The sequence below is a fragment of the Struthio camelus genome, chromosome 7 (assembly GCF_040807025.1).
Source record: "Struthio camelus isolate bStrCam1 chromosome 7, bStrCam1.hap1, whole genome shotgun sequence".
NCBI classification, from domain to species: Eukaryota; Metazoa; Chordata; class Aves; order Struthioniformes; family Struthionidae; genus Struthio; species Struthio camelus.
In genome coordinates this window covers 28,864,574-28,935,890 of record NC_090948.1, presented here as the reverse complement: position 1 = coordinate 28,935,890, position 71,317 = coordinate 28,864,574, and the positions used below count along the sequence as shown (strand labels likewise).

The 71,317-nt window shown below is 47.9% G+C and overlaps 1 long non-coding RNA gene across 1 annotated transcript; it reads left to right on the top strand.

Moving 5' to 3' along the window:
- The first annotated feature begins 13,414 nt into the window (after positions 1–13,414).
- LOC138067824 (uncharacterized) lies at positions 13,415–33,872 on the top strand. The gene is made up of 3 exons (XR_011142215.1): positions 13,415–14,550; positions 15,265–15,432; positions 30,733–33,872. It is a non-coding gene; the product is annotated as an uncharacterized lncRNA (long non-coding RNA).
- The last annotated feature ends 37,445 nt before the right edge of the window (positions 33,873–71,317 follow it).

Sequence of the window (71,317 nt, the reverse complement as noted above, 5' to 3'; positions counted from 1 at the left end):
TCTCTCTGTCTGTCTACCTGACGTTTTCCATCGAAAGAGGTGTATTGATTGCAGAGCAAATGTGTATCCCTTCAATCTCTCCCAGTAAAATAACAGGATTTTGTGACATGGGAGAAAGTAGGAGTTGATTTTTCAAAGGAGTACTCAAAGACTGAGGTCAGGTGTACAGTGGTAAGCTTTCCTGTCAACAGCTGTCAACTGACAATATTGACAAGTCTGAGATCACTGAAACACAAGCATTTTGGCAGTTTTTGCCAACATCATAACTTCTCACAAGAATGGTTTTTACCAGCAGAAGACCTGCACAGGAAAAAGCCCAGGACTTTCACTTGTCAATATAGCTATTGGGCTGGCACTTTGCCTGCAGAAGTACAGCTGTCAAAGAGCTGTGGCGTTTAGAGGAACAAATCCCCAGTGACAGAAAGTGAGCATTGCTGCTTAAATCAAATTGGAATGTGAAAAACCTACAGTTACAGAAGACAAATCCATGTTACAAGAACTCTGTAAGGCAAATTAAGACAATTACACTGCATGCCCTGGGCATCTTGCATGTGATTTTGACAATAAGTAGATATTTCAGGGGATGCCTCCTTGCCGGGAACCCCCCGGCACTGGAGGAAGGAGCAGTGGAGGCCCCTTACTCCTGAGCTCGAGCTCTGGAGTGGGTGTAGGTGCAGGTGCTTCTTTCTTTGGAGGGCTCCTTTTGCTTATTTCCTTGTGTTACTGCCAGGTGTTTTCTCTGCAAGTATGATATTCTGGACTGATACTCTGGCCAAATTCTAACTATAATCCTTACAGCCTACTTGACTTAAAATAGCCCATACATTAAAGTGTTTCTCTTCTAATTGATGGTGTGTATTTTTAAGCAATTTTCATTTTGCACCCCAAATATGGTGCTCTCTTGTCTTTGAGTATAGCGTTCCTTTATTTCTAGCTTATTAAAGTACTTGGAAGGCACTATGCATTGCATGCTTAAGACAAGCTATTATAAATATTTAGCTAGTTAAAGCATTTATGTTTTTTTAGCTTCAAAGCTAGAAGTAAATTGGGTGCTCACAAAGACTCTTGCGTATTTTGCAGAAAGTCATCCAAGTAAATCTTTCACAATAGCTTGGGATTTTTTGTGGTATGCCGAAGAACATCCTACCTTAGTACCACTGGGATTTAAAAATTAGACGAAATGTCAAAGAGCTTAATAGTGTTGTCTGGAATATTTCTAAAAGACATTGACACCATCAGTTCTCTCTCAAAATGCCATTCAAAATGCATATTTTTGGTCTATTCCTTTTTGCAGACCTGTTTCATCTATTACCTATAGCCTTGGGGCTACGATGCTTTCCAGGGAAAGGAGGACGCAGTTTTGAACCCCCTCGCTTTTGGATACTTACTGGATCTAGGTTTCCCATTTTCAGGATGAGAATCCTTAAGTGCTGAGATACAGGAAATGTGACTTCCTCTTCTCCTTTGGCAGCCTTATTTTGATAGGAAAGCAGCATGGTCTTCTCAGTTCTTTTGAAGGACATCTAAAGAGCTTACCTTCTTAACTTACTCCTCTCCCCCCCCCCCCCAAAAAAAAAAAAAAAACAAACCCAAAACAGCAACAACGAAACCCCAAACCTTCAAGCTGGCATAAGCAGGACATTGCAGAAATGAACTGAATGAGGTGACTGAACTCTGACGGAGAGTTTAGTCAAGGAGTCGTCCAGACATTTTTGACTAGCTTGAAACAACTCCTTTGCCTAGCTTTCCACTCTGGGCGTTTGCAGGCCCAGAGGCCTGCCACATCTGTGCCTTTTTGCATCTAGCCATCAGATTTCTAATGTATCAGTACAATGTTCCTGGCTCCTTCTACTGGTTTATTTAAGTATTCATAGGTACTGAGTGAACGATACTGTGGTCAGTAGTCTCATTCAAACTGTAAAATAGAAGCAAAATTTGAAGTGGAGATCTCTTCCCGCTCCCCCCTTTCTGTTATATTTTGGTGATTTGAACCCAAGATTTTGGTCTGGTCAGGTCCCTATTTAGTACTTCAGTTGTTAGGGAGTATGTTTCCTGTTAGTCTATTAATTCTAAAATATCACAACACAAGCCTTATTAATGGTAGTTCACCATTTGTCCTCTGTTTATATAGTTAATTCATTGACAAAAAACAGAAAAGGCTGGAGTAATGCTGGTTGTGGAGGGTTGATGAAAAAAAAAAACAAACAGTATCTACTCCTTAGGAAAGAAGAGATATTCCAGAGGTAAATTAGAGGAGTCTGTGGTGGTATTTTCCCTGCTGTCAAAAGCTCTGGGTGATCTTCAGAAGACTACACAGCCTCTCCAGGCCTTGCTCTTAGTCTATGAAATAAGTGCATCAGTATATCCTTTCCTCATATAAACATTGTCTGAATAAGCTTGCAAGGTACTTAAATGTAGTACTAAATAGTACTGGAGTCTGCACAATAACTGAATAAATGTTTCTTAGTTGTTTGATTTAATATTCTATTAACACAGCTGGACAAATAACTGAAAGTGCATTTTGCCAAAATGTTTTGAAAGCAAATGCAGAATTCTTTTATCTATGTGCAGCACTCTCATCTTAAAGTATTTTAGCAAAGAAGTTTGAAGAAATTTGTGGCCAAGAGTGTTTGTGAAATTACTAATATTTGTCTAAGATTAGTTAAGTGTTGGAAGAAGGCAAACGTTGAACCCTCAAACACAGCTATGTGCAAAAGGAGCCTGGTTTCAGTCAAAGTAATGGAAACAGCTCACATGAGCTATCCGTGAAGTGCTCTGTAAGGCTAGGATTTCAAAAAGTGATGCATTTTAGATTGCTCTCAGACAATCAGTAGGCCAAAACTTTATTGCAGAAACCACTTAGAGAACATTTCTAAATGTAAGAATCATAAAATGTTCAATGGCAATTCATAAGGAAAATACTTTCTCTAGTACTTTTTTCCCTAGGGTTGTTAGTCGCATGTCTCAGTATTACCTTCTTCCACGTAGTCAGGGAAAGGGAGAATAGAGCTTTGAAAAGGAAAGTGTTGAAGATTACCTCTATCTTAAGAACATGAAAGAGTTTCACTATAAAAGTCTTCCACGCTTTTCAAATCGGGTTTAGACTAACCAACATACCGAGGGTGGCATGAGTCCTGTTCTGTCTCAAAACCATCCTTATCTGCCTCCCCTTTTGCCTTAAAGTTACAACAAACAGTTAGCGAGTATCTTACACAACACTTTCATCGTGTACTTTTATTTTAATTGGGTTAGATTTAACCTAGATCCAGACTTGCATTTAAGCAGCTGTTGCTTTCATATTTTCTTCATTGGGAGTGCCCAGAACTGATAATTTATGTCTTACAGAGCTGGTGACTTGGCACTTCCCAAGTGAGGTTGGGAGCCAGGCCCTGCGGTAATTATTAGACAGGCAGTTTCTAATGGGTCCTTGAAAGCTCAGCGTGGGGCGGGTTCAGAGCAAACGTACTGACAAAGCAGCAGAAACGGTCACTACCAGTTTGTGCAAGCTCCAAATCTCACTATTGCCTTTGTTTTTGGAGAGAAGCTTCCTGTCTGCCACAAAAGTGACTAATGCTGCTCTGAATGCTGTAGAGTAAAGCTGTAAGGTATATTTATTAGTTTGCTGGAAGGATGTGCTAAAATCATTGCAGCGTAATCCATCACGTTTTGCTGCCCTTTCCAACAACTGAAGATCCATAATAGCATTATTCAACAACCTGAGGATCTCTAAATACGCTTTTTCTTTCAAGTGTCACTTCTTGACTATTCTTTTAAGTTCAGATGGCAAACTGAGATGAAATTTTGTTTCAGAACGGAACAAAAGTGGAAAGCAGAAGGGAGCTGAGGTACTGCTCAAACCCAGTGGTAAATGGCAGCTGCTTGGTAAGTGTGACGTGTACCTCTGTCTAGATATTCCCCAGATCTCTTGTGTGGCTCTCTTCAAGATGGGAGAAGATGAAAAAGAGGGTGAAGCTGTTTCTAGGCATATTGCGCATAGAATATAGCTTACCTGTCTTTCTACTTCTGCTGTTTGCATTATATTCCACAGTAGCTCAGCCCAGTTTTAATCTGTCCCATGGAGGCTCTTTAGCCCTAGGAATGTTATTTCTTTTATACCTGACAACTTTTAACGCATCAGTTAAAAGACTTTTTTTTTTCCTAATTCGTCATAACGGGCGCCATCCTTCCTCTCTCTTCAGGTCCCTTAAGTCAGCTTTGAATCCCACACTGAGTTATTGCCTCACTGACCTTCGTGCAGCTACCCATGGAGTAGCATGTTGTTGTTTAGTATGAACAACAGGTTCAAAGTGCTGTGTGTGTTACTTGTTGTATCATCATGACTGATGGAGTTTTCAAGTGTTCTTAAAAGCTCTAGTTTCCCAGAGCTGTTCAAACTTTGAGGTTATGTACCATAAGAGCCGAGGCAGGAAGCTGTGTTGTCGTCATGAGACTGCAATTGCAACAGCACCTATGAAAATATCCAAGATCAATGTTATAAATGATATAGAGAAGATTTAGAGGAAGAGCTTCACATAGGCTCTGAAACGGGGAAACGCCATTGTGTTGTTCAGAACATACAAAATGGCAAGACTGAAACACCCTTTTGATGGTGTTGGAGTAAGGATCAAGCCACTGGGTCTGGAGCTAGGTGAAATGCTTTGAGAAGCTGACAGCTCCTCTCATTGCTGAGAATTTTCAAAATGTCAGGTGCAATATCATACATTTTAGGGTAACTGCAGGGCACTGCAAATCAAACTATGACTGAGAAAGTCTTAAACTGCTTCTTCCCATGGAAGCCTGTGTTAAGGTAGTCTACCTATAAAAATAAGGGGGAGAGGAGAGGAAAGAAGAATGGAGGGGGGGGGGGGGAAGAGGGCAAAAAGCCAGGTAGTGTTGTAACACCAAAGCCACCTCATCTCAGATGTACATCCCCTAGCTGATGCACTGCCAGAATCAAAAAGCCAAAGTCACCATCACAGAACCCAACTCTTTTTGCAATATCTAGCAGGATGTTCCCTTCACCTCTGTATTACCAGTCCATCACTCCATCTCCTCTGTTTCTGTCTGCTGAACACTTTCTAGAAAGCCTGGTTTCTAGTGATATTTATAGTTTAAGTGGCTTGCTTGGAAGTGTTTTGGCACAAAACTTTTTCTGAAACGATACAGTTCATTTCTCTCTGGATTTAATGGCTGCTTTTCATTACTGTGTTTTTTCTGTTTAAGCAAGCATTTTTGTTTCTCTTTTGTTCTTAAATTCCTCCCTCTCGCCTGGACCATTTGCTCCTATTTTTCTAATATTCTGGAAAACACACCATCTTGTTCTTCTGCTACAGCTGAGCCATATTTCCAGTACTGATGCTTACCAGGAGTTCTTCTTTCCTTGAGTTTTCTGTTCTGTTCTCCTTGTTTTCATGCTGGGAAGATCTGCAAATTGGTTAATCTACACTCAGCTGCAGCAACCACTGATTGCACGGAGAATATAATTAACTGCAGCCTTTAGCCCATCTCATCCCAGAAGTCTCTCTTAGGTTTTATGTCTCTACCTGTGGCAAAGAGCATTCCCTGAACAGGGATACACTTTTAGAGATGAAGACATGCCTATTTGGCCACTTTGATAGTAAGTGACTGCAAGTTAAGTGAGAACTGGATGCATTCTCCCAAGATTTTCTTCTCATTTAGGCTTTCTAGGCTGAAACTAACCCCCTCCCTGGACTCCACAATGAAGCTTGCTTTATGTCAGCTAGCTCTGACCATTGTCAGATCAAGCTTATTTATGCCTGCCACGATCTAAAAGGTACGCTTCATGTGAGGGCAAACAAAAATTCAAAGTCAGTTCCCCCAAATCAAGAGGGACGTAAGCCCAGTCTCAGGTCTCTTTGTCACTAATTCTTGGATGGTTTATCTCCAAAACTCTGTCTTTCTCGTTCACCGAAAGACTTGGGATAGGAAGAACTCTTTTCTTGATGCAAGGCCCAAAGGATATGTATTTTTTTTCTAATCCTCACATTGTGGACTGCTTCCTAGCTTCTACTCTGAGCTGTCTCTCTTCTCACGTTGCAGCTCCCACAGCTTCTGCCAGTCAGTACCTCTGAAATCTCTGCAGCTCAGACATGGTCTCTGCAGCTGCTGTCCCTGTCTGCCCAAAGCCGAAAGCTGTAAATATGAACGAAGGCCCTTCATCAAGTTGTCCTAGGCCATTTCTTCCTTTGGACGCATATACCACATCTTACCATCCCTTGTGCATTAGCAAGGCTATCCCCAAGCTCTCCACAGGGATCATCTTTTTTTTTTTTTTCAGTACAGGGCAGGACTTTTTCTTCCACAACTGTTCCCTGTCAAACATGGAAATATGTTCAGACCTGCTAGTGACTTGCCCGTTGTAGCCCTTTATGTGCTTTATTATGGCCCTTTAATGACTTCTATCTATCAAAATAAAGCTGAAAATTCCTGCTCCTCCCGTATGTGTTTAGAGTTGATGGGAGGGGAAATGTCACGTGCAGACAGTGAGCCTGCTTTGCTTAGTGAGCTGAATAATTAGTAGTTTACAAACTCAGTAAACAGTAAACTCACTCTTGACCTTCCTCTCGCACCAGCTGCCAGATGAGGCACCCAGCTGACATGTCCAGCTGCCCGGGGCCTCCTCCTTACGCAAAGCCCCTACAGCAGCTCCTGTTTGCTCTGTACTGGTGTTTGAGAAGGCAGCATGGTGCTGCCTACTCTGCACTGCACTTTCTGATTCACGCGAATTCCCTCATCTGCCCGTGCAACATTAAACATAATCATGAAAATGAAGGCATTGCAGATTTAAAAGTGGGATCTGCTTAACTAAAAATAGCATTAGAGCAAACTCTGTCCTTCTGTGCTGAAGGACTGGCTGGTATTTACAGTGCTGTGCAGTCATCAGACTCAAGTGTAGGACTAGGAAAGAATGCCAGCCAAGAGGGACTAGGAATTATAGGCTTGTCCTGTTTTTTTCCATGATCTGCTGCTCGTTTGCTGTGTGACCTTGAGCTTGTCACGTGATATACCCAAACCACCAATTATTCATTTGTAAAGTAGTTATAATGCTGTTTTTGCAGGTCCGGAATGTGATTGAAAGAATTGATATTTGCAGAGTGCTTGGAGATCTTAGTCTGAGCTGTAGTAGTGACAGGCAAGAGACCACAGGTATATGTGGTACTCATCTCTCTGAATTTTAAGAGAAAAAGGAACTCAGATTTTTGTTTTTGTTTTTACAATAGAAAAATTCAAATCGTTCCTTGGGAAGGACACGTTTGTCTTAGTAACTGTGTCTTGATCTTTTATACCAGGCGTTCTCCAGTCTCCAGCCCCGGTTAGCCTATCCACGCCAAGATTTCTAGATTCGCTTAGGATGGCAATGTGTAATTTGAAACTAGACTTTTAAGTACTGTGTACTGAGGCAACTATAACAGAAGCAAACAGATTTACAAGAAGGAAAACACAGTGTTTTCTTATCTCATTCTCTCCCATCCTTTTGCTCTCTAGAATCTTGTTGGTTCACTGTACGCTTCCATGGGACACTAGCACAAAAGTTGTGACTCTCAAAACAAAACCATATTTACAATAAGAAAGTTCCAGTTTTCTGTAGCTAAATTGTAAACATGACATGTACCCTGACCAATCACCCCTTTCCTGAAGAATAGGAATAGAACCTATTTTTATTAAAGATATATGTAAAGCAGCAGAGGTGATTAAAAACTTACTGTTGAAATGACCTGGGTCAACAGCTAGAAAATTTTAATAGTAAATTAAATCAGAGGCTCTCTTTAGTTTCTTGATTCTAAAAGCTGAGGTTCTCAAGAAAACACCAACTGTCACAAGTATTGACAATCTGCTTCTGTATCTCACGGCAACAGTTTTCCTTCCCTTTACTCTCCCTGTTCTCTGCAGTTGACTCAGTTTTTTTCTAGGTCTTAAAGCCTATTTAAAACTCCAAAGCTTGCCTCCCACACTGTCCTGTCACTAGCATCAAGCAGCTACAGTCTGCATTCAGATGTGCTCTGATCTTCTGCTTAGGACCAAGGTCTGCAAACCAGTCTGGACATTGTATGCATATTCAGTATACCAGTGGCTGTTCAATCTGAATGTCTCAACCTTTTTTATTCAAATCCAGTTGGCGCGTATCCAGGAAGTAAGTTAAGAGCTGCATGCTAAGTACATTACTGTGGAGCTCCTACCACTGGACAGTGTATTAAATGATTTTAATCATCATGTGATTAAAATCATGTGATTAAAATCATCATGTGATGTGCAGGGGTGCTCTTTTCCTTCTCTTTCTTTAGATGGTATCTAAAAAAGCTTAAAAAGGAGTTGTCTTTTCCTTTGATCAGAGCTAACCAGTCTTTGATAGATTTCAGTGATTCTAGGACTTTCAGAGCATTTAAGATAAGAACTCATTGGCTCAGTTTAGGAAAGTCTGATGATGAAAATTAGGTGTAATTTTGAGCCAACAGATGACTACTTGCACACTTATCTCTCAGCTTCTAGCCAAGAGTCTAACCAGCAAAAAGTTAGTGTTAGAATATCCCTCCCTTCAGAAATGCTGAGGAAGCAGAACGTGACTTCAGTCAGCTAGAAGGATATAGGTGATGAGAATTGTTTTTAACTGTGTTGTGATGGACAACCTAGTGCTATGGAGGAATAAAAAAAAAAAAAAAACCCTATGGTTAACTTTTACCTTATGTAGAGCCAAGAAAACCTAAGGTCTGGGCTACACTTTCTGTCGTGGTGTACTAGCTATGTTTTTGGGAGGGCTGCCCAATCCTCAAGAGACAGTATTATAAACAAGAGCATGCTTTCCTCTTTTCTTTCTTGCTGTACACGTTTAGACATGGAATGACCTGTGGTGAACATATGGGTTTCGTTTCTTTGCATGTATGAAGTTGTCATTTGCAGTATATTTGCTGTTGTATTTTTATTTTTGTAAAACTAAAATTTTTGACAGGTCACATTTCATTTTGTATTCTCTGCTGAGATTTATTCTGGCTTAGGTATTTTTTTCTTTTTAGTCATCTATCACTGCTGTCATGGCTATGAAAGAGAGAAAGGGAAGGATATGCAGACTACAGAAGATGTTTTTGAGCTCAAGGGAATTAATGTTTTTCCTTCTGTCAGGCTGGATCTGCTTTCTTGGTAACACACCAGTAGTAATAAATCTGGCTCTATATATAGTCTTAGACTACAACTGCCAACTAAACTGCTTATAGACATCGAGGATAGAATCCAGGATACTCTGTTTAAAAAGGTACAGACCTCAGCTACTCATATTTAAAGAAGAGTTTCCATCAGCCCACACTATTTATGGACTAGCAGTCCATGTGAAGACTGGTAAATTAAAGGGGAGACTGTCCTAGTCACATGGAGATACATAGGCTTTAATGGATCAAATGTCATCTAAGAGATGTATACATAAGCAGACATTTACGTAACAGGAGGGCTCGAACCTTTGTAAAGCATGCATTTTTATCTCCACTACAATCAAGCCTAGTCTTAGGTGTTGTTAGCAGAAACTCAAAATTTCTGCCTCTAATTAAAAGAGCATCTGTTTTCAATATCCTAGAAAAATGATTCCAGACTAAAAGACATATTCTGAAAATAGCTGCTCCTTTAATTAGTACACAGAGCACTTATCTGTTTTTCTTCTACCTAGCATCAAACTGTTTCAGTGTATTTGGTGTTCGTTGGTATCACAAATTATCCAGAAAATCAGATAAGAGCTGTCAACCAGTATTAAGTAATGGCTAGCTTTAGTCTTTTTAATAAAATTTTATGTATTAAAAATAAAGTAATGCCCTGTTTCCTGCCAAATTATGGTATTTTACGTAAGTGACATGGACATAGAGTAAGGTAGGACATTTCATATTATGCTGTGTCATGTACTGATTCAGAACCTAGCTTTAGCTAAGATTATCTTTAAAGGCATAAATTCATTTCTGTTAACAAGAAACGGGCAAACAAATCCACTGCGATAGCCTTTTGTTTTATTTTACTTTTTTAGAACAAGTCTCATGAAAATAAGGAAGCTATCTAAAAGAAGCCAAACCAGTAGCAAAAAATCCAGGTGGCGTGGAGATTTTTGAAAGACAACATAATAACAATTTAGAGTGAACATTTAAAAACAAAAATGGAAGAAATCCCGAATTCTAAGTGACCTCCAGTGACCAATATGTTTGCACAGCAATGTTAAGAATGCAATTAGGAAATTAAAAAAAAAAACACCTTCAAACTACAACAAGGAACCATGAATAAATGTAACATTTTGAAGTTAAAGATAAAACTACACTGGAGCATCCTATTGAAGATATAAATGCTAGTATCAAGGTCTATTTTAATAATATAAGAAGCAGGAAGCCTTTTAGAGAGTTGGTTGATGCTGAAGGTACCTGATTGATGATCCAGGTATAAAAGGAGCCATTTTGCAGCAATAAAAGCCATTGCTGCAAACTAAATGCATTGGTTGCCTCCGTATTCAGGGAGAAGGTATCAAAGAAGTTCTTCCAGCAGAACCTGTTTTGCCAGGCATTAATCTGAGAAATTGTCTTAATCTGAAGACTCCATAGGAGAGTTTTAGAGAAATTTGCCAATTGCAGTAGTAAAAAGTACCAGGATCTGAAATTATTTACCTTCATGTTCAAAAATACATTAAATATGAAATTGTTTATATATTAATGAAGTATATTACCCATTCCTCAAAAGGTTACCAGAGGTCTGGAGGCTTGGTGCATCTACAACCATCTTTAGAAAGTGGTCCAGGAATACTTGCAGATCAACCGGAAGTCTGATTTGCATGCTAGGCAAATTAGTAGAAGCTATAATAAAAAAATATCTATGCCTTTAACTCTACTAAAGATATGGATATAAGGCTAAGGATGATAAATTGTTAGGACATACTTGTGTTTTCAGAAAGCATTGAAGAAGGCCCTTCAGCAAGGGGACCTTTAAGGGGAATTTAGTTATTTGTTGGTGAGCTGATTAATCCTCTTGAGTTAGGAGCACGGGGAAAAAAAGGGGGAGGAATAAGTGCTCAGTTTTTCACTTGAAAGAGGTTGTCAGTAGCATGTTCCCATGTTATCTAGAAAAGAGAGCCAAAAGTGGGGTGGCCAAAATTAGCCGGGGTAATCCAGTCAAAAGCTGACTAGAGGGAGTTGTAGAATTGCAAATGCAAAGCAGTGCACAAAAGGAAAAGCAATCATAAATCTGTATATATATGTGCACACACACAATGTTAGACTCAGTTATTAGCTATTATAATCTTTCTGAATACTACTCTGACAAGTTAGCATAATGCTTATTGGTAGTTAAAAAGGTAAATAAAAGGTTAGGAATTGGCAAAGAAATAGGTAATAAAATAGACAACATTAGGTACTGTACAAATCCATGGATTTGAATGCTATGTATCTCTTTAGAGGTATTCAACCACATGAAAGGATATAAACATTTGAAGTATTAAGCTTGTTTTCTAGTTCTAATCAGGATGATCAGAGGTATGTAACTACTGAGATGCAAGAGGGACAAAAGAAAGCAGTAGGGGAATACTGAGCTCCCTAAGTTCTTGCATGGTAAGAAGAAAGTGAATAGAAATAACTTATCCCATGTCTCCAAATAAAAGTAGTAGGAGCACCAAAAGATATTTTCATGTTTCAGACAAAAGAAAATATATTTTTTTCATACAGTGGAAAAAATTACATTTATGGTATTCCTTGCTGTGCGATTTGTGGGGGCAAAGAGCATGCATGGGGTTGCAAAGGGATCATTGCAGCATGAGTCCATCAGTGACTGTTGACTGTGACCTGCATGGACCTTCTAAATGAAGAAGATCTTAAACTCTTGGCTCTTGGGAAGATGCTGCGGGGGAAGGACCCCCCCCCCCCTTTCTGGGCAGTGTTCTTTCCTAAGTACCCACTAGTTGCCCCTGCTGGAGGGAGGATACTGTCTAGATAGATACCTTGCACTGACCCAGTACAGCCATTCTCAGGTTAATACTTCTGTGACAGAAGTGTAATAAAATAATGTAAAACAATAATACACATTAAAAATGAAAATGCACAATCCCCTGTGGAAAAAAAAATAATTATTGTTTCCTGAATTAATTTAATTCTTTAGTTTTTTTTATGTCAGGAGCTGATATGTATTTGTCCCATAAGCTACTTGTCAAACCAACATTTTCGGACAGGAAAGCTGCTGCAGTAATAAACTTTCATCCCATTCTGATTCTGGTCACAGTATTTTCTTCCCGTCTCATAAATGCATGTATCGATATGTGCTAACACTACTGGTGTCCATGCGGAATTGGTAAACTCCTCAACTAGGCTTCTTATCTTATTTATCCCCAAAGCCTTTTCTCTTACTTCAGTGAGACGTCAGGTAACTTCAGCACAACCACAAGGTTTTCTAGGTTCTACAGAAATGTCTGATGAAATGGGAAGAAAATGAGGCAGATAAGGGATATACTGTCCAAATTCATATTTACTAATAACCAAACACTGCGAGTCCAGCCCATTGTAAACTGAATCCAACAAGTTTGCCTGCTGCTCTGCAGTTAATAATAGAGCTCCCGGAAATTATATGTGGGTATCAAAAGGAAAAGAACACCGATGGTGTTTAAATACTGTATTTGAGATATATGGCCAGCAATGTACTAAAATAATTGCCTGCGTATTTAATGTCAGCAGCCTTGTCAATTTGATGATAGCTTCAACTCTTTATCTGGTTACAACATAAAAAGTCTTTGTGTGGTATATATTGTCCTTACAGGTCTCACTGGTGAAGCTGTGAGCGTCTTAGCTGATGATAATAGATTCTTGCCAAGGTAGCTGAAGTTTGTTGAGTGTTACTCGTGTGAGCTTGGCACACTAAATGCATGCCTTATTAAAAAAAAACTGAATAGGAATAATGAATCTTTGCAGTTGTGTTTTACAGCTTTGCCAAGTATTTTTCCCTCTTTGGTTAATAGTACCTTCAGCATCGCGGCAGCTGGTGTCATTATAAATGATGACCTGTGTCTGAAGATGGCATATGCTGGAGCAGGAGTGTGCAGATTTATCCTTTATCACTTCACTGTAATCAGGAACTCATTGTCCTCTTCATCAGCTGAGAAACAGAAAACGTTGACTATTTTGCTCAGTATAACAAATGAAAAGAGTACAGAAACTTTTAGCAGATAAATGGAGAAAACAACTTACCTAGATTGATAGGAGGAGTTTGTCGTAATCAGTGTCTTGGTGTGACAGTAATAACTAAATGAAGAATGCAGATCTTCATGATCAAGAGTTTGAAACTGATTGTCAGGGCCTAGAAATAGCAAGTAGCATTTAAATAGCATTTAAAGTAGTTAATACAAGCCACAGTCTGGAATGGTGTATGTGTACGCACACGCACGCACACATATGTATGTCCATCCAGTGGCAGTTTGGATGAAATCTAAAATAGTGGTTTCTCTGTGAACATACGTAAATCTTTATTGCATGTTTTTATTTAGAAGCTGAGGAGCTTTTCAATGCAGGAATACTTTAAGGGGAGTGAATTTCAGATTTTTTTTTTTACTCCACCAGGATCTGTTACTGTTTTTTAAATATATGTTAATTTGCTTAGTTGTGATTGGTTACATGAACTATAACATTGCGCATGTCTTCCCTGAGTGAGCAGAAAAAGTATATTTAACGTGGAAACTTTTGCATGATTGGAAGTGAACTGTTGTTGACACACAGGAGATTTTGGAGTTTACCATCTGCACATGAGCCAACCCAAAAAACAAAATCTCATTCTTCATACACATAGAAAGCAAAAATAATAAGCAATAATTTAAGCATTTTAACTTCAGAAACAGAAAACGGTAAATAACTTACATTATTTATCCACATGTAGTAAATAGTCATCTGCTGTCCTTTGCACTTTAGCTTATAAAAGTATTTTTAAATCAAGTTAAAAAAGCATAGCTTAAAACAAACAGTCTAATTTAAACTATTGACAATGTTATTATTTTGCATTTAATTAATTTTGAGTTAGCTAAAATAGGCTTTTTACTGATCTTCATTAAATTGACGTACTGCTCCAAAAATAAGTATGTACAATGAGATTTACACTTACTTGTCCAAGTCAATTACATGTTCTATTTGATTTTTTATAAATCTGGGCCGATATAAGTTACTAGATGGGAAGGAAAGGACAATTCAAACAGCGGAACGTTTATATTCCAAGTGTGCCCTCACGGAGTGAGCCGACGGGACATCGGCAGCGAACCATACACTTGAAAAGGCTGAGCACTTGCTAGCAGCTGTTGATGTGGCAATGGAAAATACTAAGGGTTCCAGAGATTACAGGGGTGTAATTTGGCCTACAATAAAAGTAAGCATAAACGCTCACTGAAAAGGGCTTGTGTTGTAATCGATGAGATTTTGCCATTAGCTATAATGACAGAAGCACTAATCCTCGTTTTTTGGTGCACGTTGTTATTCCTACAGTACTTAAAGAAGAGGTTTCTATGCACGGTATGGCAGCATATGTATCTCTGTCGAGACAGAACCATTCCTGGTGAGCAAAATTTCCTATTGTGAGCTATTGATATGTCTTAACTGTATTTAGAATGTATCAGAACAGAATAGTATGTATAAGAATATAGAGAGTATATGTTAAATTATGTAGTATCATAATGTCATAGTGTCATAATGTATCATAATATAGTTGGAATATATTAGAAGTTTTGGAATGCTGTTAAGATATTTTAAATTTTGGTAAGTTTATTAATTTTAAGTTCTTCTCACTTTCAGTGATGCTAGTATTTTACAGAGCATTAATATACCCTCTAATTCCTCATTTCATGTGATGTAAAACATAGTATGGTTCACAGGAAGACGTTATTACCAGTAAGTGTGATTCTGAATTCTTTTGAAATCAAGAGAGAAAATCTTGTTAGGACAGAGTCAGATGCCACTGCTGAGTCATCCAGAACAGTGGTAGTTAAGATTATGCAACTTTTCGTAAAAGCTCTCTCAAGCATTGAACCATCAAGCTTCATGTCCTTTACCAGGACAGCAGTCTGTATGAAAGTTAATTCCTTCTTATTCTAGGTGGAGCAAAACTAATTCTGATAGGGGTTTTTTGCTGGGTGGGGAGAACTGGAACTGATCATTTAAAAATTATTACTGTCACATTTTTGTGAATTTTTCTGCAACCAAAACTGCTGAGGATAAAAAGTATTTTTTTTTTCAGTTAATTGACTGTATTCAGAACTAATATCTTCAACAGGTCTGAAGAATTCGATTTGATTTGGCATGGATCGTACACTTCTTGAAATTCACTCCTGTGCAAGTGTGTAATAGACCTGTAATAAGGTAACCCATTTTGAAGAAGTATTTGGCAAACTGCATTGATGCGTCAGCTCAACATAGCTGTACAGTGAAACTAGGCTTCATGGTAAGTTTAACTTGGCATGTTCTTGTTTTGCTAATTTATAGTACTCACTGAGCCCGCTTCTTGTACTTGGGCCATTTTGAGCAAGACTTCAGTGAGACTTCCATACGCCTGAAAGTTTGCTAATGATCCAGCTTTTAAGAACATGCTGTTGCCGAAAAAAGGTGGGGTGGAGGTAGAGTCTCACATCTGTTTCTTTGGTTTTAGCATTTGTAGTTAGTGAGATTAGCCAGCATGTCTGAAAGCTCTTTCTAATAGAAATTGCGCATTTCACAATAACTTCACCCAATAGATAAGCAAAAATGAAATGCTGTTTATTATATATTTTCCCTTATGACTTATTTACTGCATAATATTCAAACCTTGTTCTGACAGCAAAGTAGCCAATTACTGCATCGTCCTTTCTATGGTCTCATCCTTAAAAAATCTTTCTCAATTATGTATTAATATTAATTTGTCTTACTACTGTTGCTATGAGATAAATGAATACTGTTGTACACAATTTGCAGATGGGAATCTGACAAATGCAGAAATTCATAGTAAAGTTGTTTGCTAATTCTGACTATCTCATTTCATATGTATAGGCAGAGTATTTTCAGAGCACTTAATGTTTTGTAGCAGTTCGTAGGTTGACATAATAGGTAGATAAGATCTGAACTTTAGACCACAATATGTTAAAATCTAGGTGAAAATATCTCCTGCTTTTAGAGCAGTTACTTGGAGAGGAGGTCAATCAGCAGGTGTAAAGAATTAGAAAATGCCCCTTAGTTTGTCTACACATTGAAATATCAGTGACATTTATAGAATCTCCAAGGCCTAAGAAAGAGCTTTGTGGGGAAAAAATCAGAAAAATAAAGAATGGAGAAATCATCTAAAGATGTATTTGCCCAGCTGGAGTATAGTATTATCCTTTTACATTTTCATGCTAGTAGAGCATAACTATCACACCACCCTATATTATGTGAATGCCTTCAGGAATATGTTGCATTTGGCAAAAGCACAAAACACTTTATTACTTTAGTTGCAAAACTGATGTGTCTGCAGTAAACCTAAATAGTAGCTAATACAACCTTTATTCTGTTTCTCATGATATGATTGAATGTTATGAAAAAAGCCCTTCCAATAAGATTTTCTAGCTGTGAGACCTGAGTGTTTATGTCAGGTATCATAGTGTGTTGTCCTAATGGGTTATCAAGGAAAAATTTATTAACTGAGGTACAATAATTGGAGAGACACCACAGCCAACCAGAGAACAGAGCTTTTCTAACCATTTTATTATAACATTATTATTCTTCTTCTACCTCTTCTTCTTTCATGGTCTCACAGCTAATGCTTACTTCATAAACTTAATATGAACTAAGATCTGGTCTCATATCCCTGCAGCTGCTTTTATGATCCAGAATCATCAGCAACAAGCATCAAATGAAAGGAGATTGAAATAGGGAGGGAGTACTTTTATTTCTCTTTCTCTTCTGTCCTTGTCATCAGGCTGCCATTTCAGATATTGAGATCACTCAACCTTGACATGTGCAAAACCTGTGTGGGAGGGCAATATGCTAAGCAAAAGAGCAGGTTTTAGACTAAAACGTTTTGAAAGCACGTTACTGCAGGCAACTGTGAAAACTCTGCATCTGTCTTCTGCAACTAAAAGCTAAACATCATTTTCCTTCTTACTTCTATCACATAAGGACACAGTCTTCCACCTCTGAAAAGAGAAACAAAGAAAGCCTTGCAGCCTGTTCAAGAATATATGCATGATCCAGCCAATTTGCCCTTCTTAGTTTGGAGTCAAAAAGTCAATCCAGAGAGGCGTAGTCAGGCTGGATGAGCTATTGAAGCTAGTCAGAACACCTGCTTAAAACACAGGCCAATCTGATTCAAGGCAATGGAAGTCTACTTGTGCTGCAAACCATCCCTGTACAAATAAGGAGGAAGGTTCTTCTGTGTTAATGAACTATAAACATATTTTAGGTTTCATTTCCCTGGGTTTTTAACTGTTGCTATCTAAGGTCATTTACAAGCTGATATTTACATAGTAAATGGGGTGGAGGAGAGAAAAAGCTGTATATGCAGTAAGGTTTCATATAGTGGAGTGAAACTTAGGAGAGTGGAGCTCTTTTCTTTGTTCTGCCACAGTTTTCCTCTGAGATTCTGAGCACATCCTTAAATGCCCTTTTGTCTCTGTTACCCGTTAATAACATGGAGGAAAGCATGCTTTCTTCTCTCCCAGCATGCTCTGAAGATAAACGCATCACAGATTTTAAGTTCCACAAATACTTTAGTAATAGACAATGCAGAAGAATCTAAGATAACAGCTGCCTCAAGAAAGATGAAATTTAACAGGTTCAGCCAAAGCAAATTCTCAACCAATGAGCAGCCGACAGAGTTGCATCTATGGATGATCTTCAAGTATATCAGCTTTCTGAAAAAATATTTTAAAATAGGAAAATTCTTTCTTGCCTTACGAAGTTTCGGTAACCACTCTTATGTCATTTGTTTGTGCTTTGATTTTGTTCTGCTAAGTGGGTTGTACTCAGGAGCAGTCTTCCCTTTACATGGAATTACTGTGTAACATATAGCACAAGTGAAAACTCAGAACGCTTCTCTAGCCTTGTTGCCTTCCCCATTAGATCTGAAACAAAGCCAAGAGCAAGGTTCAAGATCCCAGGTGTGCATTGTGTGTTTGCCCTACTGGCATAGAGTTGCTTTATTGCATCCCAACTTAACAGGGGGAAAGGAAAACACAATAAAAGAAGGTGGAGGGAGACGCTGATTTTCACCTTTACAGAAAAAAGTGAAGAATTGGCAAAGATCAGAAGATTTTGATCCTTTCTTTGAGATTACAGAAGCGTCTTATCGCAACACAGAGCGATTTCTATCCAGTCACACTGCTGTAATGTTACATTTCATCTACCACTTTACCAATTGAGTGTGTTTGACACTTTATGAAATTAAGAAAAGGCAACATTTCTGAAGTGAGTGTGTTAGTGAAATTTTTGAAATTGAGACTAAATTAGAGTAACTGTACAATCTTTGACTACTCCTTTTTATTCTCTTCAGGTCACAACGCGCAGTTTCCTTTTAAAAGAGGTAATATCAATAAGATTAAAATGGCATTTGTTTTGCCCTTCCTGTAGCTGCTACAAACTGTGGCTGAATTCGGTTTGGTGTCAGGTTAACTTTAACTGATTATTTCCTGTATGATTTTACTAGAGATTACTGACCAAGTAGAGCAATGTATTTGGCTTTGCTTAGACTGGTGTCTACCTAGGAATACACTACAGCTACTCTCTTAAAAAAAAAAAAAAAGATCTTTTACAAGAATGCTAAAGACATGGCTGGGGTCTTGGGGAAGTGCAGACAAAACGTACTTGAAGTCTGGAACTTACTTGAAGTCTGGATCCAAGTTAGAAACTACTATTTGAGTGACCCTTGGCTAGTAAATTTATCTTTTGGCTTGTTCAGTACTTTCTTCTTGGTCTCTAACTGAAATTAGAGTTGGGTGCTGGTTTTTTGGAAATATTCCACGTACCTGTTTGAATCTCACACTATATTTCCTAGGTAATATTGAACCAAAATTAGAGATGGAAGCAGGGGCAACTCATGTAGTCTAAGCAATTTCCTCAAGGTCACACATCATCTTGGCTCTCCATTCAATTCTTGCCCCTACACAAACTTTTTAGTCAAAATAACAGGAGAAAAAAAAGGGATGTAGACTTTGATTCCTAATTTAAAGTTTGTAACTCTTAATAAATGTTCATGTGAAAGCAACGGGAGCCTGAGTAACTTCTCCCCTAAGACACGCTCTGTCTGCTCAGGTGGAGTCACGTGTCTGTATTTATCTCTTTGTCACAGAGGTGGCAGCAAGCTGTAAACATACAGCTTTGTGCTAGGCTCAGCCTGTGTACATGAGGAATGGGTTGTTGGTTTTTCCTGTAAAGGAAAATGTGACAGGAAAGAATATTTTACATTTTTGCAATGCTTTGAAGCAATTTATTTGCCAGTGTACAAAAACAAATGATCAAAATCCCTTGTTTAGCCTGTGCTTTAGAAGTACTAATGATATAGAGAAGTTTTCTAGGTAGCTTGTTACATTGTCTGAAGATATTCATTTACAAACAGTTTAAAACTGTATTTCAATTAAGATGAATTTTTGAGTCCTTCCCTGAATTGCTCCTTATGGCTGGATTCCTGATGGCCGTGAGGAACAGTAATAACTGTTCTTTCTATAACAACATTTAAGGTTTTGAAAGATCATGATCATGTGTCCCTTCAGTTGTCTTTTCTCTATGCTAAATTCTTTCAAACTTTGTCAAGGATCCTGTCCTTCTAAGCCTGTGATCATATTTGATATTTCAGTGTGGTCTCCCATGCAACTTGTTTACTTCTTAGTGCTTAGTCCTGTTAAAGACCGTATTCCGCTTCAAGGCTCATCAGCATGAAGCAAGAGGCAGTACTTTAGTGTTTAATGGATCTGGTCATTCCATGAATTTAACTGAGGCCAGGTCAAAAAGTTCTGCTCACCTAGACTTCTTCCCTTCCCTCTCCCCCTTCCCCCCCCCCCCCATTTAATTGCAGTTTTTAAAAACAAAACCTTCTTTAGGTGTGACTTATATTTCTATAGTGTTCATGTTGCCAAGACAACTGTAATAAATATTCTTTCCTAGAAAAATCTTTTGTAGACATAAGAGGGTTTTGCAGATATACTATTCAAGTTTAAATGGTTGTAAAATGAAATATCTAATGAATTCCATGGCATATTTCCATACGCTGTCAATTTAACTGACATGGTAGAATTATTCTCTGCTCGATCTCTGCAGTTTGTTTTGCTCTTGATTGTCATTTGGATAATATAGAGGAAGGAAATCCAATATATTTTTGCCGATGTTTATTGAGTTAAAAAAAAGGGTAGGAAGTATTTCTGGTCAAATATTTTAGGTAATAGGAATGCACATTCTTTGTGTTGCTCTGACGTTTGTTATCAATATCTTGGTGGGGGAAAAAGAAGCTTTTCTTCATTTCTAGCAGAAATATGTTAGCTTCTAAACCAACTAAAGAAAATAACAAGATTGTGATGGGTTTTGTATTGATTTCTGGCTTTTTTTCATTATTTTATATTCCACTCTCTTGGCATTGTATAACATAATGTCTCTAGGGGCAAAGGTACTAAGTCTTGTTCAATTCTGCAGATGTTAGCAAATTTGGAAGCCCTAGAATAGAGAGATACAAGCTGCTACCATGTTTTTAATCACTATATAAATTAGTTCTGTGCTTTAATTCATTAACAGTTAGTCAATGATCTTTATCGTGTGTAAAGGTTTGTATTTGTTTATCAGAAAACGGAAATCATAGCACATGAGTTAGGTGACATATCTCAGCATCTGCAGTAAATAATTTTACCTGGCATAGGAAGCAAGACATACGAACAATTAGAAAAAATAGATTTTTGAGTATGCGTTTGTGTAAATGAAAAACACAGGAAACAACCAATGTAATATTTAAAATGAAAACAGCCATATTTTCTATTGAAATGATGTTGTGCTCTTTTTTTGTAGAGGCTGTACTTGGATAAATTAAATCTGGCTGCACAGCAGAATCTCCTCCATGAAAGGGAGATTGGCCATTGTATAATCAATGTGTTCAGTAGGGACATAGCTCAGTAATGAATCCTAGCTCACAGGGGGAAGGAAAAGGTGAGGAGCATATTTGGAAAGACATTCCAATGAGTAATAGAAGACATTCCATTTTTGGATAAAATCAAAATGACTTGTGTAAAAGCAGCATTCCCCAACAATATTGTTTAACTGAGTAGCTAAACTTCTGCACAAAACTGAATTTAAAATTTTCAGGCAACTCTTTTCTCAGCCAAGGCACAGTAAAGAGGCCTGAGAGAACAAGAATTGAGAAGTCGATAGAAGCTAGGTTCACAGGAACCATGTGGATGAGTAGTTTCCAAAATAAGCAGTTTCTGCAAATGGGTTAAGAAGCAACTGATAATACACGAAGGGCTACGCTTATCTGCTTTTTTGCAGCAGCTAGTTCAACAATGTGTAGAAGGGATTTCAGAAGTAGAATGAGGAACGAAGGGGAGCAATCAGGAATGCACATAATCCCTTCCTCCCACTAGCCAGAGGGAGGCCTTATAGAGTACTGAGAAACTCATTTGAAAAAACTCTCATTAACCATGACTTTTTAGAAAGGCGTAAGTCTTCATAATGACAGCTGTCCTTGTCCTAAGCATATCACAGAATTACAGAACAGTTGAGGTTGGACGGGACCATGGAAGAGATGTTTCAGTCATGAGAATTTGGGAAAAAGAGATATCTAAAAACCTGTATAACATAATGGCTGATAAAAGATTCTGTATCCCCAAATGCCTGTGAACACTGTTAAGAGATAGCCTTCTTTCTTTTGTACAAAAACATACTGATGCTGTATTTATATAAAGTAGGGTAAAAAGAGGTTCTTGGCAACAGTGAGTTCGTTGTGGAAGAATATGTGGCTTTCTGTAGAGTTCCGTCAATGTATTCACATTTCCTTCCAGTAACTTTTGTTTTCTTCAAAATTAGCATATTTTATTTATAACTCCTTCTCAGATACACTATGTCACCTGCTCTGCACAGTTCCCGCTTATAACTGATATCATATGAGCTTCATTAAGAGTCATAGCGGTCCCTTAGATGTTATGACACAGGATCACATATATGGGCACAAACTTTCCTCAGTAAGTAGTTTAGAGAGTTCTGCTTTTTAAAAGAAAAAGAGTATGCTAAGTATAACCACATCCAAAACTGAAATAAATGGGAGTCCTGAGACTCCTCAAATTCTTGCTCCCTCCCAGAACACACCTCAGACCCTCTTGGTAGACCCTCTTGGGTGCAATTTCCTAGAAAATGGTCAAACAACACTGTCAACCCTAGGGGCTAAGAAGCTGAACATCAAACTCGGATTTCTGTCATGGTAACCCATATAACCTATACCTGTACTTGTAAGAAAGAACCCATTCTTTATTTCAAGCAATTATTTCAATTAGGATTGGGAGGGACTTTTACTCCCAGATGAGGCTGACAAGGATCACGGTAGTTTTCCACCCTCCTCTCTACATAATCACTACCCAGTCATCTAGAAGTTTTATTTATTAAGTTCTAGATGCTGTTTTCCTTGATCCCTCCTGCTGTCTTCCTGTAACATGTGAAGACTCTTGGTCTTTTACTGTGGTACATTAATGGCAGTGCTCTGTGGCCTATGCTGTATGTGTGGCAGAGAAACTACATAGATATCTACTGCATAGTTGTCTGAAATTGGGAGTCTTGACTTGGTCATGCACATGCTTCCCTACTGTCCTATGTTTCTGTGCTCTGTATATCCTTGAGAATAGTATCAACACTGCCGCGACTACATCTTACACACATATGAAGGAACTAACTTTAAACTAGGTAAATGAAATATCGCTATCAGCATAGCTGTGGCAGACTGGAGCTCAGTGTGGGCTCACTGCCTGGATATTTATTTAGTTTCTTAGGCAAGTTTTCTAGGTTTTCTTTGATCTTCACCCTGCAGCAGCTCCTTGGCTAGCAGAACCTGAACTAGCTGGGTGAATGCTTGTGTTCATCTATAATATGAGGTTAAAGCTTCCAAATGAGCTGCAAGGAATGTCTAACAGAGACATCTGGAGTCAACAGAGGAGTGCTGGATGCTTTGGGGCATTTCCTTCCATAAGCAGTTCTCCAGTAACTTACTGGAGCAGTTCTCCGGTAACTTACAGTGCACACGAGCCTCATGAGTTGAAAGTTATAAAGAATAACCTTCAGCTGAAGTAAAGGGACTAAAGCCATATGATAGATTGGTAGAACGGCAGAACTTTTGATTTCCTCTGATGATTCTAAAACTCAGCAAATCTGTATTTCTGTCATATACAGGGTTAGATTCACAGTTTGTTTCTCCAGAAAATTGTTGAGATTGTGAATTATACTAAATCTTGAAACCTTAGGTGAAGGAACTAACTCCCAAAATAGCTGTATTCCAGGAGAAGGGAAGAAAGAAGTGCGTAATCACCTGCTACTATCACAAGTGTGAAAATATATCATCTCTAATGAGAAAGCTAGTGCATACTAATAAAAAGGAAAAGGATGAGCAAGAGAGATGTATGAATGGACAACTAGTAAGGTTGTACATTGCACAAATCTTACAGCACGGTAGCAGCATGGTGCTGGGTAGTTATATTGTTACTATAAAATATGCTTAGTTACAAATTTAGAAGGCCTTTTGGTGAGTCCTACAAACTCGGGCAGAGATCTGAGAGCTAAACTCAATGCTTCCGTTCTTTTACAGCATAAAGATTTTGCTGCCTGAGCTAGCTAATGAGGTAAGTGTATAAACAATCTGCTCTTAATTGACTTGAAGAGGAATACAAGTTGCCTTTAACCTCAATGGGAAATTACCAGAGTAAACAATAAAGGTGAAATTTTGATAGTGTAGCAAAAACTGGTGGGGGAGAAGGGGAGACATTCTAGTCTTTTTCTAGTTGAACACCCAGGGCTGGCTCACCTTGTAGCCAGGTGAGTACTGGTGATGCTTGGGAAATGGCAGGAACGTACTGCTGACCAGCAATGGGGCAGTACAATTGCCCCTTTTGATAGCAATGAGCTGCTACATGAGTTTCCTGTGTGTGAACAGCGTAATGTATCCTGAGTTCAGTCAGTAGGGTACCAACTATTCAGCATCATTCTCTATTCTCTGTGATACCCTGTGGACTTACAGTAGTGTTAAGTCCAACTCAACCAAGTCTGAAAAATGTAAATAGAATTGTTTCTAAATCCAGTGCCTTGCTTAAACTGTCTTTAATCTGAGTTTTTTGTGAGGTCATATCCTGCAAGGTGCCCATTACTGGTGCAGCCTGGTAGAAGTGAGGGAGCTCCTTAGCAGACCTTGTCCCTGCCTGGACTCCGATGCTTCCCTTTTCCAACACTTCAGAATTAATCAGTGCACAGATGGCCAAAGAAACCCCTTTGTACTGCTTAAAACAAATGTTGTTTCTTTCAGCTCCCTAAGACTGTGCTGGAATTCCCTGCCCTAGCTCCTGTCATTTCACTAGTTACAAAACACCCACGTCTGTAACGTGACAGAGCTTTCTTTTGAACGCTGTATTGCATCAGAGGAGCAATAGCGGCCAGGTGGGATGTCGGAACGTCTCGTTGATCAGTTAGATCCTCTTAAGTTTTCAAGCAAACGAGTGAGTAGGATCTGACCCATGCAACTGTCTGAGTATTAGCGTCAACAAAAGGCTAGAGGCAGGGACAGAGCGGCCCTTAGGGCAGTTAGGATCTCCGACTCGTTGCAAATGCAGCTGAAATCTTTTCTTCTCAGTTGTGCTATTATTTCTTCATGCAGTTCCTGCAGGACAAAGAAAGAAAGTTCTCTCCTCTGATTACTCTTGTTTTTTTAGATATGTGGCACAATGCATACCATTGTTATGGAACAGTTTTGGCTGACATGTCTGTCACTCTGAGGTATTACTGCCTTTTTGGAGATTTTCCTTCCAGGTATGCCAATAGAAAAATTTACACAGTGCAAGAGATTAGCTTGATGTAATAAATAAACAGTGTTCAACGGGATCTGGAAAATCTCCATGGCTTAACCAATACATAAATATGTACATAGATCTATCTCAGCAACAAGAATGTGAACAGAAGCCAGAGAGATTAAGTTGTGAAACAAGCTCTATTGCCAGTTCTTTAACTGACTTCACTGGGTAAGCTGCCTTTCTCTTTGTATTTCAGTTTTTCTAGAACTTTCATAATTAACCGTGGTGTTCTACTTGCTCAGTTAATACTTACTAAGGTGCTTTTGGTTCACATAAATTTATACCTGTATTCTTTTTGAACTTATCACCCTTTTTTCCCTGTAAGCAGTTTATGTTTTGATGCTCTTACCCATTGAATTCTCAAAAACTTAAGTAGAAGGCAAAATATTTCCCAGAAGTACTTCTGTACTATGCTTGTAACATTTGTGCAGTCATTTAAATACCTTCTCTGTTTACTTAAGTCAGGACTTGATTAAAGTGAACCCTCAGAGAATGGATTATGCTGCAGCCCCATCCTATATACCCATCCCTTACAGGAGACCTTATCCTTTAGGTGCTTTTTTGGATATGTATATCAGATCCCAGCAGTGGGTTACTTATTACCGAAAAGTGTTCCAAGACCTTACCTTTTCACTAGTGCCTTCCTTTTAAACTGCACTATAGCTATTTTTATTTGCTTTCATCATACATAATGCCTAGGCTTGAGCCTCTTGATAACTCTTCTGGAATAAATTAGCATCTTTCCCTCTGTCCATAGGAAGTGCAGAGGTACCTTGCAGGGGGAGAAAGAAAGAAAGGAAAAAAAACTAGACAGAATGAAGAAATATTAGGTAAAGCTTGAGCAGTTTGAGTAGTAGACCCAAAGTGCTCATATTACTGGATTTGGAGGAGAAAAGTTAACCTTATGTATGAGAACATGAAGGAAAGAACAACAGAGTACTTTATTTCGTTAAGATGCACCTTTCAAGCAGAAAGTCAGAGAAACATGTTCTGGCCTAACCCCAAAGCACATAAAAGAGCCTTCCTTCTCCCTAATTTTAAGTATGTTTTAGCAGAGGAGGAAAAAGAAGAAATAAGAAATATCTCTGATATTTCTTTGTGTTGTGTAATAACACGTGGAAAATGAAAGAAGTAGAATGCAGAGAATGAAAACCAAAATACGGAAGTAAATTGTATAGGATTGAAGGAGAAAATCCCTCTAGGCATTTTCAAAGACTGTTGCAGATTACTGTTATTCCTAGCTATTACTAAGTCCAACCAGAGAATGACCACTGCTTGCGTTCTTCTTTCAAATTATTCATCATTTTTACTTTCATGTGAAATAACTATTCGTATGATCTTTAAGCCTTTTAAATTATTTCTTTGACTAAAATACGCAAATCTAAGAATGGCTTTACTGTTTGGATAGAGATATAATTCTGTTAAAAACCTTGCCCAATTAAAAGGAAATATGAAAGAGAGCAAATAGAGCACAGCTGCTCAAGAACGCCCGTTAACGTTAGCATCATTGTACTTTATGGTCTAAATGGATGAGAAAATTAAGGCGACAAAGGAAAAGAGGCATGAAAAGAGTAATTTGTTGAAGATCTCGCTACAGGACAAGGGCAAGGCCAGGAAGAGAACTCAGGCTTCCTATGACCCTTCTGGCTGCATTCCTTCAGTGTGTGTCTTTTGTGCTTCTAGCTACAGAATTGTTTGTATTACACAATGAAATCCACTTTTTTTTTCTTCTGTTCAATTTAAAGTTATTTTCAGCAAGATGGTGTGTCAAAATAATGTGACGTCTTCTATAAAATTCTTCTTACACATTTTGGAAAATGTTTCATTAGCCTTCAACCTTTTCCTTGTGCATTTTTGTTTCAAAGCTCCACATATAAGCAGTTATTCATGGCGCAGAGACTTCTGGTTTGCAAACAATGTACTATCATACAGTGTTCACCTAGCTTTTTATAGTCTGGTCTCCTAAAGAAAGAAGACTTAATATGCAATCTGTATCTGTTTTATGCAATTACTGTCTTTCTGCAGCCACTTTTAAAACAGTTGTCTTATTTCATCCACATTTGCCAGAAGTGAAAAAAATATTTTAGAAAATTTAATTTCTACAGATTAAGTGAAAACGTAGGGCTAGAAAGCCAGGGGAGACCCTGTTTGTGCTCTGACTGAAGGAGAGACTGCAAGATGAACATAGACTTACTACACAACAGAGAATCCACTTTACTGAGACCCCCCCCCTCCCCCACCCCGTTCTAAGTTTCCTAAATAGAAGAAAAGTTAAACCAGAGCATGTAATCAACCATGTAACAGAAACGTGTGGAAATAAAGCTTTGTTAGTTCTCCTACCCGTGGAACTAATCCCCTATCCTCACCCTGCATGTTATTCTGTCCCTTCCACTAACCCCTTCAGATGAGTAACTAGTAATAGGAGAAGCCCATGATGTAGGACTGTTTCATATGCGCAATCACTGTGATTGCTGGAGGACGTTGCTGGATTCCGTATCAGTAGAGCTAGAGAGGGGACACAGTTTATTTTTCTCAAACCCTAAATTTTTTTTCATGAAACTATTTTCAGCTATTTAGAACTTAAACATTTTTTAAACCTATTTTTAAAGCTATTTTCTTTCTTTTCCCCTATCCTTTTCTATTGAAAAAAAATAATAGAAAAGTGTGAAAAGAAACAGAAACAGGTTACTTGCTGTCATTTTCATTGGGGGGAAAAAAAAAAGGTTCAGTTGTTTATAGAAAAACCTTTAGTCATACCATGGTCTGTCTCTTCTCATGGTTCAAACTGTTCAGTTTTGGGAGAACTGCTAGCCTACCTAGCTTCTTCATTAGAAATTATTAATATTAGGAAGGGTTAGCATTTTTATTTTCTTCTGAAAATAAATGGGCAAATTCTCCAGCAATCTGTCTTGACTATATTGATTTGTACTTCTAATTTGAGAACAGTTTTTCGTTAAACTATCTGTTTTGTTTCAAATAGAGTACATGGTAAAAGTCACCACATTTTATTTTCTACTCTGTTGCTAATGATGAAGCGTCCCTAATGTCTGAAATTTTTCTAGCAGAAATGAAATCTATCAGTTAATAATAGCTCTCTCAGGGATTTGAGGCTTCTGAGTCCCTTTACAGAGTCTTTTGTCCTATTATTTTGTTCTCTTCTCTTGGCAGGTGTTTCAAGGCTAGATTTCACTTTTTAAGGTACTGTGAAGTGTCTGTAGAACCTGAATGACTTGAGCTTACTCAGCTGAAAGGAAAGTTAAGGGCAGTGAGGCATCTTGACATCTGTTAGCAGCTCTATATTTACTTTGAGAGACGTATGTTTTTTTAAATAATCATAAGTGATAGGGTATCTATTAGCGTTATCCTTTTTTGGCCTTCTTTATTGAATGAAAATGTCTAATGATGCCGATTGCTCTTTCTGACAGAGGCCTAGAAATCAAGCATCACATCCCAGACTATGCACACAACCCATTTCAAATATATAAAATGACTAACCAAGTGTACCTCTGAAAAAGAGAGAGCCATTAACTTTTATTTTCTGGAAGAAGAATGCGCTCATCTGTCTTGTAAGGATTAAAGGAGAAACCTTTTTCAATTAGATCCATTACTTGAGGAGCAGATGCCTAAGAGTTTGAAATTGCGTTGTATGAAGCACTCAAACACACTGCACAGAATGCTGCCCACGTAGCAGCAGAATGCACAAAATGACTGAATCAGGGTTCTTCAGCGCTATTTTTTATGACACAAGAAACCCTGAGAGCGAACGTCTTTGCTTTGCCCTAGGGAAGGTCTGCAGACTCAGAGGAGGAGATTGCTAATCGCAGATAAAATTGTAATGACTCTTGCGGAAAAGTCGTCAGCTCCACAGGATAACAAGATTAAAGCAGAAGTCTCCTGGAAGAGCAGACGGTGCATCCCGGCTGGGCTAGCCTCAGCAAATACATGGTAAAAATCTCAGACTGGGCAAGACTATGGCACACAGCTCTCCCTGCTGCAGCATTACAGGCAACTGTCCTCTGTCATCACCCTGTACGTGAGCGTGACATGCTTCTTAGCTTTTCCAGAAAAGGGCAGTGCTGGCAGGCTGAGTATCCTGACTGCAGTGCTTGCTGTCAAGAGCCATCACCAGGCCTCTCTCACCTTTGGAGTGGGAGATTAAGTGGATGTGGGCTTTTCTCCTTCAGCAGATGGTTCGGAGCGTAAGCTTGCGTAGCTGCCCCTAAGGGGTTTGGTGATGGGCTATAGAACCTGTCACTTCTAAGTCATCGCTGCAACTCTGATCTCACAGTTATTTCTGAAAATTGACATCACTGACTCAGCAACTAAAAGTCTGATGTGCTCGCAGAGCTGATGTTGTGGTTTAATTTTATTTTCTAATGAAAGCATATAAAATAAATCTTTGTTGCCTTTGTTGCCTTTCTCAAAAGAGGAATTTGAGTAAAATGGTCTAGAGTACTTTCTCTTTAGCAGGGAGAGTTCTTCCAGGGGAGCAATGCTGCATCTTTGTAGTAGTTAAACGAAAAAGCTCAGTTACTGCAGATATTAAACAGCATATTTCACATTTATTTTAATCCTTGTTTTTTTTAAGAAATTAGGTTTGAAATTCTATTTCAGAATTTCTTCCTGTACTACAGTAAAATTTAAAACAGTAAAGGCAGAAATTAAAACATTCCTACCTATAACGCTAATACCTTCCAAGCACTTTTTAAAAAAATCTATGTGGCTGGAGAACATCACCACTACTGAAATCTATTTGAGAACTTACTGTATGTGAAATCACATCGTTCTTCTAAGCGTGGGATTTTGGTCATTTAGTAGAAAGTGGCTGTCAGACTCCATGTGCACTTTGTCTTTGTAACAACTAGTCCCTGGTTAAAGAGCTTATAATAGGATTGGGGTAACTGTGATTCAGCTAAAATGCTCTGGACTTTTGCTTTTGTATAATGTATTTTTTCTAATTCACACTACAGAATTTCTACAGCACATGAATTTTCTTGATTACTCAAATAGAGTAGAAGCACCTCTATGAAGCACTGTTGTGCTTCATAATTTGCTGTTACACTTTATACTATGGTATATCAAGTTGTGGGAACCACATATGTCAGATACCACTGCCTTGCTAAGGTTTTTAAAAATTAAGCTGAAGAAAGGTTTTTTGAGTGGCAGGCACCTTTTAAAAAATGACACCTTTCTATCCTCTGTCTATTTATATTTTCTATCGTCTAGATACAGTAACATTTTCTAACGTGTTACTAACTCAGAACAACTTTTCTTGACAATATACTGAGCAAGTTATTCCAAAGAAAATAATTTGTCTGTTTCAGATACCATTTCTAATATTGATTACAAAAGGAATGGAGGTAAGGGAGGATTAATTCACATACTGGATAAATAAGGAAAATGTTTTATATTTACAGTAGGCAGCTATTCTTTTTGGTCAGTGGTTAAGAAGAATACTCTAATTTTGTGATATAAGCTGTCAAGTCAAGTAATGAGGAGCATATTTTGAACAATTGCTCAAAGTGGAGTTCTTTGTCATCAGCTTGAGACATACTCTCTGGTTGCTGTGGCTTTGTTGTGAGACTAAACCTGGTATATAAATTGTCTGACACTATCCTATTTTGAAGGCAATGCAGTCGATATCTGGGAGAAAGCCATGTGGCTGAAAAGCAGTAATTGCCTTCCCTGGCAAAGAAATATTGTCTATTCTTTCATCCGAGGCACAGAAGAAGGAGCAAGCAGACTGCAAAGGGAGAAGCTAGAGGACTGCATCAGAGCTGAGTGGCCGGGGCAGGATCAGAGATGGAGAGCCTGAAGCAGGTACAGGCAGCTGAGGCTGGAGCGGGACTGCTGCCTCTGTGCCCTGCCTGCTTGCGTCATGCTTGGACACTAGCGCTTTTTTGCCTAAGTGGATCCATTGAAGGAAAGAAAAAATGTCGACAGCACAGGAGAGGGCCTGCTGTTTCCACTCAAAGCCTTGTTCACCTGGCAGACTGCACGAGTGGAGAATAATGCATCAAAAAGTTTTAGGGCTGCCCTGGTTTTCTGTTATGAACAGGTCTGTCACCGACGCTGTGCGTTAACAGCCCATCTATTGCCAACTGTTTACCAGGCGAGGACTAACAGCAGGCACCTGGGCCCTAATTCTACAGGGACTAAACCTAAGCTATAAGCCAGGCATAATTCATCAAATGCTTTTTTTGTCTTGACTGTGAAATTCTACAGGTTGCGTAAACAAGAGTAACAAATCTTTTTGCAAAGATTTTGTAGTATTAGGCTAGCAAAATTTGAAAGCCAGAGTCTGGGACAGGATTTCCATTCCTATTAAGCAATCAGCATGAGGCAATGGAAGTAAACAATGTTTGAAGGAAATGAAATCAATGGACCAAGATCTAAAAATTATCTAAAATAAGGAAAAATATCCTTTTTTATGTATAAGCCGGTAAGACCACTATGAGCACAAAGTCTAGCTTACACAGTTCTGATTTAGTCTGTGGTTTATCTTTTTATTCTCTGGATGTTACAAATCTTGTTCAGCATTTCATCTGGCACAAGCTGAGTGTACTCTGATGAATGGTTCCACAAAGACAATTATCTTTTAAATACAATATACGTTTTTCATATTTTTCTGTATTTTTTCACTCTAAATCATTGTTAAAATGTGTCTGAGGCTAAAAGTTTGTCTGAGATGCTCTGTACTTTTTTTTACTTTTAGTAAGCTTAGAGGCAAAACACATTCATATCAAAATTGAGTATTTATAAAGAAATAGCCAAATCTGTAGGCTTCACTTATAAACATTATGTATAGTTGTGAATGATGAAAAATATTCCTTCTTTTCATGAAGAGGACAGGACAGGACTGTATCATAAGGCTTAAAGAAACAAGAGAGCTAAAATTATTCATTAACTCATTTTCTTCCTTGTATTAGCATTATTGTTATTCACTTGGTTGCACCCTTACCACAAGGGTTTAAAAATCTTTATACCAATGTAAAATTAACTGAAACTTATAGAATATATTTAATATGAAAATTAAGGTTTACTACATGAAATAACTTTTATTTGCTGTATGTTTATGCATTTGACTGCAATAGCAAAGCCCAAGGTATCTACTACACATGAATTAATAATTTAATTAGGGGACATATTTTTTTGGAATATTGCCCCTAGAACTGGGACTAGACTTGTTTTCTGTGGGAGATGCTGGAGTCTGAGCACTGCTGAAAATTTTGTCTTTGAATTGGAGATGGTTCTGTGCACACTACTGTCATGGCTGAACTTCTGAAAAAATGTGAGGAAGACAATTTACTGTCACATTTTCTTAAAGAAATCATAAGTGAATAAAAGACAATTCTAATATCCCGCTTGCGAGACAATTCTGGTATCCCGCTATCAATACCTGTTTTATTCATTAAAGTGTTTTGTCCATTTAAAGTGGGATATCAAAACTTAACTTTATTCACTGTGAGATCTTTAAGAACACAGATTATTTCTTTTTTAAGCTTTAAGTTCCAGAGCCAACTCTGGAAGGGACGGGAGATCCAAAGACAGCCAAACATGAGGGAATGACAGGTTCTAATGTTATCTAGGGGCAGCAGAAAGATAATACGCTGTTTGGAGAACTATGCTTATTTTCTGCTGATACCTACAAAGAGGATGTTCAATTCGTTGTAGATATTCCCCATTTAAGCAGTTAGTATCCATGTGTGTCTCTTCCACTATTGACAAAAAATACAAGTCTGAGGAAAAACTCAGAAATATAATTTTCATTTGAAGCTTTGTGCTGTAAGAAAGTACTGTTTTCTAAAGATGTTTGTCTACTGTGGATTTCATGTTTCTGGAAAAGATTATCCTCAAGTTTCATCAGCTAAGGATTTAAAATTAGCTACAAAAGCTAAAAATTCTATATTCAGTGTAGAAAACTATATATGGTGTAAAATTCAGCCAAAGATGTCTGTCTCTCTGTGTCTCTCTCTGTCTCTTTCTCTTTTAACTAAAACAAGTGAAAGAGCAAAAAACCAAATAAAATCATTCCTGGCTATATAAAAAAGAAATATTTGCTAACTATACTAGTGTGCTTTATAGTAAAGGTTCACTAGGGTCTGTAACCAAGACCCAGTTCTTTCTGGCAGAATCTGAAAGCTTCTTGAGCAAAACTTTTCCAAAAATTTCAGGACATATGTATCCATCTATGCTATGCTATTTGTTGGCCTCAAATAGCTGAGGAGACCTTGAAGGGTCCTGTAACTGTTTTCTCAGTTGAAAGATTAATACATTGTTGGCAATATACAAAAATTCTATCAATGCATATCTTTTTAGTTGGGTGAATCTTAAGAAACAACATTGGCAAATTTGCTCTAAAAATCAATTGATCTATAGAAATTACAGTAGAAAGTATTATGTTTTCTTACTAAAAAAAAAATCTAAGAAAATTATTCTGTTGTTAGGAGGTATTTTGTACAGTGCTGAATATTCTCCATTTGCCATTTTTAATTTCCTCAAAAGGTGGCGAAAATTGTGTTGATGGAGAGAAATTTTCAGTAGATGATTATTCTTCTTTCACAACATATTCAAAATATATGTTTAAGACATAGTCTTAATCTGAACTTGTATATGTTGAAATTTAAAGGTAGGTTGCAACAAAGAATTGATGACAAACATAACTTTTATTTAAAAATATGCTGTATCATTGCTGAAGAGTTATAAATGGGTTTCATATGGCAGCATGTATTATCTCCTAAATACCTGATTTTCCATTTTCAACAGACAAAAATCACTGTAATTTGAAACAGTCACTTTTTTGGAAGAACATACTGTCATTTCAGAATCCTTTCTTTTTTTCAGAATCCTTCCCCCTCCCCCCCCCAACTAGATCAGTGAAGATATATTGGTATCTTTATCCTTATTGTTACAAAATTTAAGACTATGTAGCTGAAGAAGATGGAAGGTCTTGCCTGTAGAGAATATTTGTTGAGGGCCTAATTCTTCAACTGGATATTCTTTCTAATAGAAATGTGCTGAGTTCTCTTTACCCAAGAGGAAAATGCACACATCAGTAAAGACAGGAGTCAAGAAACTTAAAAATGACCAATCAAGTAGGCTGCTTTTTATTTTGGGCATTTAGCATGACACCTTTTGAATTGATTTCAGAGCATATGTGCCTGTTTACTGATGGAACAGACCTCTGTCATGGTGTCTTGGGTTTGGCACCCTGAAATGAAGGCATCCAAACTCACTCTTGGAAACTTTATGGTAATCTCTAATGCTAAATCTGCAGTATCTATGCCCATTTCAGATGATGCCCAAAGATAGCATGTTTACCTTTATAAACTGATATTTTGGGTGACACAAATTAACTACACTGAAAACATGTGTAGTGTATGTTGTACATCCAAACCACCAATTCCTCCCTCCTGTATTTTCTTGTGAATTAGTACACACTGTGTGCCAAACACAGACCTGGACATCTCATAGGAAGTCCACCCCTATAGCCGTGTTGTAAAGTGAGAACTCCTTGGCACTTCTGAAAACAGCAGTTTCACATATCAAAGTCGTGCTTGTTTCAGTTTATTTTCAAATTATGTCATCTGCTGTAACAGCTGTCTCTTAAGTAGCGCGGAACAGGCTCTGTGGACAAATCTGCGCTACGGGAATTCTCCTCCAAGGGAAATCCTGTGCTGCGGCAATTAGCAGCTGCTATGCTGAGAGCAATACATACCAGGCACAGCATGGTTGTGAGACACTGCCGGGGCCCTAGCACAGAGAGCTGACTGAGTTCAGTCGAGCTGGTGTATGTGTGTACGTCTTATATGGGGTAAAATCGCCAATGTAACAAATAGAAAGATGTTCAGAGCTAGTATCTAAGAATGGAAATGAGAACTGGAAGTTCCTAAATATTTACCTTAGATTTTATTCTGTCATTTTGCGTAAGTTACCTAGCTGTCTCAATTTTTTTTTCCAGTTGTGAGTGGGAGATAATATTTCTCATGCTTTTCTAAAGGTGTTGGGAGTCACAGTGAGGCTTGGATTCACAAAAGAATTTAGGCATCTAAAGCTCTATTGAAAACTTACCAGAATTTTAAACTTCTAAATATGTTTAAGATCTTAGTGTAAGGGGTCTAAATTCAGAATGATCCCAACTCCTGTGTCATACTTTCTCTTCAGAAAAGTAAGCAAGATTTTTCTTTTTATTCTATTCAGAAGCCGGTGTTACAGCAACTTCCTTTTGTGTCATCTTTGGGTGGTTACTTTTTATCTTCAGGGATGCCTATGTTACTGTTCTCATTTTACCTGAAATATTAAATGGGAACTTCAAGAACTAACCTCCAACTATGTTTTTTTTTTTAGTTTTAGGGGATAAGCAAGCACCATCTAAAAAAGTGTATTTGTAAGCTCAGGCACCAGCAGAAGGTCCAATTAGCTGCTTCTACCATGACAATGTCCAAAACTCCAGGACAACATTCTTAGAGTCTCCAGAGTTAAATGAGTACAACAGTTTTGCTCAGAAAGATGTTACACTTAATAGTGTAGAGTTAATAATTATTATTAATAATAATTTAAGCATTAATAATAATTAATACTAATTGATAATAAAAGTTCATAATAATTTAAGAATTTTAGTTTTCCCCCAAAGGGGAATATAGTTGAAATATAGCAATGATAAATATAAATGCGATAAAATGCCCAATACAAAATCTAATAAAGGCAAAACACAGCAGTAACTTTAAAAATGGCAAAAATACAATCACCCTAAAACAGTTCTAAGGCTAGGGAGAGCTTAAAACTGCTTGCAAAATTCAAGGGTCCTCCTCTTGCTGCACCACCTACTGCTGCTGCAACTGTTCCTGCAAAAAGTTCGTTCTGCAGAAGTTAATTTTAACACTTATTGGAAAAGGAGACTAAAATATTTTTGCTGTGATCAGACTAGATGAATTTCACACCTCTCTGCAAAAGAACAGGCTGGGCCAACACCAGGCAAGTCACACTTAATCCTTGTTTTAAGGGTTTAAGGGAAACATAAGCCCTGTGAATGGTTGTCTGCTCAAGAATAAATGCAGGGCAAATTCTGCACCTTCCCTTTAGCTATGTCTTGCGATGAGAGGAGATCAGAGGAAATGCAAGGTACAGTGATGGGAGGTCACCGAGGCTGCCTCAGCAGGGGCTCCCCTCATGTTGCCTGAAGCGCCCATTGCCTTTACTGTCTGCAGTGTCCTTTCGTACCTGCGCGCAAAAGCGGGAGGTTGGGTTACTGTCCCTGCTGCTGCACAGGCTGGACGAGAAGGGCCAGCAGCACAGAGACGCCCCAGGGTTCACAGCCCCTCACTCCCTTACCTGAGCCAGTCTTGCAGGGAGGATTTTGGCATGTCTGCTCAGGCTAACTGGCTTGAAAGCTAATTAGAGCTAGTGAGCCTGAAGCACAAAATAAACGTGATATCTATGCTCTGCCTTTTATAGCTCTGGCATTTCACTGATTTTAGTGAAGCCCATTCATGTCACTTAGATTGAAATACATTGTTGATCTTGTTACCCGTATGACTGCCCTGAGCAGTTAACGCCTCCCTTCTCATGCCAATAACTGCGTGAATAACATGATTTAAGTTGTAGTGTTCACATGGATTCTGTGGTTGTTCCCGTAAATTCAGAAATGTGGCTATTCTTGTTAATTAAATGACAACTTTCTCCAGTCAAAAGTTTTCTAATTGATGCTTAAACTGATCAAACTTAACTAAAATTCAGACAGGAATTCCTTGGAGATTTACTAATGTAAAAATATCAAACTAAACCTGTAATTATTATTAAGTGGAAGGAGACAAATAAGGAAGAATTATCTTCAATGACACCATACCAAAGTGAAATTTTGACCTGGATGTCATGGACAGTAAAAGGGAAATAACAGCTAAAAATAACATTAATGAAATTATGAATTCATAATTTATATGATATTATGAAAATATGAATGGCTGATACATGAATTATGGAAAGAATAACACTTAATACAACTGAGCTGAGTTGGTTGCATGTTATGAGAAGAAATGCAGTGTCTTACTCGATATTACTGAAAGATAAACATTACTTGAAAAATGTCTTTAATCCTAGCAAGTAGTAGTAACAAAACAAAAAAAATTTTGTCCATGATTTCACTCAAAGGTGAGCTGTACTTTTTCAGATCTAAAAAGAATGCTTGTAAACGAAAAGAGTGAGCAGATGTCTGCATGAGCCAACACACAGACAGCAGATCAGCTTTATTACCACAGTATGTATTTGTGATTTAGGTAGAGCAGAATTCCAGAAAGTTTTTGGGAAGGCCTTTTCCTGCCAGCCTTTTCCTTCTATGGCTCTTTTCACTCTATCTGGATAGACTTGGACAGGCATTAGGAGATACGTTACAATGTATCTAGGCTCGTTTGTTCTGCTTCTCTTTTTAATTTTGCCTTACTGAGGAGGCTTTGGACATAGAACATCATTTTTCTGTCTCAGTTCTCAGTTTTTATAGTGCGGATGGTTATTCTTCCTTAATTAATGAATTAACTAGAAGGCTAGCTGAAGCAGAGCTACCTTTTCAGGTGTCATTTTTACTGGCATTAGTGAAAATAATGCTACCATATATGGTGCATTTCAAAGTCATTGTGAGAGTATATCCCTGACTACAAAGACTGCAGGCAAATTAGAGCCTGCACCTTAGCTGTCTATGAAAGACAACCACAATGACAAACATCATACAGGAAGGTGATAAACAAGTGAAACCTATATACCTTTTCTCAGCTTCATCAGGTCTATCTGATATTATTTTCAAGGCATCCACTTTACTAACTAACCTCATAATAATAAGAGGAGACAAAAAACAGAGTTTTTTGGAGGAATGGCAGTTACAACATCCAGTTTAATAAGATTAAGACATTTCAGTTCCATAATAACATATATAAATAATATGCCTAGATGTGCTATCCAAATAGATACAATTAGAGACTATATCTAATAAATATTTAAATTTTCTTATCAATTAAGATGCTAGAAAGAAATCCTCACCTATACCCTTGTGCATCAGGGATACAAATACTTACACAGAGGCAGTAAGTGAAATATTGAGTGAAGCTTTAGAGAAATATTGTTTTCTGAATGTAATCAAGGATGGAACAGGTCAGTGCTTCACAACTGATATGGGGCAAGCTAGGCACTACCTCTCTCCTAAACCTACCACTAACCCTAGCCTTAACACTAACCCTACCACTAATCTCAGGTGTTGCCTGCGTTAGCAGCTGCCAGCTGACTTAAAGTAAACATAAGAGCAGTCTTGGTGTAGCCTCACATTGCCATTGGCAAGTCCTCCACAGCCCCTCTCCATATAGGGCTGTAGGCTTTCCTTCTCTCCTAAGCCCAGCTTAACCATAACACTATCCCTACCCCTAAAAAAGAAAAGAATTGAAAGAGCAGACGTGGGTGCAATATGGTGCCGCCATGAATTACTTAAGCATGCTCTTCCATCCCCACTCCACATGGAGTTCAGGACTTTCTCCTAATGCTAACCCTAGCGCTAACGATTCCGGTATAGCCTGAATCCGACACAACCACCCACATAGATGGCTTAAAAGCCAGAGGTAGTCCTGGGAGCAATCTTCATGCAGCCCTGCATTGCCTTGGGCAAGTCCCCTGTAACCCCACTGTACACAGCACTCCAGACTTTCCCTTTATCCTAATTGTAAACCTATCCGTAACCCTACACTGAATTATCAGTGTGGCATGACTTCGAGCCCAACAACCGCATTCGTGCACAAAGGCAGGAGTGGTGCTAGGAGGAATCTTGGGGCAGCCCCGCAGTGCCTTGCGCAAGTCCTCCACAGCACCACTGCACCTGCGCCTCCAGCCTTTCCCACTCTCCTAACCCTAAGGCTAAGGCTAATGTGAGGGGTGGCCCCAGTGTCACCCCATCAGCGGCCTAGCTGCCTGAAAAGACAAAGTAGTCCTGGCAGCAATCTTGGGGCAGCCCCGCAGTGCCTTGCGCAAGTCCTCCACAGCCCCACTGCACCTGGGCCTCCAGCCTTTCCCACTCTCCTAACCCTAAGGCTAAGGCTAATGTGAGGGGTGGCCCCAGTGTCACCCCATCAGCGGCCTAGCTGCCTGAAAAGACAAAGTAGTCCTGGCAGCAATCTTGGGGCAGCCCCGCAGTGCCTTGCGCAAGTCCTCCACAGCCCCACTGCACCTGCGCCTCCAGCCTTTCCCACTCTCCTAACCCTAACCCTAAGCCTAACCCTAACCCTAAAGCTAATGTGAGGGGTGGCCTCAGTGTCACCCCATCAGCGGCCTAGCTGCCTGAAAAGACAAAGTAGTCCTGGCAGCAATCTTGGGGCAGCCCCGCAGTGCCTTGCGCAAGTCCTCCACAGCCCCACTGCACCTGGGCCTCCAGCCTTTCCCACTCTCCTAACCCTAACCCTAAGGCTAAGGCTAATGTGAGGGGTGGCCTCAGTGTCACCCCATCAGCGGCCTAGCTGCCTGAAAAGACAAAGTAGTCCTGGCAGCAATCTTGAGGCAGCCCCGCAGTGCCTTGCGCAAGTTCTCCACAGCCCCACTGCACCTGGGCCTCCAGCCTTTCCCACTCTCCTAACCCTAACCCTAACCCTAACCCTAAGGCTAAGGCTAAGGCTAATGTGAGGGGTGGCCCCAGTGTCACCCCATCAGCGGCCTAGCTGCCTGAAAAGACAAAGTAGTCCTGGCAGCAATCTTGGGGCAGCCCCGCAGTGCCTTGCGCAAGTCCTCCACAGCCCCACTGCACCTGGGCCTCCAGCCTTTCCCACTCTCCTAACCCTAACCCTAACCCTAAGGCTAAGGCTAAGGCTAATGTGAGGGGTGGCCTCAGTGTCACCCCATCAGCGGCCTAGCTGCCTGAAAAGACAAAGTAGTCCTGGCAGCAATCTTGGGGCAGCCCCGCAGTGCCTTGCGCAAGTCCTCCACAGCCCCACTGCACCTGCGCCTCCAGCCTTTCCCACTCTCCTAACCCTAACCCTAACCCTAAGGCTAAGGCTAAGGCTAATGTGAGGGGTGGCCCCAGTGTCACCCCATCAGTGGCCTAGCTGCCTGAAAAGACAAAGTAGTCCTGGCAGCAATCTTGGGGCAGCCCCGCAGTGCCTTGCGCAAGTCCTCCACAGCCCCACTGCACCTGGGCCTCCAGCCTTTCCCACTCTCCTAACCCTAACCCTAAGGCTAAGGCTAAGGCTAAGGCTAATGTGAGGGGTGGCCCCAGTGTCACCCCATCAGCGGCCTAGCTGCCTGAAAAGACAAAGTAGTCCTGGCAGCAATCTTGGGGCAGCCCCGCAGTGCCTTGCGCAAGTCCTCCACAGCCCCACTGCACCTGGGCCTCCAGCCTTTCCCACTCTCCTAACCCTAACCCTAACCCTAACCCTAAGGCTAAGGCTAAGGCTAATGTGAGGGGTGGCCTCAGTGTCACCCCATCAGCGGCCTAGCTGCCTGAAAAGACAAAGTAGTCCTGGCAGCAATCTTGGGGCAGCCCCGCAGTGCCTTGCGCAAGTCCTCCACAGCCCCACTGCACCTGGGCCTCCAGCCTTTCCCACTCTCCTAACCCTAACCCTAACCCTAACCCTAAGGCTAAGGCTAAGGCTAATGTGAGGGGTGGCCTCAGTGTCACCCCATCAGCGGCCTAGCTGCCTGAAAAGACAAAGTAGTCCTGGCAGCAATCTTGGGGCAGCCCCGCAGTGCCTTGCGCAAGTCCTCCACAGCCCCACTGCACCTGGGCCTCCAGCCTTTCCCACTCTCCTAACCCTAACCCTAACCCTAACCCTAAGGCTAAGGCTAAGGCTAATGTGAGGGGTGGCCCCAGTGTCACCCCATCAGCGGCCTAGCTGCCTGAAAAGACAAAGTAGTCCTGGCAGCAATCTTGGGGCAGCCCCGCAGTGCCTTGCGCAAGTCCTCCACAGCCCCACTGCACCTGCGCCTCCAGCCTTTCCCACTCTCCTAACCCTAACCCTAACCCTAACCCTAACCCTAAGGCTAATGTGAGGGGTGGCCCCAGTGTCACCCCATCAGCGGCCTAGCTGCCTGAAAAGACAAAGTAGTCCTGGCAGCAATCTTGGGGCAGCCCCGCAGTGCCTTGCGCAAGTCCTCCACAGCCCCACTGCACCTGCGCCTCCAGCCTTTCCCACTCTCCTAACCCTAACCCTAACCCTAACCCTAAGGCTAAGGCTAAGGCTAATGTGAGGGGTGGCCCCAGTGTCACCCCATCAGTGGCCTAGCTGCCTGAAAAGACAAAGTAGTCCTGGCAGCAATCTTGGGGCAGCCCCGCAGTGCCTTGCGCAAGTCCTCCACAGCCCCACTGCACCTGGGCCTCCAGCCTTTCCCACTCTCCTAACCCTAACCCTAACCCTAAGGCTAAGGCTAAGGCTAATGTGAGGGGTGGCCCCAGTGTCACCCCATCAGCGGCCTAGCTGCCTGAAAAGACAAAGTAGTCCTGGCAGCAATCTTGGGGCAGCCCCGCAGTGCCTTGCGCAAGTCCTCCACAGCCCCACTGCACCTGGGCCTCCAGCCTTTCCCACTCTCCTAACCCTAACCCTAAGCCTAACCCTAACCCTAAGGCTAACGTGAGGGGTGGCCCCAGTGTCACCCCATCAGCGGCCTAGCTGCCTGAAAAGACAAAGTAGTCCTGGCAGCAATCTTGGGGCAGCCCCGCAGTGCCTTGCACAAGTCCTCCACAGCCCCACTGCACCTGCGCCTCCAGCCTTTCCCACTCTCCTAACCCTAACCCTAACCCTAACCCTAACCCTAAGGCTAATGTGAGGGGTGGCCCCAGTGTCACCCCATCAGCGGCCTAGCTGCCTGAAAAGACAAAGTAGTCCTGGCAGCAATCTTGGGGCAGCCCCGCAGTGCCTTGCGCAAGTCCTCCACAGCCCCACTGCACCTGGGCCTCCAGCCTTTCCCACTCTCCTAACCCTAACCCTAACCCTAACCCTAAGGCTAAGGCTAATGTGAGGGGTGGCCTCAGTGTCACCCCATCAGCGGCCTAGCTGCCTGAAAAGACAAAGTAGTCCTGGCAGCAATCTTGGGGCAGCCCCGCAGTGCCTTGCGCAAGTCCTCCACAGCCCCACTGCACCTGGGCCTCCAGCCTTTCCCACTCTCCTAACCCTAACCCTAACCCTAACCCTAGGGCTAAGGCTAAGGCTAATGTGAGGGGTGGCCCCAGTGTCACCCCATCAGCGGCCTAGCTGCCTGAAAAGACAAAGTAGTCCTGGCAGCAATCTTGGGGCAGCCCCGCAGTGCCTTGCGCAAGTCCTCCACAGCCCCACTGCACCTGGGCCTCCAGCCTTTCCCACTCTCCTAACCCTAACCCTAACCCTAACCCTAAGGCTAAGGCTAAGGCTAATGTGAGGGGTGGCCCCAGTGTCACCCCATCAGCGGCCTAGCTGCCTGAAAAGACAAAGTAGTCCTGGCAGCAATCTTGGGGCAGCCCCGCAGTGCCTTGCGCAAGTCCTCCACAGCCCCACTGCACCTGGGCCTCCAGCCTTTCCCACTCTCCTAACCCTAACCCTAACCCTAACCCTAAGGCTAAGGCTAAGGCTAATGTGAGGGGTGGCCTCAGTGTCACCCCATCAGCGGCCTAGCTGCCTGAAAAGACAAAGTAGTCCTGGCAGCAATCTTGGGGCAGCCCCGCAGTGCCTTGCGCAAGTCCTCCACAGCCCCACTGCACCTGCGCCTCCAGCCTTTCCCACTCTCCTAACCCTAACCCTAACCCTAACCCTAAGGCTAAGGCTAATGTGAGGGGTGGCCCCAGTGTCACCCCATCAGCGGCCTAGCTGCCTGAAAAGACAAAGTAGTCCTGGCAGCAATCTTGGGGCAGCCCCGCAGTGCCTTGCGCAAGTCCTCCACAGCCCCACTGCACCTGCGCCTCCAGCCTTTCCCACTCTCCTAACCCTAACCCTAACCCTAACCCTAACCCTAAGGCTAAGGCTAATGTGAGGGGTGGCCCCAGTGTCACCCCATCAGCGGCCTAGCTGCCTGAAAAGACAAAGTAGTCCTGGCAGCAATCTTGGGGCAGCCCCGCAGTGCCTTGCGCAAGTCCTCCACAGCCCCACTGCACCTGCGCCTCCAGCCTTTCCCACTCTCCTAACCCTAACCCTAACCCTAACCCTAAGGCTAATGTGAGGGGTGGCCCCAGTGTCACCCCATCAGCGGCCTAGCTGCCTGAAAAGACAAAGTAGTCCTGGCAGCAATCTTGGGGCAGCCCCGCAGTGCCTTGCGCAAGTCCTCCACAGCCCCACTGCACCTGCGCCTCCAGCCTTTCCCACTCTCCTAACCCTAACCCTAAGCCTAACCCTAACCCTAAAGCTAATGTGAGGGGTGGCCCCAGTGTCACCCCATCAGCGGCCTAGCTGCCTGAAAAGACAAAGTAGTCCTGGCAGCAATCTTGGGGCAGCCCCGCAGTGCCTTGCGCAAGTCCTCCACAGCCCCACTGCACCTGGGCCTCCAGCCTTTCCCACTCTCCTAACCCTAACCCTAACCCTAACCCTAAGGCTAAGGCTAACGTGAGGGGTGCCCCAGTGTCACCCCATCAGCGGCCTAGCTGCCTGAAAAGACAAAGTAGTCCTGGCAGCAATCTTGGGGCAGCCCCGCAGTGCCTTGAGCAAGTCCTCCACAGCCCCACTGTACTTGGGCCTCCAGCCTTTCCCACTCTCCTAACCCTAACCCTAACCCTAACCCTAACCCTAAGGCTAATGTGAGGGGTGGCCCCAGTGTCACCCCATCAGCGGCCTAGCTGCCTGAAAAGACAAAGTAGTCCTGGCAGCAATCTTGGGGCAGCCCCGCAGTGCCTTGCGCAAGTCCTCCACAGCCCCACTGCACCTGCGCCTCCAGCCTTTCCCACTCTCCTAACCCTAACCCTAACCCTAACCCTAACCCTAAGGCTAAGGCTAATGTGAGGGGTGGCCCCAGTGTCACCCCATCAGCGGCCTAGCTGCCTGAAAAGACAAAGTAGTCCTGGCAGCAATCTTGGGGCAGCCCCGCAGTGCCTTGCGCAAGTCCTCCACAGCCCCACTGCACCTGCGCCTCCAGCCTTTCCCACTCTCCTAACCCTAACCCTAACCCTAAGGCTAAGGCTAATGTGAGGGGTGGCCCCAGTGTCACCCCATCAGCGGCCTAGCTGCCTGAAAAGACAAAGTAGTCCTGGCAGCAATCTTGGGGCAGCCCCGCAGTGCCTTGCGCAAGTCCTCCACAGCCCCACTGCACCTGGGCCTCCAGCCTTTCCCACTCTCCTAACCCTAACCCTAACCCTAAGGCTAAGGCTAAGGCTAATGTGAGGGGTGGCCTCAGTGTCACCCCATCAGCGGCCTAGCTGCCTGAAAAGACAAAGTAGTCCTGGCAGCAATCTTGGGGCAGCCCCGCAGTGCCTTGCGCAAGTCCTCCACAGCCCCACTGCACCTGCGCCTCCAGCCTTTCCCACTCTCCTAACCCTAACCCTAACCCTAACCCTAAGGCTAAGGCTAATGTGAGGGGTGGCCCCAGTGTCACCCCATCAGCGGCCTAGCTGCCTGAAAAGACAAAGTAGTCCTGGCAGCAATCTTGGGGCAGCCCCGCAGTGCCTTGCGCAAGTCCTCCACAGCCCCACTGCACCTGGGCCTCCAGCCTTTCCCACTCTCCTAACCCTAACCCTAACCCTAACCCTAACCCTAACCCTAAGGCTAATGTGAGGGGTGGCCTCAGTGTCACCCCATCAGCGGCCTAGCTGCCTGAAAAGACAAAGTAGTCCTGGCAGCAATCTTGGGGCAGCCCCGCAGTGCCTTGCGCAAGTCCTCCACAGCCCCACTGCACCTGGGCCTCCAGCCTTTCCCACTCTCCTAACCCTAACCCTAACCCTAACCCTAAGGCTAAGGCTAACGTGAGGGGTGCCCCAGTGTCACCCCATCAGCGGCCTAGCTGCCTGAAAAGACAAAGTAGTCCTGGCAGCAATCTTGGGGCAGCCCCGCAGTGCCTTGCGCAAGTCCTCCACAGCCCCACTGTACTTGGGCCTCCAGCCTTTCCCACTCTCCTAACCCTAACCCTAACCCTAACCCTAACCCTAAGGCTAATGTGAGGGGTGGCCCCAGTGTCACCCCATCAGCGGCCTAGCTGCCTGAAAAGACAAAGTAGTCCTGGCAGCAATCTTGGGGCAGCCCCGCAGTGCCTTGCGCAAGTCCTCCACAGCCCCACTGCACCTGGGCCTCCAGCCTTTCCCACTCTCCTAACCCTAACCCTAACCCTAACCCTAAGGCTAAGGCTAAGGCTAATGTGAGGGGTGGCCCCAGTGTCACCCCATCAGCGGCCTAGCTGTCTGAAAAGACAAAGTAGTCCTGGCAGCAATCTTGGGGCAGCCCCGCAGTGCCTTGCGCAAGTCCTCCACAGCCCCACTGCACCTGGGCCTCCAGCCTTTCCCACTCTCCTAACCCTAACCCTAACCCTAACCCTAAGGCTAAGGCTAAGGCTAATGTGAGGGGTGGCCTCAGTGTCACCCCATCAGCGGCCTAGCTGCCTGAAAAGACAAAGTAGTCCTGGCAGCAATCTTGGGGCAGCCCCGCAGTGCCTTGCACAAGTCCTCCACAGCCCCACTGCACCTGGGCCTCCAGCCTTTCCCACTCTCCTAACCCTAACCCTAACCCTAACCCTAACCCTAAGGCTAAGGCTAAGGCTAATGTGAGGGGTGGCCTCAGTGTCACCCCATCAGCGGCCTAGCTGCCTGAAAAGACAAAGTAGTCCTGGCAGCAATCTTGGGGCAGCCCCGCAGTGCCTTGCGCAAGTCCTCCACAGCCCCACTGCACCTGGGCCTCCAGCCTTTCCCACTCTCCTAACCCTAACCCTAACCCTAAGGCTAAGGCTAAGGCTAATGTGAGGGGTGGCCCCAGTGTCACCCCATCAGTGGCCTAGCTGCCTGAAAAGACAAAGTAGTCCTGGCAGCAATCTTGGGGCAGCCCCGCAGTGCCTTGCGCAAGTCCTCCACAGCCCCACTGCACCTGGGCCTCCAGCCTTTCCCACTCTCCTAACCCTAACCCTAACCCTAAGGCTAAGGCTAAGGCTAATGTGAGGGGTGGCCCCAGTGTCACCCCATCAGCGGCCTAGCTGCCTGAAAAGACAAAGTAGTCCTGGCAGCAATCTTGGGGCAGCCCCGCAGTGCCTTGCGCAAGTCCTCCACAGCCCCACTGCACCTGGGCCTCCAGCCTTTCCCACTCTCCTAACCCTAACCCTAACCCTAAGGCTAAGGCTAAGGCTAATGTGAGGGGTGGCCTCAGTGTCACCCCATCAGCGGCCTAGCTGCCTGAAAAGACAAAGTAGTCCTGGCAGCAATCTTGGGGCAGCCCCGCAGTGCCTTGCGCAAGTCCTCCACAGCCCCACTGCACCTGCGCCTCCAGCCTTTCCCACTCTCCTAACCCTAACCCTAACCCTAACCCTAAGGCTAAGGCTAAGGCTAATGTGAGGGGTGGCCTCAGTGTCACCCCATCAGCGGCCTAGCTGCCTGAAAAGACAAAGTAGTCCTGGCAGCAATCTTGGGGCAGCCCCGCAGTGCCTTGCACAAGTCCTCCACAGCCCCACTGCACCTGGGCCTCCAGCCTTTCCCACTCTCCTAACCCTAACCCTAACCCTAACCCTAACCCTAAGGCTAAGGCTAAGGCTAATGTGAGGGGTGGCCTCAGTGTCACCCCATCAGCGGCCTAGCTGCCTGAAAAGACAAAGTAGTCCTGGCAGCAATCTTGGGGCAGCCCCGCAGTGCCTTGCGCAAGTCCTCCACAGCCCCACTGCACCTGGGCCTCCAGCCTTTCCCACTCTCCTAACCCTAACCCTAACCCTAAGGCTAAGGCTAATGTGAGGGGTGGCCTCAGTGTCACCCCATCAGCGGCCTAGCTGCCTGAAAAGACAAAGTAGTCCTGGCAGCAATCTTGGGGCAGCCCCGCAGTGCCTTGCGCAAGTCCTCCACAGCCCCACTGCACCTGGGCCTCCAGCCTTTCCCACTCTCCTAACCCTAACCCTAACCCTAACCCTAACCCTAAGGCTAAGGCTAAGGCTAATGTGAGGGGTGGCCCCAGTGTCACCCCATCAGCGGCCTAGCTGCCTGAAAAGACAAAGTAGTCCTGGCAGCAATCTTGGGGCAGCCCCGCAGTGCCTTGCGCAAGTCCTCCACAGCCCCACTGCACCTGGGCCTCCAGCCTTTCCCACTCTCCTAACCCTAACCCTAACCCTAACCCTAAGGCTAAGGCTAATGTGAGGGGTGGCCCCAGTGTCACCCCATCAGCGGCCTAGCTGCCTGAAAAGACAAAGTAGTCCTGGCAGCAATCTTGGGGCAGCCCCGCAGTGCCTTGCGCAAGTCCTCCACAGCCCCACTGCACCTGGGCCTCCAGCCTTTCCCACTCTCCTAACCCTAACCCTAACCCTAACCCTAACCCTAAGGCTAAGGTTAATGTGAGGGGTGGCCCCAGTGTCACCCCATCAGTGGCCTAGCTGCCTGAAAAGACAAAGTAGTCCTGGCAGCAATCTTGGGGCAGCCCCGCAGTGCCTTGCGCAAGTCCTCCACAGCCCCACTGCACCTGGGCCTCCAGCCTTTCCCACTCTCCTAACCCTAACCCTAACCCTAACCCTAAGGCTAAGGCTAAGGCTAATGTGAGGGGTGGCCCCAGTGTCACCCCATCAGCGGCCTAGCTGCCTGAAAAGACAAAGTAGTCCTGGCAGCAATCTTGGGGCAGCCCCGCAGTGCCTTGCGCAAGTCCTCCACAGCCCCACTGCACCTGGGCCTCCAGCCTTTCCCACTCTCCTAACCCTAACCCTAACCCTAACCCTAACCCTAAGGCTAATGTGAGGGGTGGCCTCAGTGTCACCCCATCAGTGGCCTAGCTGCCTGAAAAGACAAAGTAGTCCTGGCAGCAATCTTGGGGCAGCCCCGCAGTGCCTTGCACAAGTCCTCCACAGCCCCACTGCACCTGCGCCTCCAGCCTTTCCCACTCTCCTAACCCTAACCCTAACCCTAACCCTAAGGCTAAGGCTAATGGGAGGGGTGGCCCCAGTGTCACCCCATCAGCGGCCTAGCTGCCTGAAAAGACAAAGTAGTCCTGGCAGCAATCTTGGGGCAGCCCCGCAGTGCCTTGCGCAAGTCCTCCACAGCCCCACTGCACCTGGGCCTCCAGCCTTTCCCACTCTCCTAACCCTAACCCTAACCCTAAGGCTAAGGCTAAGGCTAATGTGAGGGGTGGCCTCAGTGTCACCCCATCAGCGGCCTAGCTGCCTGAAAAGACAAAGTAGTCCTGGCAGCAATCTTGGGGCAGCCCCGCAGTGCCTTGCGCAAGTCCTCCACAGCCCCACTGCACCTGCGCCTCCAGCCTTTCCCACTCTCCTAACCCTAACCCTAACCCTAACCCTAACCCTAAGGCTAATGTGAGGGGTGGCCCCAGTGTCACCCCATCAGCGGCCTAGCTGCCTGAAAAGACAAAGTAGTCCTGGCAGCAATCTTGGGGCAGCCCCGCAGTGCCTTGCGCAAGTCCTCCACAGCCCCACTGCACCTGGGCCTCCAGCCTTTCCCACTCTCCTAACCCTAACCCTAACCCTAACCCTAAGGCTAAGGCTAAGGCTAATGTGAGGGGTGGCCCCAGTGTCACCCCATCAGCGGCCTAGCTGTCTGAAAAGACAAAGTAGTCCTGGCAGCAATCTTGGGGCAGCCCCGCAGTGCCTTGCGCAAGTCCTCCACAGCCCCACTGCACCTGGGCCTCCAGCCTTTCCCACTCTCCTAACCCTAACCCTAACCCTAAGGCTAAGGCTAATGTGAGGGGTGGCCCCAGTGTCACCCCATCAGCGGCCTAGCTGCCTGAAAAGACAAAGTAGTCCTGGCAGCAATCTTGGGGCAGCCCCGCAGTGCCTTGCGCAAGTCCTCCACAGCCCCACTGTACTTGGGCCTCCAGCCTTTCCCACTCTCCTAACCCTAACCCTAACCCTAACCCTAAGGCTAAGGCTAATGTGAGGGGTGGCCCCAGTGTCACCCCATCAGCGGCCTAGCTGCCTGAAAAGACAAAGTAGTCCTGGCAGCAATCTTGGGGCAGCCCCGCAGTGCCTTGCGCAAGTCCTCCACAGCCCCACTGCACCTGGGCCTCCAGCCTTTCCCACTCTCCTAACCCTAACCCTAACCCTAACCCTAAGGCTAAGGCTAAGGCTAATGTGAGGGGTGGCCTCAGTGTCACCCCATCAGCGGCCTAGCTGCCTGAAAAGACAAAGTAGTCCTGGCAGCAATCTTGGGGCAGCCCCGCAGTGCCTTGCACAAGTCCTCCACAGCCCCACTGCACCTGGGCCTCCAGCCTTTCCCACTCTCCTAACCCTAACCCTAACCCTAACCCTAACCCTAAGGCTAAGGCTAAGGCTAATGTGAGGGGTGGCCTCAGTGTCACCCCATCAGCGGCCTAGCTGCCTGAAAAGACAAAGTAGTCCTGGCAGCAATCTTGGGGCAGCCCCGCAGTGCCTTGCACAAGTCCTCCACAGCCCCACTGCACCTGGGCCTCCAGCCTTTCCCACTCTCCTAACCCTAACCCTAACCCTAACCCTAACCCTAAGGCTAAGGCTAATGTGAGGGGTGGCCCCAGTGTCACCCCATCAGCGGCCTAGCTGCCTGAAAAGACAAAGTAGTCCTGGCAGCAATCTTGGGGCAGCCCCGCAGTGCCTTGCGCAAGTCCTCCACAGCCCCACTGCACCTGGGCCTCCAGCCTTTCCCACTCTCCTAACCCTAACCCTAACCCTAACCCTAAGGCTAATGTGAGGGGTGGCCCCAGTGTCACCCCATCAGCGGCCTAGCTGCCTGAAAAGACAAAGTAGTCCTGGCAGCAATCTTGGGGCAGCCCCGCAGTGCCTTGCGCAAGTCCTCCACAGCCCCACTGCACCTGGGCCTCCAGCCTTTCCCACTCTCCTAACCCTAACCCTAACCCTAAGGCTAAGGCTAAGGCTAATGTGAGGGGTGGCCTCAGTGTCACCCCATCAGCGGCCTAGCTGCCTGAAAAGACAAAGTAGTCCTGGCAGCAATCTTGGGGCAGCCCCGCAGTGCCTTGCGCAAGTCCTCCACAGCCCCACTGCACCTGGGCCTCCAGCCTTTCCCACTCTCCTAACCCTAACCCTAACCCTAACCCTAACCCTAAGGCTAATGTGAGGGGTGGCCCCAGTGTCACCCCATCAGCGGCCTAGCTGCCTGAAAAGACAAAGTAGTCCTGGCAGCAATCTTGGGGCAGCCCCGCAGTGCCTTGCGCAAGTCCTCCACAGCCCCACTGCACCTGGGCCTCCAGCCTTTCCCACTCTCCTAACCCTAACCCTAACCCTAACCCTAACCCTAAGGCTAATGTGAGGGGTGGCCTCAGTGTCACCCCATCAGCGGCCTAGCTGCCTGAAAAGACAAAGTAGTCCTGGCAGCAATCTTGGGGCAGCCCCGCAGTGCCTTGCGCAAGTCCTCCACAGCCCCACTGCACCTGGGCCTCCAGCCTTTCCCACTCTCCTAACCCTAACCCTAACCCTAACCCTAAGGCTAAGGCTAACGTGAGGGGTGCCCCAGTGTCACCCCATCAGCGGCCTAGCTGCCTGAAAAGACAAAGTAGTCCTGGCAGCAATCTTGGGGAAGCACCGCAGTGCCTTGCGCAAGTCCTCCACAGCCCCACTGTACTTGGGCCTCCAGCCTTTCCCACTCTCCTAACCCTAACCCTAACCCTAACCCTAAGGCTAAGGCTAATGTGAGGGGTGGCCCCAGTGTCACCCCATCAGCGGCCTAGCTGCCTGAAAAGACAAAGTAGTCCTGGCAGCAATCTTGGGGCAGCCCCGCAGTGCCTTGCGCAAGTCCTCCACAGCCCCACTGCACCTGGGCCTCCAGCCTTTCCCACTCTCCTAACCCTAACCCTAACCCTAACCCTAACCCTAACCCTAAGGCTAAGGCTAATGTGAGGGGTGGCCCCAGTGTCACCCCATCAGCGGCCTAGCTGCCTGAAAAGACAAAGTAGTCCTGGCAGCAATCTTGGGGCAGCCCCGCAGTGCCTTGCGCAAGTCCTCCACAGCCCCACTGCACCTGGGCCTCCAGCCTTTCCCACTCTCCTAACCCTAACCCTAACCCTAACCCTAACCCTAAGGCTAAGGCTAATGTGAGGGGTGGCCCCAGTGTCACCCCATCAGCGGCCTAGCTGCCTGAAAAGACAAAGTAGTCCTGGCAGCAATCTTGGGGCAGCCCCGCAGTGCCTTGCGCAAGTCCTCCACAGCCCCACTGCACCTGCGCCTCCAGCCTTTCCCACTCTCCTAACCCTAACCCTAACCCTAACCCTAAGGCTAAGGCTAATGGGAGGGGTGGCCCCAGTGTCACCCCATCAGCGGCCTAGCTGCCTGAAAAGACAAAGTAGTCCTGGCAGCAATCTTGGGGCAGCCCCGCAGTGCCTTGCGCAAGTCCTCCACAGCCCCACTGCACCTGGGCCTCCAGCCTTTCCCACTCTCCTAACCCTAACCCTAACCCTAAGGCTAAGGCTAAGGCTAATGTGAGGGGTGGCCTCAGTGTCACCCCATCAGCGGCCTAGCTGCCTGAAAAGACAAAGTAGTCCTGGCAGCAATCTTGGGGCAGCCCCGCAGTGCCTTGCGCAAGTCCTCCACAGCCCCACTGCACCTGGGCCTCCAGCCTTTCCCACTCTCCTAACCCTAACCCTAACCCTAACCCTAAGGCTAAGGCTAATGTGAGGGGTGGCCCCAGTGTCACCCCATCAGCGGCCTAGCTGCCTGAAAAGACAAAGTAGTCCTGGCAGCAATCTTGGGGCAGCCCCGCAGTGCCTTGCGCAAGTCCTCCACAGCCCCACTGCACCTGGGCCTCCAGCCTTTCCCACTCTCCTAACCCTAACCCTAACCCTAACCCTAACCCTAAGGCTAATGTGAGGGGTGGCCTCAGTGTCACCCCATCAGCGGCCTAGCTGCCTGAAAAGACAAAGTAGTCCTGGCAGCAATCTTGGGGCAGCCCCGCAGTGCCTTGCGCAAGTCCTCCACAGCCCCACTGCACCTGGGCCTCCAGCCTTTCCCACTCTCCTAACCCTAACCCTAACCCTAACCCTAAGGCTAAGGCTAATGTGAGGGGTGGCCCCAGTGTCACCCCATCAGCGGCCTAGCTGCCTGAAAAGACGAAGTAGTCCTGGCAGCAATCTTGGGGCAGCCCCGCAGTGCCTTGCGCAAGTCCTCCACAGCCCCACTGCACCTGGGCCTCCAGCCTTTCCCACTCTCCTAACCCTAACCCTAACCCTAACCCTAAGGCTAAGGCTAATGTGAGGGGTGGCCCCAGTGTCACCCCATCAGCGGCCTAGCTGCCTGAAAAGACAAAGTAGTCCTGGCAGCAATCTTGGGGCAGCCCCGCAGTGCCTTGCGCAAGTCCTCCACAGCCCCACTGCACCTGGGCCTCCAGCCTTTCCCACTCTCCTAACCCTAACCCTAACCCTAACCCTAAGGCTAAGGCTAAGGCTAATGTGAGGGGTGGCCCCAGTGTCACCCCATCAGCGGCCTAGCTGCCTGAAAAGACAAAGTAGTCCTGGCAGCAATCTTGGGGCAGCCCCGCAGTGCCTTGCACAAGTCCTCCACAGCCCCACTGCACCTGGGCCTCCAGCCTTTCCCACTCTCCTAACCCTAACCCTAACCCTAACCCTAGGGCTAAGGCTAAGGCTAATGTGAGGGGTGGCCCCAGTGTCACCCCATCAGTGGCCTAGCTGCCTGAAAAGACAAAGTAGTCCTGGCAGCAATCTTGGGGCAGCCCCGCAGTGCCTTGCGCAAGTCCTCCACAGCCCCACTGCACCTGCGCCTCCAGCCTTTCCCACTCTCCTAACCCTAACCCTAACCCTAAGGCTAAGGCTAAGGCTAATGTGAGGGGTGGCCCCAGTGTCACCCCATCAGCGGCCTAGCTGCCTGAAAAGACAAAGTAGTCCTGGCAGCAATCTTGGGGCAGCCCCGCAGTGCCTTGCGCAAGTCCTCCACAGCCCCACTGCACCTGGGCCTCCAGCCTTTCCCACTCTCCTAACCCTAACCCTAACCCTAACCCTAAGGCTAAGGCTAATGTGAGGGGTGGCCTCAGTGTCACCCCATCAGCGGCCTAGCTGCCTGAAAAGACAAAGTAGTCCTGGCAGCAATCTTGGGGCAGCCCCGCAGTGCCTTGCGCAAGTCCTCCACAGCCCCACTGCACCTGGGCCTCCAGCCTTTCCCACTCTCCTAACCCTAACCCTAACCCTAACCCTAAGGCTAAGGCTAAGGCTAATGTGAGGGGTGGCCCCAGTGTCACCCCATCAGCGGCCTAGCTGCCTGAAAAGACAAAGTAGTCCTGGCAGCAATCTTGGGGCAGCCCCGCAGTGCCTTGCGCAAGTCCTCCACAGCCCCACTGCACCTGGGCCTCCAGCCTTTCCCACTCTCCTAACCCTAACCCTAACCCTAACCCTAAGGCTAAGGCTAAGGCTAATGTGAGGGGTGGCCCCAGTGTCACCCCATCAGTGGCCTAGCTGCCTGAAAAGACAAAGTAGTCCTGGCAGCAATCTTGGGGCAGCCCCGCAGTGCCTTGCGCAAGTCCTCCACAGCCCCACTGCACCTGGGCCTCCAGCCTTTCCCACTCTCCTAACCCTAACCCTAACCCTAAGGCTAAGGCTAAGGCTAATGTGAGGGGTGGCCCCAGTGTCACCCCATCAGCGGCCTAGCTGCCTGAAAAGACAAAGTAGTCCTGGCAGCAATCTTGGGGCAGCCCCGCAGTGCCTTGCGCAAGTCCTCCACAGCCCCACTGCACCTGGGCCTCCAGCCTTTCCCACTCTCCTAACCCTAACCCTAACCCTAACCCTAAGGCTAAGGCTAATGTGAGGGGTGGCCTCAGTGTCACCCCATCAGCGGCCTAGCTGCCTGAAAAGACAAAGTAGTCCTGGCAGCAATCTTGGGGCAGCCCCGCAGTGCCTTGCGCAAGTCCTCCACAGCCCCACTGCACCTGGGCCTCCAGCCTTTCCCACTCTCCTAACCCTAACCCTAACCCTAACCCTAAGGCTAAGGCTAAGGCTAATGTGAGGGGTGGCCTCAGTGTCACCCCATCAGCGGCCTAGCTGCCTGAAAAGACAAAGTAGTCCTGGCAGCAATCTTGGGGCAGCCCCGCAGTGCCTTGCACAAGTCCTCCACAGCCCCACTGCACCTGGGCCTCCAGCCTTTCCCACTCTCCTAACCCTAACCCTAACCCTAACCCTAACCCTAAGGCTAAGGCTAATGTGAGGGGTGGCCCCAGTGTCACCCCATCAGCGGCCTAGCTGCCTGAAAAGACAAAGTAGTCCTGGCAGCAATCTTGGGGCAGCCCCGCAGTGCCTTGCACAAGTCCTCCACAGCCCCACTGCACCTGGGCCTCCAGCCTTTCCCACTCTCCTAACCCTAACCCTAACCCTAACCCTAAGGCTAAGGCTAAGGCTAATGTGAGGGGTGGCCTCAGTGTCACCCCATCAGCGGCCTAGCTGCCTGAAAAGACAAAGTAGTCCTGGCAGCAATCTTGGGGCAGCCCTGCAGTGCCTTGCGCAAGTCCTCCACAGCCCCACTGCACCTGGGCCTCCAGCCTTTCCCACTCTCCTAACCCTAACCCTAACCCTAACCCTAACCCTAAGGCTAAGGCTAATGTGAGGGGTGGCCCCAGTGTCACCCCATCAGTGGCCTAGCTGCCTGAAAAGACAAAGTAGTCCTGGCAGCAATCTTGGGGCAGCCCCGCAGTGCCTTGCGCAAGTCCTCCACAGCCCCACTGCACCTGCGCCTCCAGCCTTTCCCACTCTCCTAACCCTAACCCTAACCCTAAGGCTAAGGCTAAGGCTAATGTGAGGGGTGGCCCCAGTGTCACCCCATCAGCGGCCTAGCTGCCTGAAAAGACAAAGTAGTCCTGGCAGCAATCTTGGGGCAGCCCCGCAGTGCCTTGCGCAAGTCCTCCACAGCCCCACTGCACCTGGGCCTCCAGCCTTTCCCACTCTCCTAACCCTAACCCTAACCCTAACCCTAAGGCTAAGGCTAATGTGAGGGGTGGCCTCAGTGTCACCCCATCAGCGGCCTAGCTGCCTGAAAAGACAAAGTAGTCCTGGCAGCAATCTTGGGGCAGCCCCGCAGTGCCTTGCGCAAGTCCTCCACAGCCCCACTGCACCTGGGCCTGCAGCCTTTCCCACTCTCCTAACCCTAACCCTAACCCTAACCCTAAGGCTAAGGCTAAGGCTAATGTGAGGGGTGGCCTCAGTGTCACCCCATCAGCGGCCTAGCTGCCTGAAAAGACAAAGTAGTTCTGGCAGCAATCTTGGGGCAGCCCCGCAGTGCCTTGCGCAAGTCCTCCACAGCCCCACTGCACCTGGGCCTCCAGCCTTTCCCACTCTCCTAACCCTAACCCTAACCCTAACCCTAACCCTAAGGCTAAGGCTAAGGCTAATGTGAGGGGTGGCCTCAGTGTCACCCCATCAGCGGCCTAGCTGCCTGAAAAGACAAAGTAGTCCTGGCAGCAATCTTGGGGCAGCCCCGCAGTGCCTTGCGCAAGTCCTCCACAGCCCCACTGCACCTGGGCCTCCAGCCTTTCCCACTCTCCTAACCCTAACCCTAACCCTAACCCTAAGGCTAAGGCTAATGTGAGGGGTGGCCCCAGTGTCACCCCATCAGCGGCCTAGCTGCCTGAAAAGACAAAGTAGTCCTGGCAGCAATCTTGGGGCAGCCCCGCAGTGCCTTGCGCAAGTCCTCCACAGCCCCACTGCACCTGGGCCTCCAGCCTTTCCCACTCTCCTAACCCTAACCCTAACCCTAACCCTAAGGCTAAGGCTAAGGCTAATGTGAGGGGTGGCCCCAGTGTCACCCCATCAGCGGCCTAGCTGCCTGAAAAGACAAAGTAGTCCTGGCAGCAATCTTGGGGCAGCCCCGCAGTGCCTTGCGCAAGTCCTCCACAGCCCCACTGCACCTGCGCCTCCAGCCTTTCCCACTCTCCTAACCCTAACCCTAACCCTAAGGCTAAGGCTAAGGCTAATGTGAGGGGTGGCCCCAGTGTCACCCCATCAGCGGCCTAGCTGCCTGAAAAGACAAAGTAGTCCTGGCAGCAATCTTGGGGCAGCCCCGCAGTGCCTTGCGCAAGTCCTCCACAGCCCCACTGCACCTGCGCCTCCAGCCTTTCCCACTCTCCTAACCCTAACCCTAACCCTAACCCTAAGGCTAAGGCTAAGGCTAATGTGAGGGGTGGCCCCAGTGTCACCCCATCAGTGGCCTAGCTGCCTGAAAAGACAAAGTAGTCCTGGCAGCAATCTTGGGGCAGCCCCGCAGTGCCTTGCACAAGTCCTCCACAGCCCCACTGCACCTGGGCCTCCAGCCTTTCCCACTCTCCTAACCCTAACCCTAACCCTAAGGCTAAGGCTAAGGCTAATGGGAGGGGTGGCCCCAGTGTCACCCCATCAGCGGCCTAGCTGCCTGAAAAGACAAAGTAGTCCTGGCAGCAATCTTGGGGCAGCCCCGCAGTGCCTTGCGCAAGTCCTCCACAGCCCCACTGCACCTGGGCCTCCAGCCTTTCCCACTCTCCTAACCCTAACCCTAACCCTAACCCTAAGGCTAATGTGAGGGGTGGCCCCAGTGTCACCCCATCAGCGGCCTAGCTGCCTGAAAAGACAAAGTAGTCCTGGCAGCAATCTTGGGGCAGCCCCGCAGTGCCTTGCGCAAGTCCTCCACAGCCCCACTGCACCTGCGCCTCCAGCCTTTCCCACTCTCCTAACCCTAACCCTAACCCTAAGGCTAAGGCTAAGGCTAATGTGAGGGGTGGCCTCAGTGTCACCCCATCAGCGGCCTAGCTGCCTGAAAAGACAAAGTAGTCCTGGCAGCAATCTTGGGGCAGCCCCGCAGTGCCTTGCGCAAGTCCTCCACAGCCCCACTGCACCTGGGCCTCCAGCCTTTCCCACTCTCCTAACCCTAACCCTAACCCTAACCCTAAGGCTAAGGCTAATGTGAGGGGTGGCCCCAGTGTCACCCCATCAGCGGCCTAGCTGCCTGAAAAGACAAAGTAGTCCTGGCAGCAATCTTGGGGCAGCCCCGCAGTGCCTTGCGCAAGTCCTCCACAGCCCCACTGCACCTGGGCCTCCAGCCTTTCCCACTCTCCTAACCCTAACCCTAACCCTAACCCTAACCCTAAGGCTAATGTGAGGGGTGGCCTCAGTGTCACCCCATCAGCGGCCTAGCTGCCTGAAAAGACAAAGTAGTCCTGGCAGCAATCTTGGGGCAGCCCCGCAGTGCCTTGCGCAAGTCCTCCACAGCCCCACTGCACCTGGGCCTCCAGCCTTTCCCACTCTCCTAACCCTAACCCTAACCCTAACCCTAAGGCTAAGGCTAACGTGAGGGGTGCCCCAGTGTCACCCCATCAGCGGCCTAGCTGCCTGAAAAGACAAAGTAGTCCTGGCAGCAATCTTGGGGCAGCCCCGCAGTGCCTTGAGCAAGTCCTCCACAGCCCCACTGTACTTGGGCCTCCAGCCTTTCCCACTCTCCTAACCCTAACCCTAACCCTAACCCTAAGGCTAAGGCTAAGGCTAATGTGAGGGGTGGCCTCAGTGTCACCCCATCAGCGGCCTAGCTGCCTGAAAAGACAAAGTAGTCCTGGCAGCAATCTTGGGGCAGCCCCGCAGTGCCTTGCGCAAGTCCTCCACAGCCCCACTGCACCTGGGCCTCCAGCCTTTCCCACTCTCCTAAACCTAACCCTAACCCTAACCCTAACCCTAAGGCTAATGTGAGGGGTGGCCCCAGTGTCACCCCATCAGCGGCCTAGCTGCCTGAAAAGACAAAGTAGTCCTGGCAGCAATCTTGGGGCAGCCCCGCAGTGCCTTGCGCAAGTCCTCCACAGCCCCACTGCACCTGGGCCTCCAGCCTTTCCCACTCTCCTAACCCTAACCCTAACCCTAACCCTAACCCTAACCCTAAGGCTAAGGCTAATGTGAGGGGTGGCCCCAGTGTCACCCCATCAGCGGCCTAGCTGCCTGAAAAGACAAAGTAGTCCTGGCAGCAATCTTGGGGCAGCCCCGCAGTGCCTTGCGCAAGTCCTCCACAGCCCCACTGCACCTGGGCCTCCAGCCTTTCCCACTCTCCTAACCCTAACCCTAACCCTAACCCTAAGGCTAATGTGAGGGGTGGCCCCAGTGTCACCCCATCAGCGGCCTAGCTGCCTGAAAAGACAAAGTAGTCCTGGCAGCAATCTTGGGGCAGCCCCGCAGTGCCTTGCGCAAGTCCTCCACAGCCCCACTGCACCTGGGCCTCCAGCCTTTCCCACTCTCCTAACCCTAACCCTAACCCTAAGGCTAAGGCTAAGGCTAACGCTAATGTGAGGGGTGGCCCCAGTGTCACCCCATCAGCGGCCTAGCTGCCTGAAAAGACAAAGTAGTCCTGGCAGCAATCTTGGGGCAGCCCCGCAGTGCCTTGCGCAAGTCCTCCACAGCCCCACTGCACCTGGGCCTCCAGCCTTTCCCACTCTCCTAACCCTAACCCTAACCCTAACCCTAAGGCTAAGGCTAACGTGAGGGGTGCCCCAAGTGTCACCCCATCAGCGGCCTAGCTGCCTGAAAAGACAAAGTAGTCCTGGCAGCAATCTTGGGGCAGCCCCGCAGTGCCTTGAGCAAGTCCTCCACAGCCCCACTGTACTTGGGCCTCCAGCCTTTCCCACTCTCCTAACCCTAACCCTAAGCCTAACCCTAACCCTAAGGCTAATGTGAGGGGTGGCCCCAGTGTCACCCCATCAGCGGCCTAGCTGCCTGAAAAGACAAAGTAGTCCTGGCAGCAATCTTGGGGCAGCCCCGCAGTGCCTTGCGCAAGTCCTCCACAGCCCCACTGCACCTGGGCCTCCAGCCTTTCCCACTCTCCTAACCCTAACCCTAACCCTAACCCTAAGGCTAAGGCTAAGGCTAATGTGAGGGGTGGCCTCAGTGTCACCCCATCAGCGGCCTAGCTGCCTGAAAAGACAAAGTAGTCCTGGCAGCAATCTTGGGGCAGCCCCGCAGTGCCTTGCGCAAGTCCTCCACAGCCCCACTGCACCTGGGCCTCCAGCCTTTCCCACTCTCCTAACCCTAACCCTAACCCTAACCCTAAGGCTAAGGCTAATGTGAGGGGTGGCCCCAGTGTCACCCCATCAGCGGCCTAGCTGCCTGAAAAGACAAAGTAGTCCTGGCAGCAATCTTGGGGCAGCCCCGCAGTGCCTTGCGCAAGTCCTCCACAGCCCCACTGCACCTGGGCCTCCAGCCTTTCCCACTCTCCTAACCCTAACCCTAACCCTAACCCTAACCCTAAGGCTAATGTGAGGGGTGGCCTCAGTGTCACCCCATCAGCGGCCTAGCTGCCTGAAAAGACAAAGTAGTCCTGGCAGCAATCTTGGGGCAGCCCCGCAGTGCCTTGCGCAAGTCCTCCACAGCCCCACTGCACCTGGGCCTCCAGCCTTTCCCACTCTCCTAACCCTAACCCTAACCCTAACCCTAAGGCTAAGGCTAACGTGAGGGGTGCCCCAGTGTCACCCCATCAGCGGCCTAGCTGCCTGAAAAGACAAAGTAGTCCTGGCAGCAATCTTGGGGCAGCCCCGCAGTGCCTTGAGCAAGTCCTCCACAGCCCCACTGTACTTGGGCCTCCAGCCTTTCCCACTCTCCTAACCCTAACCCTAACCCTAACCCTAAGGCTAAGGCTAAGGCTAATGTGAGGGGTGGCCTCAGTGTCACCCCATCAGCGGCCTAGCTGCCTGAAAAGACAAAGTAGTCCTGGCAGCAATCTTGGGGCAGCCCCGCAGTGCCTTGCGCAAGTCCTCCACAGCCCCACTGCACCTGGGCCTCCAGCCTTTCCCACTCTCCTAACCCTAACCCTAACCCTAACCCTAACCCTAAGGCTAATGTGAGGGGTGGCCCCAGTGTCACCCCATCAGCGGCCTAGCTGCCTGAAAAGACAAAGTAGTCCTGGCAGCAATCTTGGGGCAGCCCCGCAGTGCCTTGCGCAAGTCCTCCACAGCCCCACTGCACCTGGGCCTCCAGCCTTTCCCACTCTCCTAACCCTAACCCTAACCCTAACCCTAACCCTAACCCTAAGGCTAAGGCTAATGTGAGGGGTGGCCCCAGTGTCACCCCATCAGCGGCCTAGCTGCCTGAAAAGACAAAGTAGTCCTGGCAGCAATCTTGGGGCAGCCCCGCAGTGCCTTGCGCAAGTCCTCCACAGCCCCACTGCACCTGGGCCTCCAGCCTTTCCCACTCTCCTAACCCTAACCCTAACCCTAACCCTAAGGCTAATGTGAGGGGTGGCCCCAGTGTCACCCCATCAGCGGCCTAGCTGCCTGAAAAGACAAAGTAGTCCTGGCAGCAATCTTGGGGCAGCCCCGCAGTGCCTTGCGCAAGTCCTCCACAGCCCCACTGCACCTGGGCCTCCAGCCTTTCCCACTCTCCTAACCCTAACCCTAACCCTAAGGCTAAGGCTAAGGCTAACGCTAATGTGAGGGGTGGCCCCAGTGTCACCCCATCAGCGGCCTAGCTGCCTGAAAAGACAAAGTAGTCCTGGCAGCAATCTTGGGGCAGCCCCGCAGTGCCTTGCGCAAGTCCTCCACAGCCCCACTGCACCTGGGCCTCCAGCCTTTCCCACTCTCCTAACCCTAACCCTAACCCTAACCCTAAGGCTAAGGCTAACGTGAGGGGTGCCCCAAGTGTCACCCCATCAGCGGCCTAGCTGCCTGAAAAGACAAAGTAGTCCTGGCAGCAATCTTGGGGCAGCCCCGCAGTGCCTTGAGCAAGTCCTCCACAGCCCCACTGTACTTGGGCCTCCAGCCTTTCCCACTCTCCTAACCCTAACCCTAAGCCTAACCCTAACCCTAAGGCTAATGTGAGGGGTGGCCCCAGTGTCACCCCATCAGCGGCCTAGCTGCCTGAAAAGACAAAGTAGTCCTGGCAGCAATCTTGGGGCAGCCCCGCAGTGCCTTGCGCAAGTCCTCCACAGCCCCACTGCACCTGGGCCTCCAGCCTTTCCCACTCTCCTAACCCTAACCCTAACCCTAACCCTAACCCTAAGGCTAAGGCTAATGTGAGGGGTGGCCCCAGTGTCACCCCATCAGCGGCCTAGCTGCCTGAAAAGACAAAGTAGTCCTGGCAGCAATCTTGGGGCAGCCCCGCAGTGCCTTGCGCAAGTCCTCCACAGCCCCACTGCACCTGGGCCTCCAGCCTTTCCCACTCTCCTAACCCTAACCCTAACCCTAACCCTAACCCTAAGGCTAAGGCTAATGTGAGGGGTGGCCCCAGTGTCACCCCATCAGTGGCCTAGCTGCCTGAAAAGACAAAGTAGTCCTGGCAGCAATCTTGGGGCAGCCCCGCAGTGCCTTGCGCAAGTCCTCCACAGCCCCACTGCACCTGCGCCTCCAGCCTTTCCCACTCTCCTAACCCTAACCCTAACCCTAAGGCTAAGGCTAAGGCTAATGTGAGGGGTGGCCCCAGTGTCACCCCATCAGCGGCCTAGCTGCCTGAAAAGACAAAGTAGTCCTGGCAGCAATCTTGGGGCAGCCCCGCAGTGCCTTGCGCAAGTCCTCCACAGCCCCACTGCACCTGGGCCTCCAGCCTTTCCCACTCTCCTAACCCTAACCCTAAGCCTAACCCTAACCCTAAGGCTAATGTGAGGGGTGGCCCCAGTGTCACCCCATCAGCGGCCTAGCTGCCTGAAAAGACAAAGTAGTCCTGGCAGCAATCTTGGGGCAGCCCCGCAGTGCCTTGCGCAAGTCCTCCACAGCCCCACTGCACCTGCGCCTCCAGCCTTTCCCACTCTCCTAACCCTAACCCTAACCCTAACCCTAACCCTAAGGCTAATGTGAGGGGTGGCCTCAGTGTCACCCCATCAGCGGCCTAGCTGCCTGAAAAGACAAAGTAGTCCTGGCAGCAATCTTGGGGCAGCCCCGCAGTGCCTTGAGCAAGTCCTCCACAGCCCCACTGCACCTGGGCCTCCAGCCTTTCCCACTCTCCTAACCCTAACCCTAACCCTAACCCTAAGGCTAAGGCTAACGCTAATGTGAGGGGTGGCCCCAGTGTCACCCCATCAGCGGCCTAGCTGCCTGAAAAGACAAAGTAGTCCTGGCAGCAATCTTGGGGCAGCCCCGCAGTGCCTTGCGCAAGTCCTCCACAGCCCCACTGCACCTGGGCCTCCAGCCTTTCCCACTCTCCTAACCCTAACCCTAACCCTAACCCTAAGGCTAAGGCTAAGGCTAAGGCTAATGTGAGGGGTGGCCCCAGTGTCACCCCATCAGCGGCCTAGCTGCCTGAAAAGACAAAGTAGTCCTGGCAGCAATCTTGGGGCAGCCCCGCAGTGCCTTGCGCAAGTCCTCCACAGCCCCACTGCACCTGGGCCTCCAGCCTTTCCCACTCTCCTAACCCTAACCCTAACCCTAACCCTAAGGCTAAGGCTAACGCTAATGTGAGGGGTGGCCCCAGTGTCACCCCATCAGCGGCCTAGCTGCCTGAAAAGACAAAGTAGTCCTGGCAGCAATCTTGGGGCAGCCCCGCAGTGCCTTGCGCAAGTCCTCCACAGCCCCACTGCACCTGGGCCTCCAGCCTTTCCCACTCTCCTAACCCTAACCCTAACCCTAACCCTAGGGCTAAGGCTAAGGCTAATGTGAGGGGTGGCCCCAGTGTCACCCCATCAGTGGCCTAGCTGCCTGAAAAGACAAAGTAGTCCTGGCAGCAATCTTGGGGCAGCCCCGCAGTGCCTTGCGCAAGTCCTCCACAGCCCCACTGCACCTGCGCCTCCAGCCTTTCCCACTCTCCTAACCCTAACCCTAACCCTAACCCTAAGGCTAAGGCTAATGTGAGGGGTGGCCCCAGTGTCACCCCATCAGCGGCCTAGCTGCCTGAAAAGACAAAGTAGTCCTGGCAGCAATCTTGGGGCAGCCCCGCAGTGCCTTGCGCAAGTCCTCCACAGCCCCACTGCACCTGGGCCTCCAGCCTTTCCCACTCTCCTAACCCTAACCCTAACCCTAACCCTAAGGCTAAGGCTAATGTGAGGGGTGGCCTCAGTGTCACCCCATCAGCGGCCTAGCTGCCTGAAAAGACAAAGTAGTCCTGGCAGCAATCTTGGGGCAGCCCCGCAGTGCCTTGCGCAAGTCCTCCACAGCCCCACTGCACCTGGGCCTCCAGCCTTTCCCACTCTCCTAACCCTAACCCTAACCCTAACCCTAAGGCTAAGGCTAAGGCTAATGTGAGGGGTGGCCTCAGTGTCACCCCATCAGCGGCCTAGCTGCCTGAAAAGACAAAGTAGTCCTGGCAGCAATCTTGGGGCAGCCCCGCAGTGCCTTGCGCAAGTCCTCCACAGCCCCACTGCACCTGCGCCTCCAGCCTTTCCCACTCTCCTAACCCTAACCCTAACCCTAACCCTAACCCTAAGGCTAAGGCTAATGTGAGGGGTGGCCCCAGTGTCACCCCATCAGTGGCCTAGCTGCCTGAAAAGACAAAGTAGTCCTGGCAGCAATCTTGGGGCAGCCCCGCAGTGCCTTGCGCAAGTCCTCCACAGCCCCACTGCACCTGGGCCTCCAGCCTTTCCCACTCTCCTAACCCTAACCCTAAGGCTAAGGCTAAGGCTAAGGCTAATGTGAGGGGTGGCCCCAGTGTCACCCCATCAGCGGCCTAGCTGCCTGAAAAGACAAAGTAGTCCTGGCAGCAATCTTGGGGCAGCCCCGCAGTGCCTTGCGCAAGTCCTCCACAGCCCCACTGCACCTGGGCCTCCAGCCTTTCCCACTCTCCTAACCCTAACCCTAACCCTAACCCTAAGGCTAAGGCTAATGTGAGGGGTGGCCTCAGTGTCACCCCATCAGCGGCCTAGCTGCCTGAAAAGACAAAGTAGTCCTGGCAGCAATCTTGGGGCAGCCCCGCAGTGCCTTGCGCAAGTCCTCCACAGCCCCACTGCACCTGGGCCTCCAGCCTTTCCCACTCTCCTAACCCTAACCCTAACCCTAACCCTAAGGCTAATGTGAGGGGTGGCCCCAGTGTCACCCCATCAGTGGCCTAGCTGCCTGAAAAGACAAAGTAGTCCTGGCAGCAATCTTGGGGCAGCCCCGCAGTGCCTTGCGCAAGTCCTCCACAGCCCCACTGCACCTGCGCCTCCAGCCTTTCCCACTCTCCTAACCCTAACCCTAACCCTAAGGCTAAGGCTAAGGCTAATGTGAGGGGTGGCCCCAGTGTCACCCCATCAGCGGCCTAGCTGCCTGAAAAGACAAAGTAGTCCTGGCAGCAATCTTGGGGCAGCCCCGCAGTGCCTTGCGCAAGTCCTCCACAGCCCCACTGCACCTGGGCCTCCAGCCTTTCCCACTCTCCTAACCCTAACCCTAACCCTAAGGCTAAGGCTAAGGCTAATGTGAGGGGTGGCCTCAGTGTCACCCCATCAGCGGCCTAGCTGCCTGAAAAGACAAAGTAGTCCTGGCAGCAATCTTGGGGCAGCCCCGCAGTGCCTTGCGCAAGTCCTCCACAGCCCCACTGCACCTGGGCCTCCAGCCTTTCCCACTCTCCTAACCCTAACCCTAACCCTAACCCTAAGGCTAAGGCTAAGGCTAATGTGAGGGGTGGCCTCAGTGTCACCCCATCAGCGGCCTAGCTGCCTGAAAAGACAAAGTAGTCCTGGCAGCAATCTTGGGGCAGCCCCGCAGTGCCTTGCGCAAGTCCTCCACAGCCCCACTGCACCTGCGCCTCCAGCCTTTCCCACTCTCCTAACCCTAACCCTAACCCTAACCCTAACCCTAAGGCTAAGGCTAATGTGAGGGGTGGCCCCAGTGTCACCCCATCAGTGGCCTAGCTGCCTGAAAAGACAAAGTAGTCCTGGCAGCAATCTTGGGGCAGCCCCGCAGTGCCTTGCGCAAGTCCTCCACAGCCCCACTGCACCTGGGCCTCCAGCCTTTCCCACTCTCCTAACCCTAACCCTAACCCTAAGGCTAAGGCTAAGGCTAATGTGAGGGGTGGCCCCAGTGTCACCCCATCAGCGGCCTAGCTGCCTGAAAAGACAAAGTAGTCCTGGCAGCAATCTTGGGGCAGCCCCGCAGTGCCTTGCGCAAGTCCTCCACAGCCCCACTGCACCTGGGCCTCCAGCCTTTCCCACTCTCCTAACCCTAACCCTAACCCTAACCCTAAGGCTAAGGCTAATGTGAGGGGTGGCCTCAGTGTCACCCCATCAGCGGCCTAGCTGCCTGAAAAGACAAAGTAGTCCTGGCAGCAATCTTGGGGCAGCCCCGCAGTGCCTTGCGCAAGTCCTCCACAGCCCCACTGCACCTGCGCCTCCAGCCTTTCCCACTCTCCTAACCCTAACCCTAACCCTAACCCTAAGGCTAATGTGAGGGGTGGCCCCAGTGTCACCCCATCAGCGGCCTAGCTGCCTGAAAAGACAAAGTAGTCCTGGCAGCAATCTTGGGGCAGCCCCGCAGTGCCTTGCGCAAGTCCTCCACAGCCCCACTGCACCTGGGCCTCCAGCCTTTCCCACTCTCCTAACCCTAACCCTAACCCTAACCCTAACCCTAAGGCTAAGGCTAATGTGAGGGGTGGCCCCAGTGTCACCCCATCAGTGGCCTAGCTGCCTGAAAAGACAAAGTAGTCCTGGCAGCAATCTTGGGGCAGCCCCGCAGTGCCTTGCGCAAGTCCTCCACAGCCCCACTGCACCTGCGCCTCCAGCCTTTCCCACTCTCCTAACCCTAACCCTAACCCTAAGGCTAAGGCTAAGGCTAATGTGAGGGGTGGCCCCAGTGTCACCCCATCAGCGGCCTAGCTGCCTGAAAAGACAAAGTAGTCCTGGCAGCAATCTTGGGGCAGCCCCGCAGTGCCTTGCGCAAGTCCTCCACAGCCCCACTGCACCTGGGCCTCCAGCCTTTCCCACTCTCCTAACCCTAACCCTAAGCCTAACCCTAACCCTAAGGCTAATGTGAGGGGTGGCCCCAGTGTCACCCCATCAGCGGCCTAGCTGCCTGAAAAGACAAAGTAGTCCTGGCAGCAATCTTGGGGCAGCCCCGCAGTGCCTTGCGCAAGTCCTCCACAGCCCCACTGCACCTGGGCCTCCAGCCTTTCCCACTCTCCTAACCCTAACCCTAACCCTAACCCTAAGGCTAAGGCTAATGTGAGGGGTGGCCTCAGTGTCACCCCATCAGCGGCCTAGCTGCCTGAAAAGACAAAGTAGTCCTGGCAGCAATCTTGGGGCAGCCCCGCAGTGCCTTGCGCAAGTCCTCCACAGCCCCACTGCACCTGGGCCTCCAGCCTTTCCCACTCTCCTAACCCTAACCCTAACCCTAACCCTAAGGCTAAGGCTAACGTGAGGGGTGCCCCAGTGTCACCCCATCAGCGGCCTAGCTGCCTGAAAAGACAAAGTAGTCCTGGCAGCAATCTTGGGGCAGCCCCGCAGTGCCTTGAGCAAGTCCTCCACAGCCCCACTGTACTTGGGCCTCCAGCCTTTCCCACTCTCCTAACCCTAACCCTAACCCTAACCCTAAGGCTAAGGCTAACGCTAATGTGAGGGGTGGCCCCAGTGTCACCCCATCAGCGGCGTAGCTGCCTGAAAAGACAAAGTAGTCCTGGCAGCAATCTTGGGGCAGCCCCGCAGTGCCTTGCGCAAGTCCTCCACAGCCCCACTGCACCTGGGCCTCCAGCCTTTCCCACTCTCCTAACCCTAACCCTAACCCTAACCCTAAGGCTAATGTGAGGGGTGGCCCCAGTGTCACCCCATCAGCGGCCTAGCTGCCTGAAAAGACAAAGTAGTCCTGGCAGCAATCTTGGGGCAGCCCCGCAGTGCCTTGCGCAAGTCCTCCACAGCCCCACTGCACCTGGGCCTCCAGCCTTTCCCACTCTCCTAACCCTAACCCTAACCCTAACCCTAAGGCTAAGGCTAACGTGAGGGGTGCCCCAGTGTCACCCCATCAGCGGCCTAGCTGCCTGAAAAGACAAAGTAGTCCTGGCAGCAATCTTGGGGCAGCCCCGCAGTGCCTTGCGCAAGTCCTCCACAGCCCCACTGCACCTGGGCCTCCAGCCTTTCCCACTCTCCTAACCCTAACCCTAACCCTAACCCTAAGGCTAAGGCTAACGTGAGGGGTGCCCCAAGTGTCACCCCATCAGCGGCCTAGCTGCCTGAAAAGACAAAGTAGTCCTGGCAGCAATCTTGGGGCAGCCCCGCAGTGCCTTGAGCAAGTCCTCCACAGCCCCACTGTACTTGGGCCTCCAGCCTTTCCCACTCTCCTAACCCTAACCCTAACCCTAACCCTAACCCTAAGGCTAATGTGAGGGGTGGCCCCAGTGTCACCCCATCAGCGGCCTAGCTGCCTGAAAAGACAAAGTAGTCCTGGCAGCAATCTTGGGGCAGCCCCGCAGTGCCTTGCGCAAGTCCTCCACAGCCCCACTGCACCTGGGCCTCCAGCCTTTCCCACTCTCCTAACCCTAACCCTAACCCTAACCCTAACCCTAAGGCTAAGGCTAATGTGAGGGGTGGCCCCAGTGTCACCCCATCAGCGGCCTAGCTGCCTGAAAAGACAAAGTAGTCCTGGCAGCAATCTTGGGGCAGCCCCGCAGTGCCTTGCGCAAGTCCTCCACAGCCCCACTGCACCTGGGCCTCCAGCCTTTCCCACTCTCCTAACCCTAACCCTAACCCTAACCCTAACCCTAAGGCTAAGGCTAATGTGAGGGGTGGCCCCAGTGTCACCCCATCAGTGGCCTAGCTGCCTGAAAAGACAAAGTAGTCCTGGCAGCAATCTTGGGGCAGCCCCGCAGTGCCTTGCGCAAGTCCTCCACAGCCCCACTGCACCTGCGCCTCCAGCCTTTCCCACTCTCCTAACCCTAACCCTAACCCTAAGGCTAAGGCTAAGGCTAATGTGAGGGGTGGCCCCAGTGTCACCCCATCAGCGGCCTAGCTGCCTGAAAAGACAAAGTAGTCCTGGCAGCAATCTTGGGGCAGCCCCGCAGTGCCTTGCGCAAGTCCTCCACAGCCCCACTGCACCTGGGCCTCCAGCCTTTCCCACTCTCCTAACCCTAACCCTAAGCCTAACCCTAACCCTAAGGCTAATGTGAGGGGTGGCCCCAGTGTCACCCCATCAACGGCCTAGCTGCCTGAAAAGACAAAGTAGTCCTGGCAGCAATCTTGGGGCAGCCCCGCAGTGCCTTGCGCAAGTCCTCCACAGCCCCACTGCACCTGCGCCTCCAGCCTTTCCCACTCTCCTAACCCTAACCCTAACCCTAACCCTAACCCTAAGGCTAATGTGAGGGGTGGCCTCAGTGTCACCCCATCAGCGGCCTAGCTGCCTGAAAAGACAAAGTAGTCCTGGCAGCAATCTTGGGGCAGCCCCGCAGTGCCTTGCGCAAGTCCTCCACAGCCCCACTGCACCTGGGCCTCCAGCCTTTCCCACTCTCCTAACCCTAACCCTAACCCTAACCCTAAGGCTAAGGCTAACGTGAGGGGTGCCCCAGTGTCACCCCATCAGCGGCCTAGCTGCCTGAAAAGACAAAGTAGTCCTGGCAGCAATCTTGGGGCAGCCCCGCAGTGCCTTGCGCAAGTCCTCCACAGCCCCACTGCACCTGGGCCTCCAGCCTTTCCCACTCTCCTAACCCTAACCCTAACCCTAACCCTAAGGCTAAGGCTAACGCTAATGTGAGGGGTGGCCCCAGTGTCACCCCATCAGCGGCCTAGCTGCCTGAAAAGACAAAGTAGTCCTGGCAGCAATCTTGGGGCAGCCCCGCAGTGCCTTGCGCAAGTCCTCCACAGCCCCACTGCACCTGGGCCTCCAGCCTTTCCCACTCTCCTAAACCTAACCCTAACCCTAACCCTAACCCTAAGGCTAAGGCTAATGTGAGGGGTGGCCCCAGTGTCACCCCATCAGCGGCCTAGCTGCCTGAAAAGACAAAGTAGTCCTGGCAGCAATCTTGGGGCAGCCCCGCAGTGCCTTGCGCAAGTCCTCCACAGCCCCACTGCACCTGGGCCTCCAGCCTTTCCCACTCTCCTAACCCTAACCCTAACCCTAACCCTAAGGCTAAGGCTAAGGCTAATGTGAGGGGTGGCCCCAGTGTCACCCCATCAGCGGCCTAGCTGCCTGAAAAGACAAAGTAGTCCTGGCAGCAATCTTGGGGCAGCCCCGCAGTGCCTTGCGCAAGTCCTCCACAGCCCCACTGCACCTGCGCCTCCAGCCTTTCCCACTCTCCTAACCCTAACCCTAACCCTAACCCTAGGGCTAAGGCTAAGGCTAATGTGAGGGGTGGCCCCAGTGTCACCCCATCAGTGGCCTAGCTGCCTGAAAAGACAAAGTAGTCCTGGCAGCAATCTTGGGGCAGCCCCGCAGTGCCTTGCGCAAGTCCTCCACAGCCCCACTGCACCTGCGCCTCCAGCCTTTCCCACTCTCCTAACCCTAACCCTAACCCTAAGGCTAAGGCTAAGGCTAATGTGAGGGGTGGCCCCAGTGTCACCCCATCAGCGGCCTAGCTGCCTGAAAAGACAAAGTAGTCCTGGCAGCAATCTTGGGGCAGCCCCGCAGTGCCTTGCGCAAGTCCTCCACAGCCCCACTGCACCTGGGCCTCCAGCCTTTCCCACTCTCCTAACCCTAACCCTAACCCTAACCCTAAGGCTAAGGCTAATGTGAGGGGTGGCCTCAGTGTCACCCCATCAGCGGCCTAGCTGCCTGAAAAGACAAAGTAGTCCTGGCAGCAATCTTGGGGCAGCCCCGCAGTGCCTTGCGCAAGTCCTCCACAGCCCCACTGCACCTGGGCCTCCAGCCTTTCCCACTCTCCTAACCCTAACCCTAACCCTAACCCTAAGGCTAAGGCTAAGGCTAATGTGAGGGGTGGCCTCAGTGTCACCCCATCAGCGGCCTAGCTGCCTGAAAAGACAAAGTAGTCCTGGCAGCAATCTTGGGGCAGCCCCGCAGTGCCTTGCGCAAGTCCTCCACAGCCCCACTGCACCTGCGCCTCCAGCCTTTCCCACTCTCCTAACCCTAACCCTAACCCTAACCCTAACCCTAAGGCTAAGGCTAATGTGAGGGGTGGCCCCAGTGTCACCCCATCAGTGGCCTAGCTGCCTGAAAAGACAAAGTAGTCCTGGCAGCAATCTTGGGGCAGCCCCGCAGTGCCTTGCGCAAGTCCTCCACAGCCCCACTGCACCTGGGCCTCCAGCCTTTCCCACTCTCCTAACCCTAACCCTAAGGCTAAGGCTAAGGCTAAGGCTAATGTGAGGGGTGGCCCCAGTGTCACCCCATCAGCGGCCTAGCTGCCTGAAAAGACAAAGTAGTCCTGGCAGCAATCTTGGGGCAGCCCCGCAGTGCCTTGCGCAAGTCCTCCACAGCCCCACTGCACCTGGGCCTCCAGCCTTTCCCACTCTCCTAACCCTAACCCTAACCCTAACCCTAAGGCTAAGGCTAATGTGAGGGGTGGCCTCAGTGTCACCCCATCAGTGGCCTAGCTGCCTGAAAAGACAAAGTAGTCCTGGCAGCAATCTTGGGGCAGCCCCGCAGTGCCTTGCGCAAGTCCTCCACAGCCCCACTGCACCTGGGCCTCCAGCCTTTCCCACTCTCCTAACCCTAACCCTAACCCTAACCCTAAGGCTAAGGCTAAGGCTAATGTGAGGGGTGGCCTCAGTGTCACCCCATCAGCGGCCTAGCTGCCTGAAAAGACAAAGTAGTCCTGGCAGCAATCTTGGGGCAGCCCCGCAGTGCCTTGCACAAGTCCTCCACAGCCCCACTGCACCTGGGCCTCCAGCCTTTCCCACTCTCCTAACCCTAACCCTAACCCTAACCCTAACCCTAACCCTAAGGCTAATGTGAGGGGTGGCCCCAGTGTCACCCCATCAGCGGCCTAGCTGCCTGAAAAGACAAAGTAGTCCTGGCAGCAATCTTGGGGCAGCCCCGCAGTGCCTTGCGCAAGTCCTCCACAGCCCCACTGCACCTGGGCCTCCAGCCTTTCCCACTCTCCTAACCCTAACCCTAACCCTAACCCTAACCCTAAGGCTAAGGCTAATGTGAGGGGTGGCCCCAGTGTCACCCCATCAGCGGCCTAGCTGCCTGAAAAGACAAAGTAGTCCTGGCAGCAATCTTGGGGCAGCCCCGCAGTGCCTTGCGCAAGTCCTCCACAGCCCCACTGCACCTGGGCCTCCAGCCTTTCCCACTCTCCTAACCCTAACCCTAAGGCTAAGGCTAAGGCTAATGTGAGGGGTGGCCCCAGTGTCACCCCATCAGCGGCCTAGCTGCCTGAAAAGACAAAGTAGTCCTGGCAGCAATCTTGGGGCAGCCCCGCAGTGCCTTGCGCAAGTCCTCCACAGCCCCACTGCACCTGGGCCTCCAGCCTTTCCCACTCTCCTAACCCTAACCCTAACCCTAACCCTAACCCTAAGGCT